The 72,089-nt window shown below is 48.7% G+C and overlaps 3 protein-coding genes across 3 annotated transcripts in view; 1 reads left to right on the top strand and 2 right to left on the bottom strand.

The window, feature by feature from the left end:
- Positions 1–3,434, top strand: part of LOC138357235 (involucrin-like) — a 3,486-nt gene extending 52 nt beyond the window's left edge. Inside the window, exons 1-2 of the mRNA XM_069313895.1 lie at positions 1–149; positions 1,176–3,434. The exon at positions 1–149 is cut by the window's left edge and continues 52 nt beyond it. Coding sequence (XP_069169996.1) covers positions 1–149; positions 1,176–3,434 — 2,408 coding nt within the window. The remainder of the gene's footprint in view (positions 150–1,175) is intronic.
- Positions 3,435–26,739: 23,305 nt separating this feature from the next.
- LOC138357234 (EF-hand calcium-binding domain-containing protein 5-like) lies at positions 26,740–28,362 on the bottom strand. The gene has a single exon (XM_069313894.1). It carries the CDS (start codon positions 28,360–28,362, stop codon positions 26,740–26,742), a length of 1,623 nt encoding a protein of 540 aa, XP_069169995.1.
- Positions 28,363–48,975: 20,613 nt separating this feature from the next.
- Positions 48,976–50,187, bottom strand: LOC138357233 (keratin-associated protein 9-1-like). Its single transcript, XM_069313893.1, has one exon. It carries the CDS (start codon positions 50,185–50,187, stop codon positions 48,976–48,978), a length of 1,212 nt encoding a protein of 403 aa, XP_069169994.1.
- Positions 50,188–72,089: the final 21,902 nt, after the last annotated feature.

Here is a 72,089-nt window from a genome sequence, read left to right as displayed (position 1 = left end):
TCACGCCCTTCACCTGGAGCGGCGTCAGCTACACCTGCAGCAGCGTCAGCTACACCTGCAGCAGCGTCAGCTACACCTGCAGCAGCGTCAGCTACACATGGAGCGGCGTCAGCTACACATGGAGCGGCGTCAGCTACACCTGCAGCAGCGTCAGCTACACCTGAAGCAGAGTCAGCTACACCTGGAGCAGCGTCAGCTACACCCGGAGCAGCGTCAGCTACACCTGGAGCGGCGTCAGCTACACCTGGAGCGGCGTCAGCTACACCTGGAGCGGCGTCAGCTACACCCGGAGCGGCGTCAGCTACACCCGGAGCGGCGTCAGCTACACCCGGAGCGGCGTCAGCTACCTGGTTGATACCTGGTTGATGGGGTTCTGGGAGTTGTTCTACTCCCCAAGCCCGGCCCGAGGCCAGGCTCGACTTGTGAGAGTTTGGTCCACCAGGCTGTTGCTTGGAGCGGCCCGCAGGCCCACATACCCACCACAGCCCGGTTGGTCCGGCACTCCTTGGAGGAATAAATCTAGTTTCCTCTTGAAAATGTCCACGGTTGTTCCGGCAATATTTCTTATGCTTGCTGGGAGGACGTTGAACAACCGCGGACCTCTGATGTTTATACAGTGTTCTCTGATTGTGCCTATGGCACCTCTGCTCTTCACTGGTTCTATTCTACATTTTCTTCCATATCGTTCACTCCAGTACGTTGCTATTTTACTGTGTAGATTTGGTACTTGGCCCTCCAGTATCTTCCAGGTGTATATTATTTGATATCTCTCTCGTCTTCTTTCTAGTGAGTACATTTGGAGGGCTTTGAGACGATCCCAATAATTTAGGTGCTTTATTGCATCTATGCGTGCCGTATATGTTCTCTGTATTCCCTCTATTTCAGCAATCTCTCCTGCTCTGAAGGGGGAAGTGAGTACTGAGCAGTACTCAAGACGGGACAACACAAGTGACTTGAAGAGTACAACCATTGTGATGGGATCCCGGAGCCACCTACACCCGGAGCGGCGTCAGCTACACCTGGAACAGCGTCAGCTACACCTGGAGCGGCGTCAGCTACAACTGGAGCAGCGTCAGCTACACCTGGAGCAGCGTCAGCTACACCTGGAGCAGCGTCAGCTACACCTGGAACAGCGTCAGCTACACCTGCAGCAGCGTCAGCTACACCTGTAGCAGTGTCAGCTACACCCGGAGCGGCGTCAGCTACACCCGGAGCAGCGTCAGCTACACTCGGAGCAGCGTCAGCTACACCCGGAGCGGCGTCAGCTACACCTGGAGCGGCGTCAGCTACACCTGGAGCGGCGTCAGCTACACCTGGAGCAGCGTCAGCTACACCTGCAGCAGCGTCAGCTACACCTGCAGCAGTGTCAGCTACACCCGGAGCGGCGTCAGCTACACCCGGAGCGGCGTCAGCTACACCCGGAGCAGCGTCAGCTACACCCGGAGCAGCGTCAGCTACACCCGGAGCGGCGTCAGCTACACCTGGAGCGGCGTCAGCTACACCTGGAGCGGCGTCAGCTACACCTGGAGCAGCGTCAGCTACACCTGGAGCAGCGTCAGCTACACCTGGAGCAGCGTCAGCTACACCTGGAGCGGCGTCAGCTATACCTGGAGCAGCGTCAGCTACACCTGGAGCAGCGTCAGCTACACCTGGAGTGGAGTCAGCTACACCTGGAGCAGCGTCAGCTACACCTGGAGCAGCGTCAGCTACACCTGGAGCAGCGTCAGCTACACCTGGAGCAGCGTCAGCTACACCTGGAGCAGCGTCAGCTACACCTGGAGCAGCGTCAGCTACACCTGGAGCAGCGTCAGCTACACCTGGAGCAGCGTCAGCTACACCTGGAGCAGCGTCAGCTACACCTGGAGCGGAGTCAGCTACACCTGGAGCAGCGTCAGCTACACCTGGAGCAGCGTCAGCTACACCTGGAGCAGCGTCAGCTACACCTGGAGAAGCGTCAGCTACACCTGGAGCAGCGTCAGCTACACCTGGAGCAGCGTCAGCTACACCTGGAGCGGCGTCAGCTATACCTGCAGCAGCGTCAGCTACACCCGGAGCAGCGTCAGCTACACCCGGAGCAGCGTCAGCTACACCCGGAGCGGCGTCAGCTACACCTGGAGCGGCGTCAGCTACACCTGGAGCAGCGTCAGCTACACCTGGAGCAGCGTCAGCTACACCTGGAGCAGCGTCAGCTACACCTGGAGCAGCGTCAGCTACACCTGGAGCGGCGTCAGCTATACCTGGAGCAGCGTCAGCTACACCTGGAGCAGCGTCAGCTACACCTGGAGTGGAGTCAGCTACACCTGGAGCAGCGTCAGCTACACCTGGAGCAGCGTCAGCTACACCTGGAGCAGCGTCAGCTACACCTGGAGCAGCGTCAGCTACACCTGGAGCAGCGTCAGCTACACCTGGAGCAGCGTCAGCTACACCTGGAGCAGCGTCAGCTACACCTGGAGCAGCGTCAGCTACACCTGGAGCAGCGTCAGCTACACCTGGAGCAGCGTCAGCTACACCTGGAGAAGCGTCAGCTACACCTGGAGCAGCGTCAGCTACACCTGGAGCAGCGTCAGCTACACCTGGAGCGGCGTCAGCTATACCTGCAGCAGCGTCAGCTACACCTGGAGCGGAGTCAGCTACACCTGGAGCAGCGTCAGCTACCCCTGGAGCGGCGTCAGCTACACCTGCAGCAGCGTCAGCTACACCTGGAGCAGCGTAGCTACACCTGGAGCGGATTCAGCTACACCTGGAGCAGCGTCAGCTACACCTGGAGCAGCGTCAGCTACACCTGGAGCGGAGTCAGCTACACCTGGAGCAGCGTCAGCTACACCTGGAGCGGAGTCAGCTACACCTGCAGCAGTGTCAGCTACACCAGGAGCAGCGTCAGCTACACCTGGAGCAGCGTCAGCTACACCTGGGAGCAGCGTCAGTTACACCTGGAGCAGCGTCAGCTACACCTGGGAGCAGCGTCAGTTACACCTGGAGCAGCGTCAGCTACACCTGGGAGCAGCGTCAGTTACACCTGGAGCAGCGTCAGCTACACCTGGAGCAGCGTCAGCTACACCTGGGAGCAGCGTCAGTTACACCTGGAGCAGCGTCAGCTACACCTGGAGCAGCGTCAGCTACACCTGGAGCAGCGTCAGCTACACCTGGAGCAGCGTCAGTTACACCTGGAGCAGCGTCAGCTACACCTGGGAGCAGCGTCAGTTACACCTGGAGCAGCGTCAGCTACACCTGGGAGCAGCGTCAGTTACACCTGGAGCAGCGTCAGCTACACCTGGAGCAGCGTCAGCTACACCTGGAGCAGCGTCAGTTACACCTGGAGCAGCGTCAGCTACACCTGGAGCAGCGTCAGCTACACCTGGGAGCAGCGTCAGTTACACCTGATATATTACTACAAAAGTCATTTTCTCAGTGGGACGTCATTAAGGGAACCTTAAGGCGCCCAGTGTGTCCCAGGTGGGCCTTGGGCTCTCAAGACTAGTGGTCCCATCTTGAGGTGATCACCTTCACTCTGTCTCCTGCCACCACCTGGGCCAGCTGTGTACCAGGTCCACCAGCACCACCACCCGGGCCAGCTGGTGTACCAGGTCCACCACCACCACCACCACCAGGGCCAGCTGGTGTACCAGGTCCACTACCACCACCTGGGCCAGCTGGTGTACCAGGTCCACCACCACCACCTGGGCCAGCAGGTGTACCAGGTCCACCACCACCACCACCTGGGCCAGCTGTATACCAGGTCCACCACCACCACCTGGGCCAGCTGGTGTACCAGGTCCACCACCACCACCCGGGCCAGCTGGTGCACCAGGTCCACCACCACCCGGGCCGGCTGGTGTACCAGGCCCACCACCACCACCTGGGCCGGCTGGTGTACCAGGCCCACCACCACCACCTGGGCCGGCTGGTGTACCAGGTCCACCACCACCACCTGGGCCAGCTGGTGCACCAGGTCCACCACCACCCGGGCCGGCTGGTGTACCAGGCCCACCACCACCACCTGGGCCGGCTGGTGTACCAGGCCCACCACCACCACCTGGGCCGGCTGGTGTACCAGGCCCACCACCACCACCACCTGGCCCGGCTGGTGTACCAGGTCCACCACCACCACCACCTGGGCCGGCTGGTGTACCAGGTCCACCACCACCACCACCTGGGCCGGCTGGTGTACCAGGTCCACCACCACCACCACCTGGGCCGGCTGGTGTACCAGGTCCACCACCACCACCACCTGGGCCGGCTGGTGTACCAGGTCCACCACCACCACCACCTGGGCCGGCTGGTGTACCAGGTCCACCACCACCACCACCTGGGCCGGCTGGTGTACCAGGTCCACCACCACCTGGGCCGGCTGGTGTACCAGGTCCACCACCACCACCACCTGGGCCGGCTGGTGTACCAGGTCCACCACCACCACCACCTGGGCCAGCTGGTGTACCAGGTCCACCACCACCACCTGGGCCAGCTGGTGTACCAGGTCCACCACCACCACCACCTGGGCCAGCTGGTGTACCAGGTCCACCACCACCACCACCTGGGCCAGCTGGTGTACCAGGTCCACCACCACCACCACCTGGGCCAGCTGGTGTACCAGGTCCACCACCACCACCACCTGGGCCAGCTGGTGTACCAGGTCCACCACCACCACCTGGGCCAGCTGGTGTACCAGGTCCACCACCACCACCACCTGGGCCAGCTGGTGTACCAGGTCCACCACCACCACCACCACCTGGGCCAGCTGGTGTACCAGGTCCACCACCACCACCACCTGGGCCAGCTGGTGTACCAGGTCCACCACCACCACCACCTGGGCCAGCTGGTGTACCAGGTCCACCACCACCTGGGCCAGCTGGTGTACCAGGTCCACCACCACCTGGGCCAGCTGGTGTACCAGGTCCACCACCACCTGGGCCAGCTGGTGTACCAGGTCCACCACCACCTGCGCCAGCTGGTGTACCAGGTCCACCACCACCTGGGCCAGCTGGTGTACCAGGTCCACCACCACCTGGGCCAGCTGGTGTACCAGGTCCACCACCACCTGGGCCAGCTGGTGTACCAGGTCCACCACCACCTGGGCCAGCTGGTGTACCAGGTCCACCACCACCTGGGCCAGCTGGTGTACCAGGTCCACCACCACCTGGGCCAGCTGGTGTACCAGGTCCACCACCACCTGGGCCAGCTGGTGTACCAGGTCCACCACCACCTGGGCCAGCTGGTGTACCAGGTCCACCACCACCTGGGCCAGCTGGTGTACCAGGTCCACCACCACCTGGGCCAGCTGGTGTACCAGGTCCACCACCACCTGGGCCAGCTGGTGTACCAGGTCCACCACCACCTGGGCCAGCTGGTGTACCAGGTCCACCACCACCTGGGCCAGCTGGTGTACCAGGTCCACCACCACCTGGGCCAGCTGGTGTACCAGGTCCACCACCACCTGGGCCAGCTGGTGTACCAGGTCCACCACCACCTGGGCCAGCTGGTGTACCAGGTCCACCACCACCTGGGCCAGCTGGTGTACCAGGTCCACCACCACCTGGGCCAGCTGGTGTACCAGGTCCACCACCACCTGGGCCAGCTGGTGTACCAGGTCCACCACCACCACCTGGGCCAGCTGGTGTCCCAGGTCCACCACCACCACCTGGGCCAGCTGGTGTACCAGGTCATCAGGCGTCACCAGAGAGACGCCATTAACCCACCAGGTCCTGCTCACGTGTACCACACCTGTTCCATGTTGACTGTCGAAGCCATCTAGTCAGATAAGCTGGCTATATCTAGTTATACTAATCATTACTAAAAATTTAAGCCACTTACCATTTAATTATGGTTTAGTGAAATTAATAATATGTTAACCTTTTAATTACGGTATAACCAAATATAATAGTTATATCTCCCTTCCCCCCCCCCCAGTGTGTGAGGGGAAATGTATCGGCGGTATATACATTAAAACCATACAGTTCATTTTGAATAAAATCTATTTAATTTAATGAACAATTAATAATAAATACAATAAATAAATGCCCAATGGTAAGCATTTCCGCACACATTTATGGTTCTTCGAACCGGGATCATGATTGCGGTCCACAAATGAACCAGGGAAATAAATTAAACAAATAAAATCGCCAGTCAAACCAGATGGTTAAATATCCGATAGCTTAACCTCATCAATTCTCAACAATATCAGGGCAAGCAGTAGTGTCACTGAAAACAAATAATCACAGCAGTATTACCTGCTCCAAGCTTCAATACTGGTAATTAAGGAGATAAGTAAATGATACCAATAAATTCGGTATGTACCACACATATGTACTAACTAAATTATCGCTTCACTTTTGTAGATTTATCCACAGAAAATACATGGTGTTTTATTTCCGCGGATTGATAGCGAGTAAATTCATTTCAACCAAAATTTTGGCTTCACAAATTCAATTAAGTTTATTGAGGTATACATACACACAAAGGTATGAGGTAGCTCAAGCTATTCTCACCCCATTCACTTTCTCAGAGTTTTATTCACTAAATTCGTGATGTTCTATCTTCGTGGAGTGTTAGCTAATAAACTACCTAATAAATTCTAACCAAATACCAGAGGTTCATGAGAGGGTACCCTTAGTTAAATTTATATTTCTCTAAATAAGAGAATCATTTAAATTATACAAAATATCAAATAAAAAATTATATTGCACTGTCCTATTACACATTATATATTCTAGTAGCTAATTGCCAACCCACATTAGGGTAGGATATATTACCATTGACTAGTGATGAACTAAATAGTGAACAGCCTAGTCCCATTTAATAAACGCGTAGACCCTAATTACTGTGGGACTATTAACAACACAACTTGTGTTGTCCCAATATTATATTACTATAATCATATCACCTTTGAGTGGTGGTAATGATGAGTGATTATGAGTGACAATTATCACGAGCTAACCTGACGTATTCCATTAGTGACACTAATTATCACTCCAATTTATATATGATTATAAAATTACTAATTTAATTGTGTCTACCTTCACAAGACCACAAGAAGTAGGAGCATAGCCAATTGACAAAAAATTAATCACACTAGGCTGCTACTATATATCGCTCAGTTTTTATGAGCAAATACTTCAGTTATTTCTACTTAGAAATTATGGGACCAAGTAACCAAACCAAGCAGCCAGTACAACAGACGAAATGTCTAATATCAGTACGTTGTACTACAGAATATACTTGAGTTACAAAGGACATAACGAAGCAGCTGAACAAAACTGAGCACTTCGCCCAGTCGACACGTGTGACTCCCATATTACTAGATTGCCACATAGAGATGGTCAAACAAAAATTACAGAGGGCTGCTGAGGCTCCGTATAATTATGTTTAAATAATTATAATCATAATAATTATAATCCATCCATAATTATAATTCATGGATGAATAATTATATTCACCCAGACTAACTAAACACCTTCCTCGTCGAAACAGCAGAATTTGAGGAGATCCAAGATCGTCCAGATACATTTATACCGCTTTTAGAGCAATTAAATATAAACCCATTAACCAGATCAGCCTCACCCAATACTATACAACCAAAAGTTAAATTGCTCTCAGTCAGCTTACCCACATTATCTGGATTCTGGACCCCCAATACTTAAGGCTACTCAATTATCGTGCCTCCAATCAGAAGTAGCAAATTTAAATCTAAATAGTGATAGCCATGATCTCGCAGTCCAGCTCCCTAAGGATAATGCTGACAATGAGAGAGCTATTACGCATCTAGTCAAAAATTTGCTAGACTTAACACCACCTATTTGTGCAGCTGACTCACTCCAAGCCATTAGATTGGAGTCTGAGTCACTGCTTAAAACTCTCAGCCTTAAGGCTGACATAACCAGTGCTGAGTGGATGACTAAAATTTTATTCAACGCAAACTGCCTAGTGAAATATTAGACAGGTTATGTACTCATTACCACAAACATCATCCTCGCCATACAGGACATCTCTGAAGGTTTGCATTCAGTTGTAGACAGGCAACGAACCCTCAGGGAATTTAAAGTTTATTCCAAGCCTTTAGACACAGTGCATCATACACAGTGAGACACCAAGTAATCCAAATAAACCTAAAACTACTTCCACTCCAAAGTGGAGGACATCAGGCGGTTTGGGCACACATGCAGTGAGCGAGTCCTTCGAAGCCTACAGTTAGTGTCACCCAAAGCGGTAACTCCAAAAGGTGCTGTAGAAATATTTGTTCTTCCCCTCCAAAAAAATTATATAATATACAGTATAATCATATTTACATCAATTTACAAGGGAAAATACTACATTTATATATATTTTATATAATTCTCAGTAAACCAATCTTCCATATCACCACCGAGCATGAGCCGTAAACCCCAAATACTTGATCCTGCCTCGCAAGAACTTCAATATTCTGTCTACCAAGTAACCCTTCTACTTTCCTATTCACACACAACAAATGTAATCAGAAAGTAGCATAATTATTGTATTTTTAAATTTCTTGCATTTTATATCAATATGAAACATTAAAAAATCATTAATTCCACTCTAATGCTTGGTCCACATCAAACTTTAAGTGTCTTTAATTCAGTTTACAAGAACAACTTTCTGCTTACGGAAATAAAATATATGCATATTATTCTCAATTTCAGTACATTGGTCACACATATCGTTGTCCTTAATGCCCAACATTAACAACCTATCATTAGAAGGGAGGGTCTTGTGACTATAACGATACAATAATTCATATTTTGGGGTAATGAAGGTTTGCCCAAATTACTCGCCAGTTAAAGAGTGGATATGCCTCCTCTACTCTAGGAATTATATGTGGGAGCAGAACATCATACACTTGTTTACTGTTCATCATTGAAAAACCTTCAATATTACAAATCCGCCTGAGAACATCAATTGCACATGAATAAATGTGAGGTGAAATAATAGCAAGGTCAGTATAGTCTGGCATATGCATCAAGTAGCTAACACGTATTTTACAAAAATAACGCATTTACACTATTCCTTTGCATTATCTCCTTTCAATAGGTAACATATATGATAGCCAGTGACTTACGGTACACATTCAGTATCCTATTCCACCGCCTTTCTTACCTTTACATGGTGTAGTTCGTTTAATTGGTTGGTATCTACCATAGCGTACATCTCAAAATAGTTTTGTCTATCTCCATAGCACTTTTCCTGTCAATTGGAAAACTGAGACAAATACCACACTTTAGACAATTTTGCAATTGATTATTACAGCCTTCTGAAACAGGGTTAATTCCCTATTAGACATCATATTCGTAGCTACCATTATATTTTTTCATAGTACTTGCCAATTCGTAACCATGTTGTTCCATGTGTTTTACACCAGCAAATCCCAAGATCTTGAATAGACTCCGCTCCCTTGAACCATGAACCTGTCCAGGTAACTTTAGTACACCAATTGCCAATCATACACGTTTTATTCTTGTTAATGACAGCACCTGTTGCTCTCTCAAAGTTGTCTAACTTATCCGCTATTAAAGCCTGTAACCCAGGTGAAATGAAATATATCGGGGCTATATATTCATTATATATTTATAAATAAATAAATTGAGACTAGGATTATGCCTACATGGCATTATCATGTAGATGATAATTATCCTAGATGCCTAGGATAATGGCATCTAGTCTGATGCCTACTGGCTTCCTCTGGCTGAAACCCTTCACTGCCCAGCCCGTCCTAGGAAGGTTTCCCAACGTCAAGAAACTATCGTACTAAAGTGCAGTTATCCTAACCTACCAGAGGACCCAAAACATAAAAAGGGGACAGACAGTACATCAATTTCGCGTATCGCCACCATTTTGTAGTACACCTTTCGGCCTTGAGTTGAGTATACGTCAAAATACGTTTTATTAGGAGGACGGGTTGCATCGGAACAGTCGACAACACCCATGCATTGGTCCTGGTTTACTTCATGGCTTACGTCTGGAATCGACACGATTTGTCAGGCAACGTGTCAATACGCCAGCCACCTCTCTGCTATCCTTACAGCCTAGTCCATCTCTTATCTTGTATACCAAATTGATTTGGTGTTATTTTTTTTAATTTTTCCTCAGTACTCGGTATACCCTGAGGTTAACCCGTACTCATAGCAAGTAGACGACATTGGAGGATATTGTACATGTCCACCTCAAACGTAGCCTCATCTACCAATATATAATGTCGTAGCTAGTAGCCAGAACGCACTTCTCGGCCTACTATGCAAGGCCCGATTTGCCTAATAAGCCAAGTTTTCATGAATTTTAATATAATTCTAATTTGTTTCTTATGAAATGATAAAGCTATTCATTTCATTATGTGCTATTTTTTTTAAATTTGAGTTAAAACTGACTAAAGTTAAAGTTGAGTTATATTGAAATTCTGGAAAACTTGGCTTATTAGGCAAATCGGGCCTTGCATAGTAGGATGAGAAGTGTGTTCTAGCTACTAGGTACGACATATTATATATATATATATATATATATATATATGTCGTACCTAGTAGCCAGAACGCACTTCTCGGCCTACTATGCAAGGCCCGATTTACCTAATAAGCCAAGTTTTCATGAATTGTTTTTCGACTACCTAACCTAACCTAACTTTTTCAGCTACCTAACCTAACCTATAAAGATAGTTTAGGTTAGGTTAGGTAGGGTTGGTTAGGTTCGGTCATATATCTACGTTAATTTTAACGCCAATAAAAAAAATTCACCTCATACGTAATGAAATGGGTAGCTTTATCATTTCATAAGAAAAAAATTAGAGAAAATATATTAATTCAGGAAAACTTGGCTTATTAGGCAAATCGGGGCTTGCATAGTAGGCCAAGAAGTGAGTTCTGGCTACTAGGTACGACATATATATATATATATATATATATATATATATATATATATATATATATATATATATATATATATATATATATGTCGTACCTAGTAGCCAGAACTCACTTCTTGGCCTACTATGCAAGGCCCGATTTGCCTAATAAGCCAAGTTTTCATGAATTGTTTTTCGACAACCTAACCTGCCTATATGTAAAGATGCAAATTTTGGATGAAATTAGTTGAAGTCGACTTGAACCACAGGTGGCAGTGTTTGATCTTATTTATTTTCAAGTAACATAAAATTGCATCTCCTTTTTCATTTGTTTTTCAATTTACATGAAATTTACCTTCTATAATTGACGTCTCTACAACATACCCGAAACACTTTATTCTTAAGTTCAGTTATTGATCTTATAAATTTTTGCAAACATGAATATTGACATGTATTTTTGGGGGGAACTTTGACTACTTGTATTAGTAAAACTAATCATATTTTGGATAATCCGCTTGGACATATCCTTTATTATATGCTAAAATGATATATGAGGGTCATAGAAATGTCATTTGAATATTGTCGTAGGATATTGAAAATGTGTAAAAATCGTTGAAAAAATAGCATCTCCTTTTCTGTTTGGGATGCGATACTGATACGTAGAACAGTTGCAGCCCTTCTTATATACAACTATAAAAAAAGTTTGGTTGAAATTGAACAACTTTTAATTTACTGTAATCCGGCCCCTTATTTGTATCTACCTAATTCCCATTCATTTTTCATTGTACCTCACTTCACTTCTCTCTCCTACCTATATATGTATATGTCCAAAACTTGACTTGTAAATTATTCCTTCTGAAGATGTATTAATATACGAAAGTACTTAAGGAAATTCCTGTTTCAATTCTTCCTCCGTGGTCTGACACTGTCACATTTTTCATCACGTGTAAATTTTCGTGATTTACACACACACTCGTGTGTGTGTGTGTGTGTATATATATATATATATATATATATATATATATATATATATATATATATATATATATATATATATATATATATATTGGTGATTACTCAAATAATCACACTCGATTCGGTTAACTCAAAGTTTACTCTAATGGCAAACCTTCATGTTAAATTTATTGCCCCAAAACACCGTGAATTGTTGTATCGCTATATTCATGAGACCCTCCCTACAAATGGTAGGTTGTTAATGTTGGACATTAAGGTCAACAATAGGTGTGACCAATATACTGAATTGAGAATATGCATATATTTGAGTTCTGTAAGCAGAAAGTTGTTCTTGTAAACTGGACTACAGACTCTTAAAGCTGTATGTGGACCAAGCATTAGAGTGGATTTAATAAGGGTTTTTAATGTTTCATTTTGACATAAAATGCAAAAAAATATAAATGCAATAATTATACTACTTTCTGATTGCATTTTGTGTGTGTGGATAGGAAGGAGGGTTACTCAGTAGAAAGAATACTGAAGTTCTTGGGAGACAAAATCAAGTATAACATTTGGGGTTTACGGCTCATGCTCGGTGATGATATGGAAATTGGTTTAGTGAGAATTATATAAATATATATAAGTGCAGTATTTTCCCTTGTAAAGTGATGTAAATATGATTATATTGTATATAATTTAATAAAGAAAAAATGGGTAGGTACCCCATGGGGGTATTCTTTCACTTCTGGCCAATATTTAGTACCTTGTTAAACAAATCCTCACAATCAATATTGAGCTTTAAAATAAGTTACTCGATTCTAAAATTATTCAACGGATTTACAAAAATCTTTTATTTATCACTAGGCTACAACGTCAGTCTTAATAATATAACATAGCACTCATAATCAATATATAGAAATGCTGCAAGCTATTCTCCTGTTAAGATAGTACCTATTGTGACAGTCGTCAATAGTCAGAATTCGTACGTTATCTTTTAAATGGTAATATACTGCCTAGTAAGGAATTCTTTTTAAATAAATGTAGCTAAAACACAAACTTAAATATTCCTAGGCCTAGTATAGCACACATATGTACTATATTAGGCCTCAGATTTCGTGTATCTGGGGCTTTATTATAGACCTCAGATACATACATATTATACCTATCCTAACCTAGGAAGGTTAGGATAGGTTAGTTTAGTTAGTCTTTGCAACTCAAAAAATAGTTTTCCGGTTTGTCTAACTCAATAGTTTAGATTTATATGTTTTAATTTTGTCGTAGGTGGGTATATAATATGGTCCTCATCGTTACTATAAGTACTACCACAACAGGAGGTTGGGCTGAAATATTGTGCATTCTAGTTATAATAATAATAACTATTGGTCCTATTTGTTCCCTTAAGGAACACCTGACTTCAAGGGAAAGGGAATTGTTACTTAACTAATCAGCTAATGACGGATGGAGTTGAGGAACCCCTGCTCGCTCCTGTCACAATACTGCCACAATCTTGCCACAATACTGCCACTCCTGCCACAACACTGCCACTCCTGCCACAACACTGCCACAACACTGACACTCCTGCCACAACACTGACACTCCTGCCACAACACTGACACTCCTGCCACAACACTGACACTCCTGCCACAACACTGCCACTCCTGCCACAACACTGCCACTCCTGCCACAACACTGCCACTCCTGCCACAACACTGCCACTCCTGCCACAACACTGCCACTCCTGCCACAACACTGCCACTCCTGCCACAACACTGCCACTCCTGCCACAACACTGCCACTCCTGCCACAACACTGCCACTCCTGCCACAACACTGCCACTCCTGCCACAACACTGCCACAACACTGCCACTACTGCCACAACACTGCCACTCCTGCCACAACACTGCCACTCCTGCCACAACACTGCCACTCCTGCCACAACACTGCCACTCCGGCCACAACACTGCCACTCCGGCCACAACACTGCCACTCCGGCCACAACACTGCCACTCCTGCCACAACACTGCCACTCCTGCCACAACACTGCCACTCCTGCCACAACACTGCCACTCCTGCCACAACACTGCCACTCCTGCCACTCCTGCCACAACACTGCCACTCCTGCCACAACACTGCCACTCCTGCCACAACACTGCCACTCCTGCCGTCACTCACCTCACTATAGCTGTCTGGCGGTGATGTGAGTGTCCTCTTGGCTTCATCACACTGAAGGCGGCTTGGTGCACGACCTCCAGACGTCACTATTCACTGCACGATGTTATTTCACTGGTACCGTCACTATTCACTGCACGGCGTTACTTCACTGGGACCGTCACTGTTCCCGTCACTAAGTTAATCGTTTGAACGCGTGAACACTCGCCTCACTGAATTTCTACCAAAACTGTCACTGGCGAGACTCACCTCACTTGAGTTCCTGTACATATAATCACTGTTCATATCACTGACGAAAATGTTACTGCTCACTGTCCTTACCGACTGTCACTTTTCAAGACGGCACTCTCTAACACAAGGACCTCACACACTTCACCAGTACTCGGTACTGACGGTAGGTGACATTGGATAAGGTAAACTGACAGGGGTAAACCTGTCTACCTTCAACTCTAGTCTACTCCGCCTCTTCAACTAAGCAGGAGGACTCCCTGGGGGTATACAGAGGTGTGTTACCGTCTACGATGGACTCAAATTGACAGTACACCCGTCCAAACTGACGGAATCTCAGAGCTGGAATTGACGTGACCGCTCTCCTCGACACTTGATGTGACCCTGATGACCCGTCAGCCAGTCAGGTGCCTCGAAGCGTCGGTTACTCGTGACGTCATCTCAGGTCAGTCGTTGATTGGCTATCACTCTTGCTCTGTACCAATCAGGTCTTCCGTTTCGTCCCCCTTAGGCATGTGTCGCTTCCTCGAGCGGGAACTCGCCTCCAGACTGCCTGACTAAGCGACATATTGAGAAAGAATGCCGCTAGGTTTCCCCCCCTTGGAAGCCTAGGGTTCCACCTGGTGCACCATCATGCAATGAAGATCACTACCTGGTGCACCACCATGCAATGAAGATCATTACCTGGTGCACCACCATGCAATGAAGATCATTACCTGGTGCACCACCATTAAATAAAGATCACTACCTGGTGCACCATCATGCAATGAAGATCACTACCTGGTGCACCATCATGCAATGAAGATCACTACCTGGTGCACCACCATGCAATGAAGATCATTACCTGGTGCACCACCATTAAATAAAGATCACTACCTGGTGCACCATCATGCAATGAAGATCACTACCTGGTGCACCATCATGCAATGAAGATCACTACCTGGTGCACCACCATGCAATGAAGATCATTACCTGGTGCACCACCATGCAATGAAGATCACTACCTGGTGCACCATCATGCAATGAAGATCACTACCTGGTGCACCACCATGCAATGAAGATCATTACCTGGTGCACCACCATGCAATGAAGATCATTACCTGGTGCACTACCATTAAATAAAGATCACCATCTGGTGCACCACCATTCAATAAATTCAATGAAAATCATCATCTGGTGCACCACCAGTACCACATGTTGTGATCTCTTTTGTGAACTAAAACCTTCGCGTTTACTGGGGTTACGCTATCATCCTTTATTCGTCGGGTCTACACCTCTCCACCCCAGTGCCAAGAATAGGACCCTCAGATCGCTGGCTGCCCTCCCAGTTGCAGGTAAACAAATTTATACAGAAGACCAGAGGCCAGATTCACGAAAGCAGTTACGCAAACACTTACGAACCTGTACATCTTTTCTCAATCTTTGGCGGCTTTGTTTACAATTATTAAACAGTTAATGAGCTCCGAAGCACCAGGAGGCTGTTTATAACAATAACAACAGTTGATTGAGAAGTTTTCATGCTTGTAAACTGTTTAATAAATGTAACCAAAGCCGTCAAAGATTGAGGAAAGATGTACACGTTCGTAAGTGCTTGCGTAAGCGCTTTCGTGAATCTGGCCCTAGGATACCTAGTCTAGTGATGTCTACTGGCTTCCGCTGGCTGAAAACCATCACTGGTCAGCCCGTCCTCCAAAGGTTTTCCAACGTCGAGAAACTGTCGTACTAAATCCCCTATCCTAGCCTACCAGAGGACCCAAAGCAGAAAACGGGAAAGTATGTCAATTTCGTTGGTCGCTATCATTTGTCGTACAACACCTTTTGGCCACAGGAAAGTATACATCAAAATGCGACGTTCTATTGGGTGGACGGGTTGTACTGGTAACGTCGTTAACGCCAATGCATCGGTCCTGCTTTACTTCATGGCTTATGTCCGGAATCGACACACGATTTGTCAGGAAACAGTACGCCAGCCGCCTCTCTGCTATCCTTGCAGCCTAGTCCATCTCTTCAACTTGTATACCCAATTAATTTGGTGGTGTTATTTAAATTGTTCTCAGTATTCAGTATACCCTGAGGTTTACTACAACTTGTATTTATAGCTTGGCAAGTCGATGAAATTGGAGGGGATTAGCAAAAAATTTTTAAACAACGATACTTACTAGTGAAAGAAACATGTACATATCCACCTCAAATGTAGCCTCATCTACCAATAATATATAATTATATATACGGTATATATATTTCTCAAATAATCACACACGATTCGACTAACTCAAAGTTTACTCTAATGGGTAGTATCACCATGGGGGTATTCTTTCACCTCTGGCCAATATTTAGTACCTTGTTAAACAATTCCTCACGATCAATATTGAGTTTTAAAGCGAGTTACTCGATTCTAAAATTATTCATATGGCTACAAAGTCAGTCTCACTATTATAACATAGCACTCATAATCAGTATATAGCAATCTTTGTACATCCTGGTGCACCACCATTCAATGAAGATCACCACCTGGTGCACCACCATTCAATGAAGATCACCACCTGGTGCACCACCATTCAATAAAGATCACCTGGTGCACCACCATTCAATGAAGATCACCACCTGGTGCACCACCATTCAATAAAGATCACCACCTGGTGCACCACCATGCAATGAAGATCACCACCTGGTGCACCACCATTCAATAAAGATCACCACCTGGTGCACCACCATGCAATGAAGATCACCACCTGGTGCACCACCATTCAATAAAGATCACCACCTGGTGCACCACCATTCAATAAAGATCACCACCTGGTGCACCACCATTCAATAAAGATCACCACCTGGTGCACCACCATTCAATAAAGATCACCACCTGGTGCACCACCATTCAATAAAGATCACCACCTGGTGCACCACCATTCAATAAAGATCACCACCTGGTGCACCACCATTCAATAAAGATCACCACCTGGTGCACCACCATGCAATGAAGATCACCACCTGGTGCACCACCATGCAATGAAGATCACCACCTGGTGCACCACCATTCAATAAAGATCACCACCTGGTGCACCACCATTCAATAAAGATCACCACCTGGTGCACCACCATTCAATAAAGATCACCACCTGGTGCACCACCATGCAATGAAGATCACCACCTGGTGCACCACCATTCAATAAAGATCACCACCTGGTGTACCACCATTCAATAAAGATCACCACCTGGTGCACCACCATTCAAAAACATAGCCAATTGCGAAAGTATGTTAATTTCGCGAGTCGCCACCATTTTGTAGAGCAACACCTTTTGAATGGTATTAGGTATTCGTCAAAATGCGACGTTCTATTTAGGAGGATGGGTTGCATCAGTACAGTCGACAACACCCATGCATTGGTCCTGGTTTACTTCATGGCTGCACAGTACTGACAAGTCCGGAATCGACACACGATTTGTCAGGCAACGAGTCAGTGCGCCAGCCACCTCTGCTATCCCTGCAGCCTAGTCCGTCTCTTGAACTAATAATCACACATGATTCGGTCAACTCAAAGTTTACTCTAATGTGTAGTATCACCATGGGGGTATTCTTTCACCTCTGGTCAATATCAAATCCTCACAATCTATATTGAGTTTTAAAGTGAATTACTCGATTCTAAAATTATTCAAATGGATTTCCAAAAAAAATATATTTATCACTAGGCTATAACGTCAGTCTCACTATTATAATATAGCACTCAATCAAGGTATAGACATATTTGTGCATGCTAGTAATAATTATAACCATTGGTCCTATTTGTTCCCTTCAGGAACAGCTGACTAAGGGGTAAGGGGAAGGGGATCGTTATTAACTAATGACAGAGGGAGTTGAGGAACCTCTGCTCGCTCCTGTCACAGTGCTGCCACTCCTGTCACAGTGCTGCCACTCCTGTCACAGTGCTGCCACTCCTGTCACAGTGCTGCCACTCCTGTCACAGTGCTGCCACTCCTGTCACAGTACTGTCACTCCTGTCACAGTGCTGCCACTTCTGTCACAGTGCTGACAGTCCTGTCACAGTTCTGTCACTCCTGTCACAGTGCTGCCACTCCTGTCACAGTGCTGCCACTCCTGTCACAGTACCGTCACTCCTGTCACAGTGCTGACAGTCCTGCCACTTCTGTCACATTGCTGACAGTCCTGCCACAGTTCTGCCACTCCTGCCACAGTACTGTCACTCCTGTCACAGTGCTGACACTCCTGTCACAGTGCTGACACTCCTGTCACAGTAGTGACACTCCTGTCACAGTGCTGACAGTCCTGTCACAGTGCTGACAGTCCTGCCACAGTACTGACACTCCTGCCACAGTACTGTCACAGTGCTGACAGTCCTGTCACAGTTCTGTCACTCCTGTCAGTGCTGCCACTCGTCACAGTGCTGACACTCCTGTCACAGTAGTGACACTCCTGTCACAGTGCTGACACTCCTGTCACAGTGCTGACAGTCCTGTCACAGTACTGACAGTGCTGCCACTTCTGCCACAGTACTGACACTCCTGCCACAGTACTGTCACTCCTGTCACAGTAGTGACACTCCTGTCACAGTGCTGACACTCCTGTCACAGTGCAGACAGTCCTGTCAGTGCTGACACTTCTGTCACAGTGCTGACAGTCCTGTCACAGTACTGACACTCCTGCCACAGTGCTGACACTCCTGTCACAGTGCTGACACTCCTGTCACAGTGCTGACACTTCTGTCACAATGCTGACACTCCTGCCACAGTGCTGCCACTTCTGCCACAGTACTGACACTCCTGCCACAGTAGTCACTCCTGTCACAGTAGTGACACTCCTGTCACAGTGCTGACACTTCTGTCACAGTGCTGACACTTCTGTCACAGTGCTGACACTCCTGTCACAGTGCTGACACTCCTGTCACAGTGCTGACACTCCTGTCACAGTGCTGACACTCCTGTCACAGTGCTGACACTCCTGTCACAGTGCTGACACTCCTGTCACAGTGCTGACACTCCTGTCACAGTGCTGACACTTCTGTCACAGTACTGACAGTCCTGCCACAGTGCTGCCACTTCTGTCACAGTGCTGCCACTTCTGTCACAGTGCTGACACTCCTGTCACAGTACTGACAGTCCTGTCACAGTGCTGACACTCCTGTCACAGTACTGACAGTCCTGTCACAGTGCTGACACTCCTGTCACAGTGCTGACAGTCCTGTCACAGTGCTGACAGTCCTGTCACAGTGCTGACAGTCCTGTCACAGTGCTGACACTCCTGTCACAGTGCTGACACTCCTGTCACAGTGCTGACACTCCTGTCACAGTGCTGACAGTCCTGACACTCCTGTCACAGTGCTGACAGTCCTGACACTCCTGTCACAGTGCTGACAGTCCTGACACTCCTGTCACAGTGCTGACACTCCTGTCACAGTACTGACAGTCCTGTCACAGTGCTGACAGTCCTGTCACAGTGCTGGCAGTCCTGTCACAGTGCTGACAGTCCTGTCACAGTGCTGACAGTCCTGTCACAGTGCTGACAGTCCTGTCACAGTGCTGCCACTTCTGCCACAGTACTGACACTCCTGCCACAGTACTGACACTCCTGCCACAGTGCTGACACTCCTGTCACAGTACTGACAGTCCTGTCACAGTGCTGACAGTCCTGTCACAGTGCTGGCAGTCCTGTCACAGTGCTGACAGTCCTGTCACAGTGCTGACAGTCCTGTCACAGTGCTGACAGTCCTGTCACAGTGCTGACAGTCCTGCCACTTCTGCCACAGTACTGACACTCCTGCCACAGTACTGACACTCCTGCCACAGTGCTGACACTCATGTCACAGTACTGACAGTCCTGTCACAGTGCTGACAGTCCTGTCACAGTGCTGGCAGTCCTGTCACAGTGCTGACAGTCTTGTCACAGTGCTGACAGTCCTGTCACAGTGCTGACAGTCCTGTCACAGTGCTGCCACTTCTGCCACAGTACTGACACTCCTGCCACAGTACTGACACTCCTGCCACAGTGCTGACACTCCTGTCACAGTACTGTCACAGTACTTCCACTCCTGTCACAGTACTGCCACTCCTGTCACAGTACTGCCTGACTAAGCGTCATTTTGACAAAGAATGTCGCTAGGCTAACCCCTTGGAATTTAATAAAACAGAAATTACCATGAAATAGTGCAACTTGTACTTTACTCTTGGTCGTCTAACACATGTGTAGGTTGGACCTAAATGACTCTTTATATGTTGCCTTCAGAGGCCAGATTCACGAAGCAGTTATGCAAGCACTTACGAACCTGTACATCTTTTCCTAATCTTTGGCGGCTTTGTTTACAATTATTAAACAGTTGATGAGCTCCGAAGCACCATGAGGCTGTTTATAACAACAATAACAGTTGATTGGGAAGTTTTCATACTTGTAAACTGTTTAATAAATATAACCAATGCCGTCAAAGATTGAGGAAAGATGTACACGTTCGTAAGTGCTTGCGTAACTGCTTCGTGAATCTAATCCCAGGTCTTTAAGCTGGAAGGTTGTATTTATACGGCGATCATAACACCCCCCCTACCATCACCACCAGTATCAGTACCACAATCACCACCAACACTAGTACCACCATAACCACCTTAGTGATGGTGGTACTAGTGCACCAATAAGGCACCAATCATCTTCTACGGCAATGAATTCCCCAGCCAATCAAACAGCCTCTAGTCGCTAACTATTTAACGATTTCCTCCGCCCGTTGCACATTGCAGTTTCTAACTTAGCTGCTCGCTCGCTCTCTGTTCTCTCCCTCTCTCTCTCTCTCTCTCTCTCTCTCTCTCTCTCTCTCTCCCCAGTTATCATCACGAAGTATGAATTAGGCAGTAATTCATAATTAGTGGTCGTAATTTATTATACGTTACACCCGTATAGGTGAAATTCAGTACTTTATACCCCATAGGTAACTTAGTACACCTTACACCCTCATTAGACAAATCAGTACATTTTACACCCCCCTATAAGTAATTCAGTACGCATTACACCCATGCAAGTAGTTCAGTACACCTACACCCCCTGGATGTGCCTCTGTACACCATAACATGAAGTATATCCGCTCTAAATGTAACTTTCATCCCTCTACCCATTATTCATTGTTAGTACATCATACTCCTTATGCAAGTATAACTAGTAAAAACAAATTCACAAGGCCCCTGTTGGATATTTCCAACACCGAATACAACATTTTTGTATTCTTATTACTTATTACTAACCATACTAAATATTGTAGTAAGTAAAATTAACAACTCGTAGAATTCTCATGTACTAATAATTCATCTGTGCATTAGGCTAGAATTCTCACGTCACCTGACGCCAGTATTGCGTCAGATTTCCTTACAGTAAACACATTATATCCAATTTGTGTGAGAATTAAATACGATTCTCCATAATTAAAGCATTCTGTATGATAACTGATTGCAGACGAATTGTCCTCTAACTAAAAGCCGAATAGAGCGTTAGAATCATAGCGTCTACCTCGCGATAGAGTTAACGTCATCAATGAATGCCATGGGGAGACATTAATTCCTCTCCCTTATATATTTACTATTCTTAGATTGGTAAATAATAATATTTTGTTCCTCTAAATAATAAACCCGTCCAGTCTTTAACGTTTCAAGAGCAAATGCGAGAAATATTAATGTTCGAGACAATTATTTGTTTTACGAACGTCGACTCGGCGTGGGTTGGAGGGACGCCATCCTCCTCAGTACGCGGACACGTGCAGAGCCGAAAGGAAGTAGACCTGCGCTTACCGTACTCATAAGAAGACGCCATTGCCCCGCAAATAGGGCAGGTGTTATCCTTCCTCAGATGAAAGCCGCCACTGTGAGGCGTGAATAACCTTGCAGATAATATCTTCAACTAGTGCTGGTGTTAAATAAGGAGCCCTTTGACTTGGTTCCTGACGACACGTGACCAGCTAGCCGAAGCGCATCATTATCCAGGATAGGTTCACCGGAGCCTGGGATGCGAAATACGGCAATCTTAATACTTATACAGTGCCCACAGCTAAGTATTCCTTTATTTGATGCATCAGGTATAAGATTGATAATAGCAGGGTGATTGTTCGTTAAGACGCGCGATAACACCTAATAACAGGTGATTAAAATTTGTCACCTGTAAATTTCAATATTCTTGAATATAAATTAAGTAGTCAAATCAGTTGCTACTGAAAATTATTTATCTTGCAGCACGAGAGAAGAATTCCTCACGCTGCTTTCTCCATGTTAACCGGTAACACTCGTCTATGTACCGAGTCTGGAGAATAAGAGGACTTCAATGGTTTCTAAAGGAATCTTCGTCAAGCTAAGATTTATTTCCTTTTACTATTCCATTGCAATTTAATTTATGCAGAATGTTTTGAGATAAATATGTAATTTACTGTAACTCATCATTATGCTCATATTTTATATTCCTCTTTATGCTAATAAGATTAGTTTCAACCTTATCTTATAGGATTAGATTATTATTAATTGAATTAGTGAACGAACCACACTGATTCCTGGACGTACTTACCTCCAGTAATAACCCCCCAATGTAGGTGTTTGAGGTTTGTTTCATTTAATAATACAGCCCATTAATTATTATTATGATCATGCTTTCTAGTTTTATCCATAGTCACTGGTTTCATCTAGAAATTATCTAATGATCAGAAATTCTCAGTTTCCCTCTTTACTTTAAAAGTGGGTGGTCCTTCGTAATTTAATTTACTACATTAATAATTAAATAATCAGAATCAAGCCCAAATATCCCACAGCCCCTGACGAGGATTCGAACCTACGTCCGAGAGCATCCCAGACGCTGCCTTAATCGACTGAGCTACGACATGGTAAAAGGAGTTGAAACCGAAGTTCTACTGAACTTACTGGATCCTGCAGCCTCTCCGAGGCACAAACCAGGGTTTTACACAACTCCCCCCATGCACTCGAGCTATGTCAATTAGGCCGTTCTCCCTCTTCGCCCTTACTTCATTACACACAGAAATCACAATTGTGAATTTGTTCATTTGATGCATCACGCAATTGTGATTTCTGTGTTTAATACCTAGTAAGTGTAACGCATGTTCTGTACCTACACCCGGTACTCTCCCAACGTACTCTATGCCTACACCCAGTACACAACTCCCCAAAAAATTACACTACCTACACTACACGACAACAAATAAAACACCCAGTAGAACTGTAACCATTCCAGCTGCTCCGGTACACACCTCCCGGTATTTCTACAACCAGAGCTATTGTGAAGACTAATAATAAACTAAAGCTCCCCTATGACTATCTCCATTGGTCAAACTATTATGTATTAGCGATAAGACCTAGCCCTGGAAACACAAACCGAAACTGTCTCCATTTTCCGCTTGTTACAACTTGTAATAAAGTTGTTACATCTTGGCTTAACGTGTTTATGACGTATTAGAACGTTGTTACAACTTGCTATATTGGTTATTATAACTGGTTAGGAGGTGTTAAAACTTGTTCGAACGTTGTACCAACGTCGTAGTTTCGGTGTGTTTGGCGGGCTACCATTAATGTATGATGACTTACTGTAAATATATAGCTCTTGAAATAGCACTTTCTCTGTAACTAGCTGACATTGTATCTATAAGGTGTGAAGGATAGATGAAATTGTTTATGTAATAATCTAAGATGAGGTCTGATAAAGACCTTTTGTGCCCTCTGTAATGTTTTTTGCGCTACCGCTCACAGGATGAGTATGGGATGAGACCTGACGAAGACCAGTCATCAAGTTTACTCAAGTCTTCGGTGGGAGATGAGGGGAAGAATGAAGGAAGGGGAGAAAGGGAGGTAAATGAGAGGGAAAGGGGAAAAAGAGATGAGGAAAAGGGGAAAAAGAAATGAGGGAAGGGGAAGAGATGAAAGAAATGAGGGAAAGGGAGGGTCATAGAAAAGAGGAAATGAGGATGAGAGGGAGGAGTGAATTGAAATGGGAAAGGGAAAGAGAAAGATGGAAGAGAGAAGAGTGTGGAGCACGGAGGTACATAAGTGAGTTGTGTACTTACTTACTTGGACAATCTGTGACTGGTACAGCACCGGCCCCGCTTCTTGCAGGGCCAGCGTTCGAACCCAACCGCTGGAACTGTTGGTTCTAGAGGTTGGGCGCCGTTCCTTCAGTCTGTCCTCATATCCCAGTTCCTTGACCTCATATCTCATGCAGCTCCTTGTCCTCATATCCCAGTTCCTTGACCTCATATCTCATGCAGCTCCTTGTCCTCACATCTCAGTTCCTTGACCTCATATCTCATGCAGCTCCTTGTCCTCACATCTCAGCTCCTTGTCCTCACATCTCAGCTCCTTGTCCTCGTATCCCATGCAGCTCCTTCTCCTCACATCTCAGCTCCTTGTCCTCGTATCCCATGCAGCTCCTTGTCCTCACAACTCAGCTCCTTGTCCTCGTATCCTATGCAGCTCCTTGTCCTCACATCTCAGCTCCTTGTCCTCGTATCCTATGCAGCTCCTTGTCCTCACATCTCAGCTCCTTGTCCTCGTATCCCAACTCCTTGTCCTCACAACCCGTTCCCCCTGAATAGTACATTACATTTTGACATATAAATCCCGTAAGGCCAAAAATTGATGTACTAAAAATGACAACGAATAGCAAAATTGACGTGAATGTCCCGTTTTCTGTTCGTGGGTCCTCGGGTAGGTTAGGTTCGGGCAACTTAGTACATCAGTTTAGTGACGTTGTGAGCGCTCGAGACACCGGGCTGTGAAGACCACAAGTAACACAGTTACACAATTTCACACTTTCCAATGTCAATTACCTATTTATATTTCGCCAACAATAATTGAGATAGATCCAGTAGTCATCCGCGCCCAGTCCAGCCACTGGGATTTGACGGCCGAGCGATGGTCTCGTTTCTTTCAGGTCTGCGTTCAATCCCCGTCTGTTCAAATGGTTGGGCACCATCGGCCAGATTCACGAAGCAGTTACGCAAGTACTTACGAACGTGCACATCTTTCCTCAATCTTTGACGTGTATAGGAGCTGTTCTGTTCCAGCGAATTTGTTGATAAAATTAACAATGGCTGACCCCAGTCGTCCTCCACTGACGCCCTGGCTCTCTTGCCCAGATGTCAGGAAGTGCTAGAAAGGTCACATTTACTCTATTTTGGTACTAATAATAAAGTTAATTCAAGTGAGATGTTTTTATGATGTTTAAAGTCCAAAGACTACTGTATTAAGAATGTTTCCAACAGAATTAGCTGGTGAAATTAATAGCGACATTTGTAATAATATCCTGTTTTCTATTGACGGAAAATTCCACTGCCGTCTTCTGAGTGAATCTATTTATACAACCCAGCAGCAATATTATCTTCCTATTGTATTAAATATTAGTAAATGGTGTTGGGCAGACCACACACTAAAAGGTGAAGGGACGACGACGTTTCGGTCCGTCTTGGACCAATCTCAAGCCGATTGTGAATCCACAATCGACTTGAGAATGGTCTAGGACGGATCGAAACGTCGTTGTCCCTTCACTTTCTAGTGTGTGGTCCGGTCAACATACTTCAGCCACGTTATTGTGACTCATCGCCTGCAAGTGGTGTTGGGTTTTCCGACAAATGAGTTTATAGTGTCCTGAATAGTTAAACTTGGGATGGCTTCGGTAGAAACCATCCAATGTTCCTAGGGATTCAGTAGGATCCCGCATGTATAACTTTTAGCAGGTCTGGGTGGAACAGTGGTAGTGTGAGCGGCGGGAGTGCCTTGATCACGGGTTCGAGTCACATCAAACCTCCAGTTGAGTTTCTCATTGATACATATCTCATTAACATATCAGGTTAATGTAATTGTTTGGCGAGTCTGATAATACGATGTAAGCATTTAATCAAGATCCTCACGATCCTTTATCTTCCCCATATGTGGCCCTATAATTATACAATGTTAATGAACCTATACACGTTTGCATCTGTCCTACATAGCCAGGGTTAAAGGTGTTTGCCCTCCATAGAGTGCAATGGGTCGCTGAATACTCAACCCAAAATTTTATATATAAATATACCCCTATATATATATAAATATACCCCAGATGCCGACCCATCAGCCGGCGTCTGGTGTAGAATACGTTATGTATGCATGTATGTATGTTCTCTGGGTACAGCATACACTTGCTGTATACTGTTCGTGTGGCTGTGTAGGACTTGTAGCTTTTCAACGTCAAATGAATCTTAATTATAAGGCTCTATAAAGAAACTATAAGGAAAGTCTTAATTAGGACTTAACTAACACCGGTCGGCCGAGCGGACAGCACGCCGGACTTGTGATCCTGTGGTCCTGGGTTCGATCCCAGGCGCCGGCGAGAAACAATAGGCAGAGTTTCTTTCACCCTATGCCCCTGTTACCTAGCAGTAAAATAGGTACCTGGGTGTTAGTCAGCTGTCACAGGCTGCTTCCTGGGGGTGGAGGCCTATTCGAGGACCGGGCCGCGGGGACACTAAAAAATAAAAGCCCCGAAATCATCTCAAGATAACCTCAAGATAGGACACTAAAAGGAAAGCCTCTGGTGGATTCTACGGAGCATGTGCTTCAGGTACTGGCACTGTTCTGTGGCACTGTGGCTCTCGATCGTCATGTTGTTGGCATAGAGATGAGGTGCACTCATTGTCCTGTGTCACCCAGATCTTTGTGGCGTCCAGTCCAGTACTATCATACCGTTTCATGGACCCGTCCAGTACACTGTCCTCCCGTCTGGACCCGTCCAGTACACTGTCCTCCCGTCTGGACCCGTCCAGTACACTGTCCTCCCGTCTGGACCCGTCCAGTACACTGACCTCCCGTCTGGGCCCGTCCAGTACACTGTCCTCCCGTCTGGGCCCGTCCAGTACACTGTCCTCCCGTCTGGACCCGTCCAGTACACTGTCCTCCCGTCTGGACCCGTCCAGTACACTGACCTCCCGTCTGGGCCCGTCCAGTACACTATCCTCCCGTCTGGGCCCGTCCAGTACACTGTCCTCCCGTCTGGACCCGTCCAGTACACTGTCCTCCCGTCTGGACCCGTCCAGTACACTATCCTCCCGTCTGGACCCGTCCAGTACACTGTCCTCCTGTCTGGGTCCGTCCAGTACACTGTCCACCCGTCTGGGCCCGTCCAGTACACTGTCCTCCCGTCTGGGTCCGTCCAGTACACTGTCCACCCGTCTGGGTCCGTCCAGTACACTGTCCACCCGTCTGGGCCCGTCCAGTACACTGTCCTCCCGTCTGGTCCCGTCCAGTACACTGTCCTCCCGTCTGGGTCCGTCCAGTACACTGTCCACCCGTCTGGGCCCGTCCAGTACACTGTCCACCCGTCTGGACCCGTCCAGTACACTGTCCTCCCGTCTGGACCCGTCCAGTACACTGTCCACCCGTCTGGGTCCGTCCAGTACACTGTCCTCCCGTCTGGACCCATCCAGTACACTGTCCTCCCGTCTGGACCCGTCCAGTACACTGTCCACCCGTCTGGGTCCGTCCAGTACACTGTCCTCCCGTCTGGACCCGTCCAGTACACTGTCCTCCCGTCTGGACCCGTCCAGTACACTGTCCTCCCGTCTAGGTCCGTCCAGTACACTGTCCACCCGTCTGGGTCCGTCCAGTACACTGTCCTGCCGTCTGGACCCATCCAGTACACTGTCCTCCCGTCTGGGTCCGTCCAGTACACTGTCCTCCCGTCTGGACCCATCCAGTACACTGTCCTCCCGTCTGGGTCCGTCCAGTACACTGTCCTCCCGTCTGGGTCCGTCCAGTACACTGTCCTCCCGTCTGTGTCCGTCCAGTACACTGTCCTCCCGTCTGGACCCATCCAGTACACTGTCCTCCCGTCTGGACCCGTCCAGTACACTGTCCACCCGTCTGGGTCCGTCCAGTACTCTGTCCTCCCGCCTGGACCCGTCCAGTACACTGTCCTCCCGCCTGGACCCGTCCAGTACACTGTCCTCCCGCCTGGACCCGTCCAGTACACTGTCCTCCCGTCTGGGCCCGTCCAGTACATAGGAGCTCCTGGCATCTCTGGCTTCACCTCTCAGGGTCTTGACTTCAGGTTCCATGTCTGTATAGAAAGTTGTCACTGAATAGTTCAGGTCCTCCTGCAGCAGAGGAAGGTGACTTCCTGCTCTGCGGAAGGCTGTGTCACCCGTCACACTATCCTGCTCTGACATCCTCTGTCTTTTCAACTTCACTGCAATATCACTGCAGCGTCACTGCACACGTCACTGCACACGTCACTGCAGCGTCACTGCACACGTCACTGCAGCGTCACTGCACACGTCACTGCACACGTCACTGCAATATCACTGCAGCGTCACTGCACACGTCACTGCAATATCACTGCAGCGTCACTGCACACGTCAGAAGTGTATGATGGTTGTCAGACATCTGCGACACAGGTACTCCTGCTGTGTGATCAGACCGACGGCATGTATCTCTGTATCCACGACGGCATGTATCTCTTTATCCACGACGGTATGTATCTCTTTATCCACGACGGCATGTATCTCTTTATCCACGACGGCATGTATCTCTTTATCCACGACGGCATGTATCTCTTTATCCACGACGGCATGTATCTCTTTATCCACGACGGCATGTATCTCTATAAACGACGGTATGTATCTCTATCCACGACGGCATGTATCTGTATCCACGACGGCATGTATCTCTTTATCCACGACGGCATGTATCTCTTTATCCACGACGGCATGTATCTCTATAAACGACGGTATGTATCTCTATCCACGACGGTATGTATCTGTATCCACGACGGTATGTATCTGTGTATCCACGACGGCATGTATCTGTATCCACAAAGGTATGTATCTGTATCCGCGACGGTATGTATCTGTATCCACGACGGCATGTATCTGTATCCACAACGGTATGTATCTGTATCCACGACGGTATGTATCTGTATCCACGACGGCATGTATCTGTATCGATATCTTCAAGAGAAAACTAGTTTTCTTCAAGGAGTACCAGACCTACCGGGCTGTGGTGGGTACGTGGGCCTGCTGCGTGACGCTCCAAGCAACAGCCTGGTGGACCAAGCTCTCACAAGTCAAGCCTGGCCTCGGGCCGGGCTTGGGGAGTAGAACAACTCCCAGAACCCCATCAACCAGGTATATGTGGGCCTGCTGAGGGCCGCTCCAAGCAACAGCCTGGTGGACCAAACTCTCACAAGTCAAGCCTGGCCTCGGGCCGGGCTTGGGGAGTAGAACAACTCCCAGAACCCCATCAACCAGGTATCAACCAGGTAGCCGGTATTCATTGTTTTTTACACCCCGACCGAACACGATAACGACCGAACACGATAACGACCGAACACGATAACGAGCTCTTAAGGTGATCAAAAATATTCTTGACTAAGAAGGTCCCTGGCGGGTAGGATGGTCCCTGGCGGGTAGGATGGTCCCTGGCGGGTAGGATGGTCCCTGGCGGGTAGGATGGTCCCTGGCGGGTAGGAAGGTCCCTGGCGGGTAGGAAGGTCCCTGGCGGGTAGGATGGTCCCTGGCGGGTAGGATGGTCCCTGGCGGGTAGGATGGTGGTCTGGAGGGTAGGATGGCCCCTGGCGGGTAGGATGATCCCTGGCGGGTAGGAAGGTCCCTGGCGGGTAGGAAGGTCCCTGGCGGGTAGGAAGGTCCCTGGCGGGAAGACGGGTCCCTGGCGGGTAGGAAGGTCCCTGGCGGGTAGGAAGGTCCCTGGCGGGTAGGAAGGTCCCTGGCGGGTAGGAAGGTCCCTGGCGGGTAGGAAGGTCCCTGGCGGCAAGACGGGTCCCTGGCGGGAAGACGGGTCCCTGGCGGCAAGACGGGTCCCTGGCGGGTAGGAAGGTCCCTGGCGGGAAGACGGGTCCCTGGCGGGTATGAAGGTCCCTGGCGGGTAGGTAGGTCCCTGGCGGGTATGAAGGTCCCTGGCGGGAAGACGGGTCCCTGGCGGGAAGACGGGTCCCTGGCGGGTAGGAAGGTCCCTGGCGGGTAGGTAGGTCCCTGGCGGGTATGAAGATCCCTGGCGGGAAGACGGGTCCCTGGCGGGAAGACGGGTCCCTGGCGGGAAGACGGGTCCCTGGCGGGAAGACGGGCCCCTGGCGGGAAGACGGGTCCCTGGCGGGAAGACGGGTCCCTGGCGGGAAGACGGGTCCCTGGCGGGAAGACGGGTCCCTGGCGGGAAGACGGGTCCCTGGCGGGAAGACGGGTCCCTGGCGGGAAGACGGGTCCCTGGCGGGAAGACGGGTCCCTGGCGGGAAGACGGGTCCCTGGCAGGAAGACGGGTCCCTGGCGGGTAGGAAGGTCCCTGGCGGGAAGGCGGGTCCCTGGCGGGAAGGCGGGTCCCTGGCGGGTAGGAAGGTCCCAGGCTGGTAGGAAGGTCCCTGGCGGGTAGGAAGGTCCCTGGCGGGAAGACGGGTCCCTGGCGGGTAGGAAGGTCCCTGGCTGGTAGGAAGGTCCCTAGCGGGTAGGAAGGTCCCTGGCGTGAAGACGGGTCCCTGGCGGGAAGACGGGTCCCTGGCGGGAAGACGGGTCCCTGGCGGGAAGACGGGCCCCTGGCGGAAAGACGGGCCCCTGGCGGGAAGACGGGCCCCTGGCGGGAAGACGGGCCCCTGACGGGAAGACGGGACCCTGGCGGGAAGACGGGCCCCTGGCGGGAAGACGGGCCCCTGGCGGGAAGACGGGCCCCTGGCGGGAAGACGGGCCCCTGGCGGGAAGACGGGCCCCTGGCGGGTAGGAAGGTCCCTGGCGGGAAGACGGGCCCCTGGCGGGTAGGATGGTCCCTGGCGGGTAGGATGGTCCCTGGCGGGTAGGAAGGTCCCTGGCGGGTAAGAAGGTCCCTGGCGGGTAGGATGGTCCCTGGCGGGTAGGAAGGTCCCTGGCGGGTAAGAAGGTCCCTGGCGGGTAGGAAGGTCCCTGGCGGGTAGGAAGGTCCCTGGCGGGTAGGAAGGTCCCTGGCGGGTAGGAAGGTCCCTGGCGGGTAGGAAGGTCCCTGGCGGGTAGGAAGGTCCCTGGCGGCAAGACGGGTCCCTGGCGGGTAGGAAGGTCCGTGGCGGGAAGGCGGGTCCCTGGCGGGTAGGAAGGTCCCTGATGGGTAGGAAGGTCCCTGGCGGGAAGACGGGTCCCTGGCGGGAAGACGGGTCCCTGGCGGGAAGACGGGCCCCTGGCGGGTAAGAAGGTCCCTGGCGGGTAGGAAGGTCCCTGGCGGGTAGGATGGTCCCTGGCGGGTAGGAAGGTCCCTGGCGGGTAAGAAGGTCCCTGGCGGGTAGGAAGGTCCCTGGCGGGTAGGAAGGTCCCTGGCGGGTAGGAAGGTCCCTGGCGGGCAGGAAGGTCCCTGGCGGGCAGGAAGGTCCCTGGCGGGTAGGAAGGTCCCTGGCGGGTAGGAAGGTCCCTGGCGGGTAGGAAGGTCCCTGGCGGGTAGGAAGGTCCCTGGCGGGTAGGAAGGTCCCTGGCGGGTAGGAAGGTCCCTGGCGGGTAGGAAGGTCCCTGGCGGGAAGACGGGTCCCTGGCGGGTAGGAAGGTCCGTGGCGGGAAGACGGGTCCCTGGCGTCCACCGCTCACCCCAACGTCACCGACGCCTCAGTACTGACGGGACAAGTGTACCGGGAAGAGAGTGTACCGCCCCCAAGAACCTGTGCTAATGATGGCTGTGTTTACCTGTCACTACAGGGTACTGCTTACCACGTCACGGCAGACAGGCAGGAGTGTATACCCAGAGGTATACCCAGAGGTATACCCGGCTTCTCTCTAGTCTACTTTGGTCTTGGACTATATTCACGACTGAAGTATACTTGGCTTTAGTTAGTATAAACACTCGTGCTTGCCTTAATAGCCTGATGAACCGTGCGTAGACTCCTTGAGACATGAAGTGTTCCTTGAGACTTGAGAGTTCCGTCAGACATGGAGTGTTCCGCCAGACATGGAGTGTTCCGTCAGACATGGAGTGTTCCGTCAGACATGGAGTGTTCCGTCAGACATGGAGTGTTCCGTCAGACATGGAGTGTTCCGTCAGACATGGAGTGTTCCGTCAGACATGGAGTGTTCCGTCAGACATGGAGTGTTCCGCCAGACATGGAGTGTTCCGCCAGACATGGAGTGTTCCGCCAGACATGGAGTGTTCCGCCAGACATGGAGTGTTCCGCCAGACATGGAGTGTTCCGCCAGACATGGAGTGTTCCGCCAGACATGGAGTGTTCCGCCAGACATGGAGTGTTCCGCCAGACATGGAGTGTTCCGCCAGACATGGAGTGTTCCGCCAGACATGAAGTGTTCCGCCAGACATGGAGTGTTCCGCCAGACATGGAGTGTTCCGCCAGACATGGAGTGTTCCGCCAGACATGGAGTGTTCCGTCAGACATGGAGTGTTCCGCCAGACATGGAGTGTTCCGCCAGACATGGAGTGTTCCGCCAGACATGAAGTGTTCCGCCAGACATGGAGTGTTCCGCCAGACATGGAGTGTTCCGCCAGACATGGAGTGTTCCGCCAGACATGAAGTGTTCCGCCAGACATGGAGTGTTCCGCCAGACATGGAGTGTTCCGCCAGACATGGAGTGTTCCGCCAGACATGGAGTGTTCCGTCAGACATGGAGTGTTCCGCCAGACATGGAGTGTTCCGCCAGACATGGAGTGTTCCGCCAGACATGAAGTGTTCCGCCAGACATGGAGTGTTCCGCCAGACATGGAGTGTTCCGCCAGACATGGAGTGTTCCGCCAGACATGAAGTGTTCCGCCAGACATGAGTATGACTCATGAGATGCAAGTGTGTGTGTGTGTGTGTGTGTGTGAGAGGCTGCCCGCCCCTCACTCCTCCCCTACCCCCCCCCCCCCCAGCTCCCTCCTCCCCTACACCCAGCTCCCCCACCTACACGCAGCTCCCTCCTCCCCTACCCCCCCCAGCTTCCTCCTCCCCTACACCTGCAACATAATAGCTCTCCGTGCTGAGGCATAAGGGTGGCGGGCCGCCCCAAGACAACACAGGCGGCGGACAAGGCAGACGGTCACCTCCTGCCTTGGTAATAAGGAGCCGGGACCAGCGGGGTCGGGTCCTGTGGCGGGAAGAACAAGTGAGCATCAGGGGGTAGGTAAGGCGTTATATCATCTAACAGTGTTCAATAAACCCTTGAACTATATGTTTAACACTTCTCTAACCCTGTCCATGGAGGACAGAAGAAAATGTATATATGCTGGTTAGCATTGTAAATGTGTGGCCACGTCTGTGGTAGAAAATAATAATAATAAAAAAAAAAAATATCATCTAACAAATGTACTCCTTCAATTCAATTTCTTTCTTTATTATGCACCCCATACCCATCCCGTGGGGGGTGGTGGTGGAAATGGTTACAGAGACACATAATGGGTTCAGGAATTGAACCCCAGAGTTCGTTTAGCTAAGCAAGAGACAATCTTCTGTAGCTAGTTACACATTTATTAATGTTACATATACATGTACACATGTTCATGTTTGGCCTCACAAAATGAGGTGATTTGATAAAATAACTATGCCCAAGATTACCATCAAAGTGCCGTCGGGATGATGGGCAAATAGCCTCGGCTACCATCATCTTTTGTACGGTCACTGATAGTCGAGTGGTTACGGTCTCCTGTACACCAGTTGCATAGTGCTCCTGGCAGTATGGGTTCGAGTCACTTCTGGGGTAAGGAGTTTTCAGTTGCATATACATACATATAATACAATCATTTACACAAATACATATAGATAATATTTTTATTATTATTTTATATAGGGAACAGGAGCAAAAGTGTACTAACTGCAGGTTCCAGCTAACTACAGTTCTCCCACGACTGAGTTTGATGCCTCGCCGTATTGAATTTTTCCCCTAGAACACGATCCAATAATCGCTTTACATACAGGTGCCAAATAACTGGTGGGTGCTTGGACTAACAGTAAAGTAACAATGCCGAATCACTTCACCCTGCCCTGGATTCGAACCAGAGTCTGCAGGCTGGCGTGGCGAGTGGGTCAGGACAACGACAGGCGGAAACCTGTATTACTTCAATGTGTGTCATATTATTCTTCTAATTTCCAATAATGCCTGAACGACGAAGAGACGAAGTTACAGTCCGCGTGATGTAGTGGTAAGACACTCGCCCTGCAACAACACGACATTGCTCGCCTCACAGCAGTAGCCGCCCCACATGCAGGGGATTTTCTGTTAGCAACCCCCCAATGTCCCCAACTGGTGCACGTCTCTCACCACACGCCCTCCGCCTTGCTGCCCCAATCCACACCAGATACAGGTGTATTTGCGGCGAGGTGGTGGCTGACAGGTACGGCCACCATGGCCTACTCTGCCAAAGCACAGGGGGATGGCACTCGAGGCACAGTGAAGTTAACGACATCATCAAGAGGAGCCTCACCACAGCTGGATGCCCAGCTGAATGAGATCCCCGTTACCTAACTCCCCGTAACTCTGATGCTCTTATTGGTCGCCCAGATGGTATCACAGTGAACCCCTGGAAGAATGGCAAGCAGTTGGTATGGGACTACACTTGAGTATCAACCCTGGCTAACAACAGGTACTCTGAGCGAGAACTCTATCAACATCAGAGACCTGAGACTGTTCAACACGCTTCCACTACACATAAGGGGCATAACTGGCCGACCCCTCACAGTGTTCAAGAGAGAACTATCAACATCAGAGGCCCGAGACTGTTCAACACGCTTCCACTACACATAAGGGACATAACTGGCCGACCCCTCACAGTGTTCAAGAGAGAACTATCAACATCAGAGGCCGGAGACTGTTCAACACGCTTCCACTACACATAAGGGGCATAACTGGCCGACCCCTCACAGTGTTCAAGAGAGAACTATCAACATCAGAGGCCCGAGACTGTTCAACACGCTTCCACTACACATAAGGGGCATAACTGGCCGACCCCTCACAGTGTTCAAGAGAGAACTATCAACATCAGAGGCCCGAGACTGTTCAACACGCTTCCACTACACATACGGGGCATAACTGGCCGACCCCTCACAGTGTTCAAGAGAGAACTATCAACATCAGAGGCCCGAGACTGTTCAACACGCTTCCACTACACATAAGGGGCATAACTGGCCGACCCCTCACAGTGTTCAAGAGAGAACTATCAACAGCAGAGGCCCGAGACTGTTCAACACGCTTCCACTACACATAAGGGGCATAACTGGCCGACCCCTCACAGTGTTCAAGAGAGAACTATCAACATCAGAGGCCCGAGACTGTTCAACACGCTTCCACTACACATAAGGGGCATAACTGGCCGACCCCTCACAGTGTTCAAGAGAGAACTATCAACATCAGAGGCCCGAGACTGTTCAACACGCTTCCACTACACATAAGGGGCATAACTGGCCGACCCCTCACAGTGTTCAAGAGAGAACTATCAACATCAGAGGCCCGAGACTGTTCAACACGCTTCCACTACACATAAGGGGCATAACTGGCCGACCCCTCACAGTGTTCAAGAGAGAACTATCAACATCAGAGGCCCGAGACTATTCAACACGCTTCCACTACACATAAGGGACATAACTGGCCGACCCCTCACAGTGTTCAAGAGAGAACTTGATAAACACCTCCAAAGGATACCTGATCAACCAGGATCTGACTCATACGTCAGGCTGCGAGCAGCCGCGTTCAACGAGGAGGCCTGGTCGACGACCGGGCCGCGGGGTCGCTGAGCCCCGAAATCACCTCAAGGTAAGGTAACACCTACATTGACTTCAGTGTTGCACAACCAGGTGGCGCTGCCACTCACAGGGAATCAGCCAAATCCCGTAAGTACAGAGAACTGGATCACCACTACTATTTTGTCCCCATTGCTTCCGAGACACTCGGCGCATGGGGTAAGAGTGCTACCAGTTTTTTTAAGGAACTGGGTTCTAGGCTAACTGAAAAAAAACAAGATACCCTAGAGCTGCCAGCTTTCTTTTCCAGCGCCTCAGCGTGGTGATACAGAGGGGAAATGCACACTGCATTCAGGGTTCCAGCCCGCCATCTGAGGAGCTGGAGGAACTAGACAACTTACGATAATCATCTTTGTACCCTATATGTAACTCCTTTTTTGTAACAAAGTTTAAATAAAACAAATATACATGTACATATACAAAAGAATGGGGGTGGTAGGAGAAGAAAATATTAAGTGTTCAGTGAGAATCCACAAGGTCTTCTCTGAATACTCCTTATTTTCTTCTCCGAGGCTATGGGTCCCTACATTTGCACGAGAAGTGGTACCCTCACAACTTTTTATATATTATATATATATAATATTATATATATATATATATATATATATATATATATATATATATATATATATATATATATATATACACACACACTCACACACACACACACACGGATACTTGCTTAAACTCACAAGTCATAGGTAAACACACAAAGGACTCCGGCCCTGCACAAGACTCGAACCTAGAAGGTCCAGGTGGTTGTGTCTGGGTGCGGTAACACCTGGGCCTTCTAGGCAAAGCTATTAAATGCAGCTTGCAGTGACCCAAAGCAGGATAAAACGGTGAAAAAAATAAACACAGAAAATAGTATTATACGAAAGCAGTTGGCATACTCCTGCTCCACGCCCCTCTACTGCACAGGGGGGTAGAAGAGGAGGGTCAAGGGACAGACCACTGGTGTTAACAGCGTCGTCACATCCCGAGAACTCTCCGGTGGCGATTTCTGCGGCAGGACGTTTGTAGAAGTTTCCTTCATCTGATGCACCAATTCACCTAGCAGGAAATGTGTACCTGGTAGTTTAGTAGGTGTTGTAGTTAACACCCCCAGGAGGGAGGGGGGGGGGGGTCGGCATAATTACAGCCTAAAGTGACCTCTATACGACTAACAAGGCTCCGGAAACCTATATAACGGTATAGGAAGACTATATAGAGAGGGTGAGTCACAGTAACGTGGCTGAAGAACCGACGACCGAACACAGATCAGAAGACTGAGAAGCGACGACGTTTCATTCCGTCCCGGACCATTACCTGTCGTTGTGAGAGGAGAGAGTGAGGCACGAGGGCAGTTATACACACACGATAACTTATTGTTTCGGATTTCTTAATATGAGGCCGACTCTCACATGTTCCCCTCTCACAATAAAAAACAATGTTTCTCTCACAATAACTTTCCTCTCACTCACAATGTTTCTCTCACAATGTCTCTCATTCACAATCTTCCCCTCTCAATATTTTCTTGCTCAATGAAATTATCTCTAACTTTACATTGAGTTGAAAGGGTTGAATCACGAAGCAGGTGGGTGGAGGGCATTGACTCACGAAGCAGGTGGGTGGAGGGCATTGGGCATTGACTCACGAAGCAGGTGGGTGGAGGGGATTGACTCACGAAGCAGGTGGGTGGAGGGGATTGACTCACGAAGCAGGTGGGTGGAGGGGATTGACTCACGAAGCAGGTGGGTGGAGTGCATTGACTCACGAAGCAGGTGGGTGGAGGGCATTGACTCACGAGGCAGGTGGGTGGAGGGCATTGACTCACGAAGCAGGTGGGTGGAGGGCATTGACTCACGAAGCAGGGTGGGTGGAGGGCATTGACTCACGAAGCAGGTGGGTGGAGGGCATTGACTCACGAAGCAGGTGGGTGGAGGGCATGACTCACGAAGCAGGTGGGTGGAGGGCATTGAATCACGAAGCAGGTGGGTGGAGGGCATTGAATCACGAAGCAGGTGGGTGGAGGGCATTGACTCACGAAGCAGGTGGGTAGAGGTGGGTTGTCTCATGATGCAGTGAATGTTCAACAACCATGGTTGCAGGTGGGTATGTTGATGAGGCCTGGCTAGGTGGGCATGTAATGGGGAGGAGGTGGGCATGTAGGGGGGGGAAAGGTGCTGGGATCAGATAGCCTAACCATGTCCAGGGCGTCTCTGAAGGTTCCAGCGTTATATGGGAGCTCCTTAAAGAGGCTACCAAGAGTTATTGTTAGGTAGTTCAACTCCTTATTGAGGCATCCCTTAATCATCCTGTGGGTGGTGGAGGACCCCATACCCCATCCTGTGGGTGGTGGAGGGCCCCATACCCATCCTGTGGGTGGTGGAGGGCCCAATACCCATCCTGTGAGTGGTGGAGGACCCCATACCCATCCTGTGAGTGGTGGAGGACACCATACCCATCCTGTGAGTGGTGGAGGACCCCATACTCATCCTGTGAGTGGTGGAGGACCCCATACTCATCCTGTGAGTGGTGGAGGACACCATACCCATCCTGTGAGGGTGGAGACCCCATACCCATCCTGTGAGTGGTGGAGGACCCCCCATACCCATCCTGTGAGTGGTGGAGGACCCCCATACCCATCCTGTGGGTGGCAGTGGACCCCCATACCCTTCCTGTGGGTGGCGGTGGACCCCACACCCATCCTGTGGGTGGTAGTGGACCCCATACCCATCCTGTGGGTGGTAGTGGACCCCATACCCATCCTGTGGGTGGTAGTGGACCCCATACCCATCCTATGGGTGGTGGTGGACCCCATACCCATCCTGTGGGTGGTAGTGGACACCATACCCATCCTGTGAGTGGTGGAGGACCCCATACCCATCCTGTGGGTGGTGGTGGACCCCATACCCATCCTGTGGGTGGTGGTGGACCCCATACCCATCCTGTGGGTGGTAGTGGACCCCATACCCATCCTGTGGGTGGTAGTGGATCCGCATACCCTTCCTGTGGGTGGTGGTGGACCCCGTACCCATCCAGTGGGTGGTGGTGGACCCCATACCCATCCTGTGGGTGGTGGAGGACCCCCCATACCCATCCTGTGGGTGGTGGAGGACCCCATACTCATCCTGTGAGTGGTGGAGGACCCCATACCCATCCTGTGAGTGGTGGAGGACCCCATACCCATCCTGTGGGTGGTGGAGGGCCCCATACCCATCCTGTGGGTGGTGGAGGGCCCCATACCCATCCTGTGGGTGGTGGAGGGCCCCATACCCATCCTGTGGGTGGTGGAGGGCCCCATACCCATCCTGTGGGTGGTGGAGGGCCCCATACCCATCCTGTGGGTGGTGAAGGACCCCATACCCATCCTGTGGGTGGTGGAGGGCCCCATACCCATCTTGTGGGTGGTGGAGGACCCCCATACCCATCCTGTGAGTGGTGGAGCATCCCATACCCATCCTGTGGGTGGTGGAGGACCCCCATACCCATCCTGTGAGTGGTGGAGGATCCCATACCCATCCTGTGAGTGGTGGAGGATCCCATACCCATCCTGTGGGTGGTGGAGGACCCCATACCCATCCTGTGGGTGGTGGAGGACCCCATACCCATCCTGTGGATGGTGGAGGACCCCCCATACCCATCCTGAGTGGTGGAGGACCCCCAAACCCATCCTATGAGTGGTGGAGGACCCCCATACCCATCCTGTGAGTGGTGGAGGACCCCCATACCCATCCTGTGAGTGGTGGAGGACCCCATACTCATCCTGTGAGTGGTGGAGGACCCCATACTCATTCTGTGAGTGGTGGAGGACCCCATACCCATCCTGTGAGTGGTGGAGGACCCCATACCCATCCTGTGAGTGGTGGAGGACCCCCATACCCATCCTGTGGGTGGCGGTGGACCCCATACTCATCCTGTGAGTGGTGGAGGACCCCATACTCATCCTGCGAGTGGTGGAGGATCCCATACTCATCCTGTGAGTGGTGGAGGACCCCCATACTCATCCTGTGAGTGGTGGAGGACCCCATACTCATCCTGCGATTGGTGGAGGATCCCATACTCATCCTGTGAGTGGTGGAGGACCCCCATACTCATCCTGTGAGTGGTGGAGAACCCCCATACTCATCCTGTGAGTGGTGAAGGACCCCCATACTCATCCTGCGAGTGGTGGAGGATCCCATACTCATCCTATGAGTGGTGGAGAACCCATACTCATCCTGTGAGTGGTGGAGGACCCCATACTCATCCTGCGAGTGGTGGAGGATCCCATACTCATCCTGTGAGCGGTGGAGGACCCCCATACTCATCCTGTGAGTGGGGGAGGACCCCATACGCATCCTGTGAGTGGTGAAGGACCCCATACGCATCCTGTGAGTGATGGAGGACCCCCATACTCATCCTGCGAGTGGTGGAGGACCCCATATTCATCTTGTGAGTGGTGGAGGACCCCATACGCATCCTGTGAGTGGTGGAGGACCCCATACTCATCCTGTGAGTGGTGGAGGACCCCCATACTCATCCTGTGAGTGGTGGTGGACACCATACTCATCCTGCGAGTGGTGGAGGATCCCATACTCATCCTGTGAGTGGCGGAGGACCCCATACCCATCTTATGGGTGGCGGAGGACCCCATACCCATCCTATATTCATATATATGTGCGTGTGTGTATATTATATATATGTCGTACCTAGTAGGCAGAACGCACTTCTCAGCCTACTATGCAAGGCCCGATTTGCCTAATAAGCCAAGTTTTCCTGAATATATTTTCTCTATTTTTTTTCTTATGAAATGATAAAGCTACCCATTTCATTATGTATGAGGTCAATTTTTTTTAATTGGAGTTTAAATTAACGTAGATATATGACCGAACCTAACCAACCCTACCTAACCTAACCTATCTTTATAGGTTAGGTTAGGTAGCCGAAAAAGTTAGGTTAGGTTAGGTAGGTTAGGTAGTCGAAAAATAATTAATTCATGAAAACTTGGCTTATTAGGCAAATCGGGCCTTGCATAGTAGGCAGAGAAGTGCGTTCTGGCTACTAGGTACGACATTATATATATAATATATATATATATATATATATATATATATATATATATATATATATATATACACACACACACACACATATATATGAATATATATGTCGTACCTAGTAGCAAGAACGCACTTCTCAAGGCCCGATTTGCCTAATAAGCCAAGTTTTCATGAATTAATGTTTTTTTCGACTACCTAACCTACCTAACCAAACTTTTTCGGCTCCCTAACCTAACCTATAAAGATAGGTTAGGTAGGGTTGGTTAGGTTCGGTCATATATCTACGTTAATTTTAACTCCTATAAAAAAAAATTGACCTCATACATAATGAAATGGGTAGCTTTATTATATCATAAGAAAAAAATTAGAGAACATATATTAATTCAGTAAAATTTGGCTTATTAGGCAAATCGGGCATTGCATAGTAGGCTGAGAAGTGCGTTCTGGCTACTAAGTACGACATATATATATATATACACTCACCTATTTGTGCCTGCAGGATCGAGCATTGACTCTTGGATGTGTGTGTGTGTGTGTGTGTGTGTGTGTGTGTGTGTGTGTGCTCACCTATTTGTACTTGTGGGCGTTGCTTTGGCTCTTGGGTCCCGCCTCTCAACCGTCAATCAACTGGTGTACAGATTCCTGAGCCTACTGGGCTCTATCATATCTACATTTGAAACTGTGTATGGAGTCAGCCTCCACCACATTACTGCCTAATGCATTCCATTTACTAACTACTCTGACACTTAAAAAGTTCTTTCTAACGTCTCTGTGGCTCATTTGGGTACTCAGCTTCCACCTGTGTCTCCTTATTCGCGTCCCACCAGTGTTGAATAGTTCATCCTTGTTTACCCGGTCGATTCCCCTGAGGATTTTGTAGGTTGTGATCATGTCCCCCCTTACTCTTCTGTCCTCCAGTGTCGTAAGGTGCATTTCCCGCAGCCTTTCCTCATAACTCATGCCTCTTAGTTCTGGAACTAGTCTAGTAGCATACCTTTGGACTTTTTCCAGCTTCGTCTTGTGCTTGACAAGGTACGGGCTCCATGCTGGGGCCGCATACTCCAGGATTGGTCTTACATATGTGGTGTACAAGATTCTGAATGATTCCTTACACAGGTTCCTGAACGCCGTTCTGATGTTAGCCAGCCTCGCATATGCCGCAGACGTTATTCTCTTTATGTGGGCTTCAGGAGACAGGTTTGGTGTGATATCAACTCCTAGATCTTTCTCTGTCTGTTTCATTAAGAACTTCATCTCCTATTCTGTATCCTGTGCCTGGCCTCCTGTTTCCACTGCCTAGTTTCATTACTTTGCATTTACTCGGGTTGAACTTCAACAGCCATTTGTTGGACCATTCACTCAGTCTGTCCAGGTCATCTTGTAGCCTCCTACTATCATCCTCTGTTTCAATTCTCCTCATAATTTTTGCATCATCGGCAAACATTGAGAGGAACGAATCTATACCCTCTGGGAGATCATTTACATATACCAGAAACAGTATAGGTCCAAGGACTGACCCCTGCGGGACTCCACTTGTGACGTCTCGCCAATCTGAGACCTCACCCCTCACACAGACTCGTTGTCTCCTGTGTGTGTGTGTGTGTGTGTGTGTGTGTGTGTGTGTGTGTGTGTGTGTGTGTGTGTGTGTGTGTTTTATCAAGGTCCCCACGAAGGTCGAACTAATGACCATCCCCAGGATGCAACCCCACAAAAACGTGCCAACTGTTTTCCGCCCGGGAATCGAACGCGGGATCCCCCTATTGTGATCCGAAAACGAAACCAACAATACTACCAGACCATAATATCTTGAGAGTTTCTCGCTGATTACTAACAACAGCGACACAATATACACTTTTGGTTAAACAAATCAAATAATTAACAGATAATTACCTCGCTTAAGGCTGGCTTAATCTTCCATCTCTGGTGATGAATATAAGCCCTTGAGCGCCCCTGACCTGGCTCGTGTGAAGAACCTGAGCCCTTAAGTATGATATCCACTTAGTGCGATAACAGCCACTGAAGCGTGACAACTTGATGGTCAGTTCGAGATAGCAAGTGTTGGAGACAGCGAACTTGATCTCTTCCGAGCGATAACGGCGACGGTAATGAAGCAAGTCTTTAACCCACTCAGCTACGAGCACGAGGTATAGTCACTCTACCCGCCAACCACAGTGCCCAACCACAGTGCCCAACCCCAGTGCCCAACCCCAGTGCCCAACCCCTGTGCCCAACCAAACCCCAGTGCCCAACCACAGTGCCCAACCCCAGTGCCCAACCACAGTGCCCACCCCAGTGCCCAACCACAGTGCCCAACCCCAGTGCCCAACCACAGTGCCCAACCACAGTGCCCAACCACAGTGCCCAACCACAGTGCCCAACCACAGTGTCCAACCACAGTGCCCAACCACAGTCCCCAACCACAGTGCCCAACCACAGTGTCCAACCACAGTGCCCAACCACAGTGTCCAACCACAGTGGCCAACCACAGTGTCCAACCACAGTACCCAACCACAGTGTCCAACCCCAGTACCCAACCACAGTGCCCAACCACAGTGCCCAACCTCAGTGCCCAACCACAGTGCCCAACCCCAGTGCCCAACCCCAAAGCCCAACCACAGTGCCCAACCCCAGTGCCCAACCACAGTGTCCAACCACAGTGCCTAACCACAGTACCCAACCACAGTGCCCAACCACAGCTAGTACCCAACCACAGTGCCCAACCACAGTGCCCAACCACAGTGCCCAACCCCAGTGCCCAACCACAGTGCCCAACCCCAGTGCCCAACCACAGTGCCCAACCACAGTGCCCAACCACAGTGTCCAAGCACAGTGCCCAACCACAGTGCCCAAGCACAGTGCCCAAGCACAGTGCCCTAGCACAGTGCCCAACCACAGTGCCCAACCACAGTGTCCAAGCATAGTGCCCAACCACAACACATAACCTCGAGAATGCCGTTATCCTGAACCTTGAACAACGGTAGAGAGGAGCATCTTTGCCGTCTCCTCCCGTGGGCCTGGCGGAGGCTGCCACAAGAAGGTCCCAGAATCACTGGAGACGCTGGAGTCCTTAGAGTGAAGAATGTATTCCGTACGACACTATAAGAGAGAAAGAGAAGATGACAGACAGACTTAGGAGAGTAACAGATCAAACAATGGGCCAAATTATATACTATAGCACTAACAAGAGGTTGTGGGTGTGTAAGTTCAGTCTTTATAACCCACTGTGCAAGTCCAGTCTTGCCACAACTTACTGTAAATGATCAATTTGCTCGGCACAGCAACGGCCATGCTTTTTTGCAGGTCGGCGATCGATCGCCGATGGTCCTGTAACACCCATGCCTCCCCCCCCCCTTAGAGTTCACACTCAGGGAAGCCTTCTCCAAGAGGTCAGCCCAGATGACCTCCGGTTTATCTTGTATGTTGATTAAAAATTCCTGGGTTAGTCTTAGTCAGCATAGATTCAAGTATGTAATATTTCATGCAAGGGAATTAGGCTCCAGATTCTTATGTGTAAACATCCATGGATCTCCCCCTTTTGGCCAGGTCAGAGGTCAGTCACACATGTAATTAATAACTCCTCTCTTGAAGAGTGTATGGTGAATGTCAAACAAGTTTAATGAAAATTCTTGAGTGTCTGTACACGTGTGGCCGATCTTTTACATTCTTGGGGTAGGTAGCAACAGAAAGTCTCCCCCTCCCCCCTGTTGAGTTGTATATGGAGGTCCTGTAGAGACTTAGTTGGAAGAGAGCGCGGTACACCGGAATCGAGAGCGGGTCTGTGAAGAACATCTCAGCCAGGGAGAGACAGAGGTCTTAAGGTAATGTGTGTGATCTCTGAGGTTTTGTTCCATGTCCAAATTTCTTAACTTTTTGCCAGTGTTAGAGTAGGATTTATAAGTGGTGATTGACATAATTTTGGTCTCAATAAACTCATGTTAAATTTCCCGTCTGTGTCAATTGTTGAATCCTCTTAGCCCTTTGGACATAGTGGCTGTCAACCGTTTTCATAATTAATGACAGTCATAGAAAGTACTCTCCAAGTCAAGCAATGTTTCTTGCCTCGTTGCTTGATATAGTCTCAATGGTCAAAGGCAGATGGTGGCAGGGTATTTCATCCTGTGTTAGCATTTCCTTGTTGGCAGTGTACCTTTGGTTCCGGTGTAACCATCATATGTCAGCCCATAACAGTGTTACCAAGTGCAACCAATGGGGAAGTGTTACTCAGGATAAGTAGTGTTTACATTATTAGTTTAGTAACCATTATAGTGGTGTTACATTTTAGAGCGGTGTTACAGTCCCAGTGACTGGTCCCCAGTGACTGGTCCCCAGTGAGTGGTCCCCAGTGACTGGGCACCATTCCTTCCCTCTGTCCTATCCCAAATCATCCATGTCCTCATATTCCTACCAAGTGTTGTATAGTCACACTGGCTTAATGGTCTCATAACTACAGTTTCCCACTGTGTCTATGTTGGCTCTCCCTCCCTCCCTCACTCCCTCCCTCCCTCTCTCCCTCCCTCTCTCTCTCTGCCGCATGGTGTACGTGTTCAAAATGCGTCAATATACACAGCCTAGTAGACCCAACTAAGAAAACACCTTTGATCTTACTTTTACAAACAATGATGAACTAATTAGACATAATGATTACAAATCCATGTTACTCAGATCACAACATAATTAACGTCCAGACATACATGGGGCAATAGACCTGTGCTGCCAGCCTCAAATTCAAGAGGAAGAGAAATTCAGCAAATTCAATTTCAATAACAAAGGGATTAACTGGGATCCAATAAATCGATCCTTCACAGACATGTGCTGGGGAAGACAGCTTAGATAATACACACTTGAACCTGCTCAATCCCCACTTCACACTAAGTCTCTGCCTTACTCTCCATGAAACCCCGCCTCCCTTGGTACCACTGGAAACCTATCACGAGGCAGAACCAGGCTAAGCCTACACCTTGGTCGTGAATGACCACGTATGACCCCACCTCTTAACTGCTCAACTGGACAAAAAAACCTTGATAATTGGGTGTAGACTTGCCATGAATGACTGTTCTCTTAAGAGGAGAAACTACCTCATTCTCCTCATTGGATGGGAGATACCCAAAGCCCACCCATGCAATTTGTCCCATTAAAACATTGATTGTAACCCTGATATATATGTGCTTCAGCCTACAGTTTAGACCTATTGTCTTGTGTATGACCCTCTGTCCTGCGTGACAGTGAATACCAGCATTATCCTCACTTTAATAAGACTATCAAAATCCTCAGATTAGGCAAAATTGTAATTAATTTTGTCAATAAAGATGTTATTAATAATAATTCGTCAGCTTAGTGGGAGGAGCATGGAGGGTCTGGCCTACACTACTCTGACAGCGGCCCTGGTGACTGGAACACTGCGTCTCTCACCCTGCCACCAACACTGACAGCCGCCCTGGTGACTGGAACACTGCGTCTCTCACCCGCCACCAACACTGACAGCCGCCCTGGTGACTGGAACACTGCGTCTCTCACCCGCCACCAACACTGACAGCCGCCCTGGTGACTGGAACACTGCGTCTCTCACCCGCCACCAACACTGACAGCCGCCCTGGTGACTGGAACACACCGTCTCTCACCCGCCACCAACACTGACAGCCGCCCTGGTGACTGGAACACACCGTCTCTCACCCGCCACCAACACTGACAGCCGCCCTGGTGACTGGAACACACCGTCTCTCACCCGCCACCAACACTGACAACGGCCCTGGTGACTGGAACACACCGTCTCTCACCCGCCACCAACACTGACAACCGCCCTGGTGACTGGAACACACCGTCTCTCACCCGCCACCAACACTGACAACGCCCTGGTGACTGGAACACACCGTCTCTCACCCGCCACCAACACTGACAACGCCCTGGTGACTGGAACACTGCGTCTCTCACCCGCCACCAACACTGACAACCGCCCTGGTGACTGGAACACACCGTCTCTCACCCGCCACCAACACTGACAACGCCCTGGTGACTGGAACACACCGTCTCTCACCCGCCACCAACACTGACAACGCCCTGGTGACTGGAACACTGCGTCTCTCACCCGCCACCAACACTGACAACGCCCTGGTGACTGGAACACTGCGTCTCTCACCCGCCACCAACACTGACAGCCGCCCTGGTGACTGGAACACTGCGTCTCTCACCCGCCACCAACACTGACAACGCCCTGGTGACTGGAACACTGCGTCTCTCACCCGCCACCAACACTGACAACGCCCTGGTGACTGGAACACTGCGTCTCTCACCCGCCACCAACACTGACAACGCCCTGGTGACACACGGTAAAGTGAAGGACGTCTCTAGAGTGTTGCACTTGATCACTGTCCCATATGTCAAGTTGTCAACCACATGGGTCCTCCACCTCCCTCACTGTCAAGGGGGTTCTTAACCCTCATCCAGCCCTATGGAAAACCTCCTAAACATCAAGTCCTTGACGCCCAAATCGGGCAACTCGCCCCTGGTGGCCTGGCCACAGGAGGGGGGGGGGGGGGAAGGCCCCAAATGGAGAAATATTATTCATCTTATGCACTCAAACGCCAGGAGGTCAAACATCATTGACCCGTATTGCATATGGGTCGATGCCATGACCTCTCCTGTCAACTGTTAGTGTGACAGAACACGGTTGGGTTAGTTGACAGTAGACGCTGTCAAAAGTGTGATGGCAGGCAAGGTCAAGAGTGTGGCAGCTGGCTGTGCTGTGTGGCAGCTGGCAGGGCTGTGTGGCACCTGGCAGGGCTGTGTGGCAGCCGGCAGGGCTGTGTGACAGCCGGCACGGCTGTGTGACAGCGTCACTCATCCTGTGAGTGGACACACCGCCATAGTGACAGTATTGGGCAGCGCCACTCATCCTGTGAGTGGACACACCGCCATAGTGACAGTATTGGGCAGCGTCACTCATCCTGTGAGTGGACACACCGCCATAGTGACAGTATTGGGCAGCGTCACTCATCCTGTGAGTGGACACACCGCCATAGTGACAGTATTGGGCAGCGTCACTCATCCTGTGAGTGGACACACCGCCATAGTGACAGTATTGGGCAGCGCCACTCATCCTGTGAGTGGACACACCGCCATAGTGACAGTATTGGACAGCGCCACTCATCCTGTGAGTGGACACACCGCCATAGTGACAGTATTGGGCAGCGCCACTCATCCTGTGAGTGGACACACCGCCATAGTGACAGTATTGGGCAGGGTCACTCATCCTGTGAGTGGACACACCGCCATAGTGACAGTATTGGGCAGCGCCACTCATCCTGTGAGTGGACACACCGCCATAGTGACAGTATTGGGCAGGGTCACTCATCCTGTGAGTGGACACACCCGCCATAGTGACAGTATTGGGCAGGGTCACTCATCCTGTGAGTGGACACACCGCCATAGTGACAGTATTGGGCAGCGCCACTCATCCTGTGAGTGGACACACCGCCATAGTGACAGTATTGGGCAGGGCCACTCATCCTGTGAGTGGACACACCGCCATAGTGACAGTATTGGGCAGCGTCACTCATCCTGTGAGTGGACACACCGCCATAGTGACAGTATTGGGCAGCGTCACTCATCCTGTGAGTGAACACACCGCCATAGTGACAGTATTGGGCAGCGTCACTCGGCTAATTACAGGTAACGTATGACCAATACAAAAAAGATTTAAAAATGTTCACCATTTCAGTGAATAATATTTAATACGACAAAGAAAATGACGAGAAGAGATTTTGCATGGGGGGTGTCATGTGGCACAGTGTCATGTAGCAGTGTCATGTGGCACAGTGTCTTGTGGCACAGTGTCATGTGGCACAGCGTCTTGTGGCACAGCGTCGTGTGGCACAGTGTCTTGTGGCACAGTATCTTGTAGCACTGTGTCCTTGTGGCACAGTGTAATGTAGCACAGTGTCATGTAGCACTCATGTGGCACAGTGTCATGTGGCACAGTGTCATGTGGCACTGTGTCTTGTGGCACAGTGTCTTGTGGCACAGTGTCATGTAACACAGTGTCATGTAGCACTGTGTCTTGTGGCACAGTGTAATGTAGCACAGTGTCATGTAGCACTCATGTGGCACAGTGTCATGTAGCACTCATGTGGCACATTGTCATGTGGCACAGTGTCATGTGGCACTGTGTCTTGTGGCACAGTGTCATGTGGCACTGTGTCTTGTGGCACAGTGTCATGTGGCACAGTGTCTGTGGCACAGTGTCTTGTGGCACAGTGTCTTGTGGCAACAGTGTCTTGTGGCACTGTGTCTTGTGGCACAGTGTCTTGTGGCACTGTGTATTGTGGCACAGTGTCTTGTGGCACAGTGTCTTGTGGCACAGTGTCTTGTGGCACAGTGTCATGTGGCACAGCGTCTTGTGGCACAGCGTCTTGTGGCACAGTGTCTTGTGGCACAGTATCTTGTAGCACAGTGTCTTGTGGCACAGTGTCTTGTGGCACTGTCTTGTAGCACAGTGTCTTGTGGCACAGTGTCTTGTGGCCACAGTGTATTGTGGCACAGTGTCTGGTAGAACAGTGGTCTTGTGGCTCAGTGTCTTGTGGCACTGTGTCTTGTGGCACAGTGTCTTGTGGCACAGTGTCTTGTGGCACAGTGTCTTGTGGCCACAGTGTCTTGTAGCACAGTGTCTTGTAGCACAGTGTCTTGTAGCACAATGTCTTGTGGCACTGTCTTGTGGCACAGTGTCTTGTGGCACTGTCTTGTAGCACAGTGTCTTGTGGCACAGTGTCTTGTGGCACAGTGTATTGTGGCACAGTGTCTTGTGGCACAGTGTCTTGTGGCACAGTGTCTTGTGGCTCAGGTCTTGTGGCACAGTGTCTTGTGGCACAGTGTCTTGTGGCACAGTGTCTTGTGGCACAGTGTCTTGTGGCACTGTGTCTTGTGGCACAGTGCCTTGTGGCACAGTGTCTTGTGGCACAGTGTCTTGTGGCATTGTGTCTTGTGGCACTGTCTTGTAGCACAGTGTCTTGTAGCACAGTGTCTTGTGGCACTGTGTCTTGTGGCACTGTGTCTTGTGGCACAGTGTCTTGTGGCACTGTCTTGTGGCACAGTGTCTTGTAGCACAGTGTCTTGTAGCACAGTGTCTTGTGGCACTGTCTTGTGGCACAGTGTCTTGTGGCACAGTGTCTTGTGGCACAGTGTCTTGTGGCACTGTCTTGTAGCACAGTGTCTTGTGGCACAGTGTCTTGTGGCACAGTGTCTTGTGACACTGTCTTGTAGCACAGTGTCTTGTGGCACAGTGTCATAAGGCACAGTGTCATGTGGCACAGTGTCTTGTGGCAGTGTCATGTGGCACAGCGTCAAGCGGTACAGTGTCATGAGGCACAGTGTCATGTGGCACTGTCTTGTGGCACAGTGTCATGTGGTACAGTGTCATGAGGCACAGTGTCATGTGGCACTGTCTTGTGGCACAGTGTCATGCGGTACAGTGTCTTGTGGCACAGTGTCTTGTGGCACAGTCATGTGGTACAGTGTCATGTGGCACAGTGTCATGTGGCACAGTGTCTTGTGGCACAGAGTATTGTGGCACAGTGTCATGTGGCACAGTGTCATGCAGCACAGAGTATTGTGGCACAGTGTCTTGTGGCACAGTGTCATGTGGCACAGTGTCATGTGGCACAGTGTCATGTGGCACAGTGTCATGCGGTACAGTGTCTTGTGGCACAGTGTCATGCGGTACAGTGTCTTGTGGCACTGTCTTGTGGCACAGTGTCATGTGACACTGTCTTGTGGCACAGTGTCATGTGGCACTGTCTTGTGGCACAGAGTATTGTGGCACAGTTTCATGTGGCACAGTGTCATGCAGCACAGAGTATTGTGGCACAGTGTCTTGTGGCACAGTGTCATGTGGCACAGTGTCATGTGTCACAGTGTCATGTGGCACAGTGTCATGTGGCACAGTGTCATGTGGCACAGTGTCATGCGGTACAGTGTCTTGTGGCACAGTGTCATGCGGTACAGTGTCTTGTGGCACTGTCTTGTGGCACAGTGTCATGTGACACTGTCTTGTGGCACAGTGTCTTGTGGCACAGTGTCATGTGGCACTGTCTTGTGGCACAGTGTCATGTGGCACAGTGTCATGTGGCACAGTGTCATGCGGTACAGTGTCTTGTGGCACAGTGTCATGTGGCACTGTCTTGTGGCACAGTGTCATGTGACAGTGTCATGTGGCACAGTGTCATGTGGCACTGTCTTGTGGCACAGTGTCATGTGGCACAGTGTCATGCGGTACAGTGTCTTGTGGCACAGTGTCATGTGGCACAGTGTCTTGTGGCACAGTGTCATGTGACAGTGTCATGTGGCACAGTGTCTTGTGGCACAGAGTATTGTGGCACAGTGTCTTGTGGCACAGTGTCATGTGGCACAGTGTCATGTGGCACCAGTGTCATGCAGCACAGAGTATTGTGGCACAGTGTCATGTGGCACAGTGTCATGCAGCACAGAGTATTGTGGCACAGTGTCATGTGGCACAGAGTATTGTGGCACAGTGTCATGTGGCACAGTGTCATGCAGCACAGAGTATTGTGGCACAGTGTCATGTGGCACAGTGTCATGTGGCACAGTCATGTGGCACAGTGTCATGTGGCACAGAGTATTGTGGCACAGAGTATTGTGGCACGTGTCATGTGGCACAGAGTATTGTGGCACAGAGTATTGTGGCACAGTGTCATGTGGCACAGAGTATTGTGGCACAGTCATGTGGCACAGAGTACTGTGGCACAGTCATGTGGCACAGAGTATTGTGGCACAGTCATGTGGCACAGTGTCATGTGGCACAGTGTCATGTGGCACCCTGTGCTTTGATATCCATTTTGTGCACGTGTCCAAACACAATTACTGGTTAAAACTGGATGAAGCTCAGCTCAAGCTCCTGGGCTCCAGCCTCGAGCAGAGGAAACAGTGATTTTTATTTATCTTTATTTATTCTCATTGTAAATATAAATGATCATTATCTTATTATTATATAATTATTAATAATATTGCAATGATTTTTTTTTATTTGCTTATCGAGTGTTCACTAATTGTTCACTGGTATAATTATAACTTATTATAAATGTTAATAACAGGTAATTTATATATATATATATATATATATATATATATATATATATATATATATATAATATATATATATATATATATATATATAACTGAAAACTCACACCCCAGAAGTGACTCGAACCCATACTCCCAGATGCACGCAACTGGTATGTACAAGACGCCTTAATCCACTTGACCATCACGACCGGACATAATGAGGTGATAGCCGAGGCTATTTGAACCACCCCACCGCCGGCACTCGGATAGTAATCTTGGGCATAGCATTTTACCAAATCACCTCATTCTTTGGGCACACGTGAGGAACACAAATGCGACCGCGCAACTGAAACACAAATTTCAGTTGCATATTGTCCTGGGGACCATTCAGGCTTGTTCGCATATATATATATATATATATATATATATATATATATATATATATATATATATATATATAATATATATATATATATATATATATATATATATATATATATATATATATATATATATGTCGTACCTAGTAGCCAGAACGCACTTCTCAGCCTACTATTCAAGGCCCGATTTGCCTAATAAGCCAAGTTTTCATGAATTAATGTTTTTTCGACTACCTAACCTAACCTAACCTACCTTTCTCGGCTACCTAACCCAACCTAACCTATAAAGATAGGTTAGGTTAGGTTAGGTAGGGTTGGTTAGGTTCGGTCATATATCTACGTTAATTTTAACTCCAATGAAACAAAGTTGACCTCATACATAATGAAATGGGTAGCTTTATCATTTCATTGGAAAAAAAATTGAGAAAATATATTAATTCAGGAAAACTTGGCTTATTAGGCAAATCGGGCCTTGCATAGTAGGCTGAGAAGTGCGTTCTGGCTACTAGGTACGACATTATATTATATATATATATATATATATATATATATATATATATATATATATATATATATATATATATATATATAAGAAGTATTACTTTTTCGGTCACAACTAAATAAAGTTTAGAAGTTACTTAAGCGAAAGTTATCATACGTGGGTCTTCCTCAAGTAAGAGCCACACGGAACAAGGTCATTTGCATACTCCAGTTATAGTCATGTAATCTGAACCACCCATCTGTCCCAGACACATGTATACAACCCTGGGGGGGAAGGGGGGGGGAAGGGGGGGGGGGAAGGGGGGGGGAAGGGGGGGGGAAGGGGGGGGGGAAGGGGGGGGGAAGGGGGGGAAGGGGGGGGAAGGGGGGGGGGGGGTAAACACACACACACACACACACACACACAACACACACACACACACACACACACACACACACACAACTAGGTGAAAAACACAGGAAGCAATGTGGTGGAGGCTGACTCCATACACAATTTCAAGTGTAGATATGATAAGAGCCCAGTAGGCTCAGGAACCTGTACACCTGTTGATTGACAGTTGAGAGGCGGGACCAAAGAGCCAGAGCTCAACCCCCGCAAACACAACTAGGTGCGTACACACACACACACACACACTAAAAGGAGAACTATCAGAATGGAAGGAAGTATAATAAGAGGAGTACCCCAGGGGTCGGTACTGGGGCTCATACTGTTCCTGGAGCTGTCCCCGTGGCGCAGTGGTAAAGCACTCGCCCCGCGCTTCGCGAGCGCTTTGGCTGGGAAGGATTGACTGGGCGCCAATCCTTAACTGTAGCCTCTGTTCACCCAGCAGTGAATGGGTACCTGGTTGTGAACGGTTTCGCAGGTCGTAATACGGAGATTATGAACTTGTCCGAAAGCTGTGCGTGCTAGTGGCTTTACAATAATGTAAGAATTCTTGTTCTTACTATGAGGAGATAAGATAAGTCCTAACAGATATAACATGGAAAACAGAGATCAGGGGAAAGACGGCCCAAGACATGATGGACTACATCACGCAGAAGTGTAAGGAGACAGCAGACAAGTTTGTCCCAGTCCAAAAGGAATACAACAAAATGATGATGTGAAACCCATGGTTTAATCAGAGATGTAGGCTAGCTAAGCAGCAAAGTAAAAGGGCATGGAGAAACTATAGGAATAACAGGACACTGGAGAGTAGAGAAAGATACCAGAATGCCAGGAATGAATATGTCAGGATGAGAAGAGAGGCAGAAGGGCAATATGAGAATGACATAGCAAGCAAGGCAAAGATTCAACCTAAATTTCTGCACAGCCACATCAGGAGAAAAACAACAATAAAGGAACAGGTAATGAAATTAAGGATAGGGGCAGACAGATTCACTACAAACGACAAGGAAGTGTGTGAGGAACTGAATAAGAAATTCCAGGAGGTCTTCACATCAGAGCAAGGAGAAGTTCCTGAGATAAGAGAGAGCCCAAGACCAAGAACCAAGAAGAAGAACCATTAGAAGAGTTTGAGAAGAAGTTAACCAAAAACCATTAGAAGAATTTGAGAGTACCAGTGTGGATGTAAGGAAGCTCTTGCTAGAGTTGGATGTGACAAAGGCAATAGGCACGGATACAATCTCCCCTTGGATACTAAAGGAAGGAGCAGAAGCACTGTGCCTCCCACTCTCCATAATGTATAACAAATCACTGGTAACGGGGGAATTGCCAAAAAAATTGGAAGACTGCTAATGTAGTCCCGATATACAAGAAAGGGGATAGACAGGAAGCACTGAACTACAAGCCAGTGTCCCTAACTTGCATACAATGCATGATGATGGAGAAGATTGTGCGAAAAAAAGCTTGTGGAAGATCTGGAGCGAAAGAACTTTGTAACACAGTATCAACATGGGTTCAGAGATGGCAAGTCCTGCCTCACAAGATTAATTAAATTCTACGACCAGGCAACAAAAATCAGGCAAGAGAAGGGTGGGCAGACTGCATATTTTTGGATTGCCAGAAAGCCTTCGACACAGTACCACACCAGAGGCTAGAGAAAAAGCTGGAGATGCAGGCAGGAGCGAAAGGGAAGGTTCTCCCCATTGGATAAGTGAGTACCTAAGTAACAGAAGACAACGAGTCACTGTGAGGGGCGAGGTTTTAGATTGGCAAGGCGTTACCAATGAAGTCCCACAGGGTTCAGTCCTTGGACCTATACTGTTTCTGATATATGTAAATGATCTCCCAGAGGGTACAGAATCGTTCCTCTCATTGTTTTCTGATGATGCAAAAATTATGAGGAGGATTAAATTTGAGGATGATAGTAGGAGGCTACAAGATGACCTAGACAGACTGAGTGAATGGTCCAACAAATGGCTACTAAAGTTCAACCCGAGTAAATGCATGGCCATGGAACTAGGCGGTGGAAACAGGAGGCCAGACACAGGATACCGAATAAGAAATGAAGTACTTAATGAAACAGACAGAGAGAAAGATCTAGGAGTTGACATCACACCAAACCTGTCTCCTGAAGCCCACATAAAGAGAATAACGTCTGCGGCATATGCGAGGCTGGCTAACATCAGAACGGCGTTCAGGAACCTGTGTAAGGAATCATTCAGAACCTTGTATACCACATATGTAAGACCAATCCTGGAGTATGCGGCCCCAGCATGGAGCCCGTACCTTGTCAAGCACAAGACGAAGTTGGAAAAAGTTCAGAGGTATGCTACTAGACTAGTCCCAGAACTAGAGGCATTAGTTACGAGGAAAGGCTGCGGGAAATGCACCTCACGCCACTGGAAGACAGAAGAGTAAGGGGAGACATGATCACTACCTACAAAATTCTCAGGAATTGACAGGGTAGATAAGGATAAACTTTATTACACGGATGGTACACGAACAAGGGGATACAGGTGGAGACTGAGTACCCAAATGAGCCACAGAACGTTAGAAAGAACTTTTTCAGTGTTAGAGTAGTTAACGAGTGGAATACATTAGGCAGTGATGTGGTGGAGGCTGACTCCATACACAGTTTCAAGTGTAGATATGATTTAGCCAAATAGGCTTAGAAATTTGTACAACAGTTGATTGAAAGTTGAGAGGCGGGACCAAAGAGCCGAATCTCAACCCCCTAAGCACAACTAGGTGAGTACAGTCCAGTCAAGTGTTCAGTAATAGTGTCAATAACTGTACAGTAGAGTCAGGTCAGGCATTGAATAATTTGTCAGTTGACTGCACAGTACACCCATCTATTCAGTAAGGTGTCAACTGACTGCCCTGTACACCCATCTATTCAGTAAGGTGTCAACTGACTGCACTGTACACCCATCTATTCAGTAAGGTGTCAACTGACTGCCCTGTACACCCATCTATTCAGTAAGGTGTCAACTGACTGCGCAGTACACCCATCTATTCAGTAAGGTGTCAACTGACTGCGCAGTACACCCATCTATTCAGTAAGGTGTCAACTGACTCCGCAGTACACCCATCTATTCAGTAAGGTGTCAACTGACTGCGCATTAAGCTATGCAGACTCGGGACTCCCACTCACCGGAAGGCTGTTCCCACATGCAAATTATACGTTAAGCAAATTGCTTTTTCACACCATGCAAGCGGCAGAGACGTATATTATGTGGCGAGACACAGTGTTGGGTGTACAAACACTATGGCGGCCCAAAATGTATCGCAAAAGGTAGGTAAGTGTGAGTAGGTAACCTTACCTATGTACCTTGTGGCTACATTGTAGGGTATTAGAGTCTGGTTGATCAGTTATCATTTGGAGGTGTTTATCAAGTTCTCTCATAAATACCGCGAGAGGCCGGCCAGTTATACCCCTTATGTGTAGTGGAAAAGTAGAATTTTGGACACTATGTTAATAGTTCTCTCTCTCAAGAGTACCTATTGCACCTCTGCTTTTCAATGGGGGTATTGTGCACATCCTGCCATGCTTCCTGGTCTCAAGTGAAGATATTTCCGTGTATAGAGTCAGACCAGTCCCTCTAATATCTTGTGTGTGTAAATTATTATGCATCTCCCGCCTGCGCTCTAGGGCATAGAGATATAGAACTTTTAATCAGTACCAATAATCTAGATGTTTTACTGAGTGGATTCTAGCAATAAAGGATCCCTGCACGCTCTCCAGGTCAGCGTGCAAAGAAATCGACCAGTTAAAGATTATTTTCATGGCCAGCAACCCCAGTTAAATATATATTGGCAGAGAAAAGATATGTCAGGAATGAAGATGCAACAAGAATGTTCAAACGGTAATGGGAAAAAAATCCACAGTAGCAAAGGGAACAGGAGCTAATATCGTAATACTTGGAGACTTCAACCCTAGACAAATAAACTGGACAAATAGGGATCCCAACACGAGTGATGAAACAAGGAGCATAACTGGTAGACATGAGAGACAAACACTTCTTAAAGCAACATGTCACAGAACCAACACGAGAGAGAGCTGATGATGGACCAGCAACACTAGACTTGGTGTTTTCCCACATTGAACCACATGTTGCAAAACTAGAGTAAGAGACCCCACTAGGAGCCAGCGACCACTGCACTGTCAGGCTGGCATACATAGTGGAGCTGAAGGAATTGGTTACACAAGGAAACCGGTTGAAGAAGAAGAAGAAGAGAGATTACAAACGGAGACGAACAACCGGTTGAGGGACTTTCTGCAGGAAATCCAATGGGAAAGAGAAATGGAAGGGAAGACAGCATATCGGATGATAGAATTCATTACAGAGAAATGTGCCGATACAACGGAACAGTTCATGTCACTCAAGGAGGAGGTGGATGAAAAAGTAAACACCTGGTGTAATAAGCAATGAAGGGAAACTAAAAGACAAAAAAGACTGGACAAATTACAGAGAACTAGTAACAGAGGACACTAGAGAATAACTAGAGATTACCAGAAATGAATACACCCGAGTCAGGAGAGAAATTGAGAAGCAAATTGAAAATGACATTGTTGTAGAAGCTAATAATCAAAGCAGTTATGTAGCCACACAAGGAGAATAACGACAGTGGAAGACCATTTCCTCAGCTTGAGGAAACAAGAATATGATAATAAGGTATCTAACGAACTCAACGAAAGATTTCAGGTCTTTACAATAAAACCAGCATGGAGACCAAAGTTGCACGATGAAAGGCTGGAGGAAACACTGGATGGCATTATATTCACTGTAGAAGAGGTGAGAAAAATCCTGGGGAAACGAGATGTGACAATATCAGCAGTGACCAGACCTAATCTCAGCGTGGCTGCTGAAGGAGGCTGCAGAGGTACTTTGTCACCCATTATCTATCATTTTCATAAACCACACGAGACCGAAAATCTCCCAGATTTCTGGAAGGAGTCAAATGTAGTGCCAATATTAAAGTAGATAGAAAGGAGGTACTAAACTACAGACCAGTGCTATCTTCTTGAGGTTATCTTGAGATGATTTCGGGGCTTTTAGTGTCCCCGCGGCCCGGTCCTCGACCAGGCCTCCACCCCCAGGAAGCAGCCCGTGACAGCTGACTAACACCCAGGTACCTATTTTACTGCTAGGTAACAGGGGCATAGGGTGAAAGAAACTCTGCCCATTGTTTCTCGCCGGCGTCCGGGATCGAACCCGGGACCACAGGATCACAAGTCCAGCGTGCTGTCCGCTCGGCCGACCGGCTCCCAAATTAGTTATTTCTATTGACAAGTATTCCTTGAAAAGTGCTGGAGAAAGTAATGAGGAGAATATTGATGGAGAAACTTGAGAGGATCGACTTAGTGACAAAATAATCATCATGGATTTAGAAATGGTAAGTTATGCCTGACAAACTTAATTGAGTTTTATGAGAAGGTAATTACAATAAGACAGGAAAGGGAATGATGGGTAGACTGCATTTTCCGAGATTGTCAAAAAGTATTTGGCACTGTTCCACATGATAGACCGTTCTACAAGATGAAGAAGCGGGCTGAAATAATGGGGGAAAACCCTGGTGTGTGTCTGGGAGAGGCTACTGGATCCAGTAAGTTCAGTAGAACTTCGGTTTCAACTCTTTTTAACCATGTCGTAGCTCAGTCGATTATGGCAGCGTCTGGGATGCTCACAGACGTAGGTTCGAATCCTCGTCACGGCCCTTGTGGATTTATTTAATGGGGATAACACTGAACTGGGTAAGGGAGTACTTATAAGACAGAAATCAAAAAGTCACAGTCAGGGAGGAGGTTTCAAGCTGGAGAAATGTAACAAATGGTGTCCCACAAGGCTCTGTTCTTGATCCGTTGCTGTTCCTAATTTATGTGAACGATGTAACTGAGGGGGTGAGTTCGAACATGTTAATGGTTTGCTAGTGATCCAAAGATGATGAATGTGAAAACAGGTGAGGACCGCAGAAAGGGACAGGAGGACCTTGACAAACTGCTGGAGTGGTTAAACTAATGGTTAATGAAGTTCAGTCTCAAAAAGTGTAAGGTAATGGGGATGGGAAAGTGAGAGAGGAGACCAGAAACCAGCTACACCATACAGGGAAGGCAGCTACAGGATTCAGAAAGAGAGGAAGATCTGGGAGTGGATATAATTCCAACACTCCCACCGGAGGTACACACAAACAGGATAACATCAGCAGCATATGGGATGCTGGCAAATATAAGACTTTTAGAAACGTAAATCAGGGCTTCTTCAAGACACTCTACAGAACACTTCTTAGACCAACACTGGGATATGCAACACCGGCTTGGGATCTGCATCTTGTGAAACATAAACCAACATTAATAAAGTACAAAGATTTTGGAACATAATTGATGCCAGAGCTAAGAGGGTTAAGGTTCGAACACAAGCGAATAAAGTTAAATTTCAAAACCAGAGAGAATAGAAGGAACAGAGGGGATATGATCACAACATACAGGATACTGAGGGGAGTAGATTAGGTAGAAAAGGATCGCCTCTTCAAATTGACAGGAAGCAGGACAAGAGAACACAGGTGGAAGCTGGAAACGCAAAAGAGCTGAAGAGACATAAGGAAGTACTCGTACCCTGTATGGGGAGTTAACAAGTGGAATGCTCTAAAAGAGTAAGTTGTGGAAGCCACCTCCATCCATAATTTAAAGGCCAGACTAGACAAAGAATTTAAACGTCAGAATATTTATATTGCATTATTGTATTGCAACAGGTACAAGATCAGTAGGCGGGGCATAATGTGCTAGACCTCACTTACCTGTAGACAGTGATAGTTGAGTGCCGCCCCCAAGACCATACCACAAACCATACCACCCTCCACCACCACCACCACCACCCCACCACAACCACACCACACTCCATCATCATCATCAACACCACCACCACACACCACCACCACACACCACCACCATCACACCACTACCACACGCCACCACCACACGCCACCACCACACCACTAACACCACCATCACACCACTACCACACACCACACCACCACCACACGAGTTTTGCAAAGATGGTTATTCAGGGCTGTGAAGATTTCAGTGACTTCATATCAGGCACCATAGCAATTGGAGGACACAAAATTATAGTAGTAGTCATATATAACCCACCACCGAACGACAGAAGACCCAGACAGGAATATGATAAAAACAACTTGGCCAACATTAACATAATAGAGAGAGCAGCTTCTGTGGCTAGCAGGAACAGATCCAGACTACTAATCATGGGAGACTTAATTCAACCATGGGAAGATAGATTGGGGGAACAGAGACCCCACATGGAGGCCCAGACATGGAGAGCTAAGCTGCTGGACGTGGCAACAAGAAACTTTTTAAGCCAACACATCAAGGGACCGACAAGAATGAGAGGAGAGGATGAACCAGCCTTGCTTGATCTGATATTTACCCTAAATGAGTCGGATATAAGGGAAGTTAAGTTGGAAGCCCCTTGGGAATGAGTGATCACAGTGTATTGAGCTTTGAGTACCTGGTTGAGCTAGGATTTATCTAAAAAAAAAAAGAACTAGGTAACAAAGGGCTGGCTTACCGAAAGGGAAATTATGAGATGAGACAATTCCTATGGGATATACCATGGGACACAGAACTCGCAACCAAGTCCGTACAAGACATGATGGACTATGTCACACAAAAGTGTCAGGAGGCAGTAAACAGGTTTATCCCGGCCCGACAGGAAAAACCGAGAAGCAAAAGAAGAATCCATGGTTTAACAGGGCATGTATGGAAGCAAAGGAACTGAACAAAAGGGCATGGAGGAACTTCCGAAATAACAGAACACCAGAAAGTAGAGAGAGATACCAGAGAACCAGGAACGAGTATGTCAGTGTGAGAAGAGCAGCTGAGAAAAGGTATGAAAATGATATAGCTAATAAAACCAAGACCGAACCAAAGCTACTACACAGTCACATCAGGAGGAAGACAACAGTGAAGGAACAGGTGATGAAACTTAGGGTGGGCGAGGACAGGTACACAGAGAATGACAAAGAGGTGTGTGAAGAACTCAACAAAAGGTTCCAGGAGGTTACAATAGAACAAGGTGAGGTTACTGAGCAAGGAGAGGTGGCAATAAACCAGGCGGCCTTGGAAGGGTTCGAAATTACAAGAGATGATGTCAAAAGCCATCAGTTGGATCTGGACGTGAGAAAGTCTGTTGGGCCGGACGGAATCTCACCATGGATACTGAAAGAGTGTGCAGGAGCACTTTGTTTGCCACTCTCCATAGTGTATAGTAGGTCACTGGAAACGGGAGACCTACCAGAAATATGGAAGACAGCTAATGTAGTCCCAACATAAAAAAAAGGGTGACAGACAAGAGACACTGAACTTCAGGCCAGTGTCCTTAACTTGTATACCATGCAAGGTGATGGAGAAGATTGTGAGAAAAAACCTAGTAACACATCTGGAGAGAAGAGACTTCGTGACAACCCATCAACATGGGTTCAGGGAGGGTAAATCTTGCCTTACTGGCTTAATAGAATTCTACGATCAGGTGACAAAGATTAAGCAAGAAAGAGAAGGATGGGCGGACTGCATTTTCTTGGGCTGTCGGAAAGCCTTTGACACAGTACCCCATTAGAGGCTGATGCATAAGCTGGAGAAACAGACAGGAGTAACTGGTAGGGCGCTCCAGTGGATAAGGGAGTACTTAAGCAATAGGAAACAAAGTTACAGTTACCAGTGGAGTCCTACAGGGCTCTGTACTCTGACCTATCCTGTTTCTGATATACGTAAATGATCTCCCAGAGGGTATAGACTCATTCCTCTCAATGTTTGCTGACGATGCCAAAATTATGAGAATGATTATGACAGAGAAAGACAGCTTGAGGCTTCAAGGACCTGGATAAGCTGCAGGAATGGTCGAACAAAGGGCTGTTAGAGTTTAACCCAAGCAAATGTAATGTAATGAAGATAGGCGTAGGGAGCAGGAGATCAAAAAGAAGGTATCATTTGGGTGATGAAATACGTCAAGAGTTAGAGAGAGAGGTGAGGGTGGGGCATGATATCAACCTGGGGGTTGATATGCCAGACCTGTCCCCTGAAGCCCATATCAAGAGGATAACATCAGCAGCATATGCCAGGTTGGCTAACATAAGATCGTCCTTTAGAAACTTGTGAAACGAATCTTTCAGAATTTTATATTCCACATATGTCAGGCCAATCCTGGAGTATGCGCCTCCAGCATGGAGTACATATCTAGTCAAGCATAAGACTAAACTGGAAAAGGTTCAAAGGTTTGCCACCAGACTAGTACCCGAGCTGAGAGGTGTGAGCTACGAGGAGAGACTACGGGAATTAAACCTAAGACGATGTCATAATTAGTCTTAATTAGACTACGTCACTGGGAGACAGAAGAGTTAGGGGGGGATATGATCACCACGTACACGTACAAGATTCTAAGAGGAATTGATAGGGTAGATAAAGACAGACTATATAACACAAGGGGCACACGCACTAGGGGACACAGGTGGAAATTGAGTGCCCAAATGAGCCACAGACACGTTAGAAAGAATTTTTTCAGTGTCAGAGTAGTAGACAAATGGAATGCATTAGGCAGTGATGTGGTGGAGGCTGACTCCATACACAGTTTCAAATGTAGATATGATAGAGCCCAATAGGCTCAGGAATCTGTACACCAGTTGATTGCCAGTTGAGAGGCGGGACCAAAGAGCCAGAGCTCAACCCCCGCAAACACAACTAGGTGAGTACACACCACCACCTCTCAACTACCCATCCCGGTCTCATTAACACTCCTCCAACGACCTGACTCACGCCTCGCCTCAATTAAATATTTAATTAAGTGGTTGAGCAGGTGAGAGGGTCAGTGTTTACGAGAGGCTCTACCTGGGGCTCTACCTGGGGGCTCTACCTGGGGACACTACCTGGGGACACTACCTGGGAACACTACCTGGGACACTACCTGGGGACACTACCTGGGGACACTACCTGGGACACTACCTGGGGACACTACCTGGGACACTACCTGGGGACACTACCTGGGACACTACCTGGGACACTACCTGGGGACACTACCTGGGAACACTACCTGGGGACACTACCTGGGGACACTACCTGGGACACTACCTGGGGACACTACCTGGGGGCACTACCTGGGGGCACTACCTGGGAACACTACCTGGGGACACTACCTGGGGACACTACCTGGGGACACTACCTGGGGACACTACCTGGGGACACTACCTGGGAACACTACCTGGGGACACTACCTGGGAACACTACCTGGGAACACTACCTGGGAACACTACCTGGGAACACTACCTGGGGACACTACCTGGGGACACTACCTGGGGACACTACCTGGGGGCACTACCTGGGAACACTACCTGGGAACACTACCTGGGAACACTACCTGGGGACACTACCTGGGGGCACTACCTGGGGGCACTACCTGGGGACACTACCTGGGGACACTACCTGGGGACACTACCTGGGACACTACCTGGGACACTACCTGGGGACACTACCTGGGGACACTACCTGGGGACACTACCTGGGAACACTACCTGGGAACACTACCTGGGACACTACCTGGGACACTACCTGGGGACACTACCAGGGGACACTACCTGGGGACACTACCTGGGACACTACCTGGGAACACTACCTGGGGGCACTACCTGGGGACACTACCTGGGGACACTACCTGGGGACACTACCTGGGGACACTACCTGGGACACTACCTGGGGACACTACCTGGGACACTACCTGGGGACACTACCTGGGGACACTACCTGGGGACACTACCTGGGGACACTACCTGGGGACACTACCTGGGGACACTACCTGGGGACACTACCTGGGGACACTACCTGGGGACAATACCTGGGGGCACTACCTGGGGACACTACCTGGGGGCACTACCTGGGGGCACTACCTGGGACACTACCTGGGGACACTACCTGGGGACACTACCTGGGGACACTACCTGGGGGCTCTACCTGGGACACTACCTGGGGAAACTACCTGGGGGCACTACCTGGGGGCACTACCTGGGACACTACCTGGGACACTACCTGGGGCTCTACCTGGGGCACTACCTGGGGCTCTACCTGGGGCACTACCTGGGACACTACCTGGGGACACTACCTGGGGACACTACCTGGGGACACTACCTGGGACACTACCTGGGGACACTACCTGGGGACACTACCTGGGGACACTACCTGGGAACACTACCTGGGACACTACCAGGGGACACTACCTGGGACACTACCTGGGACACTACCTGGGGACACTACCTGGGGACACTACCTGGGACACTACCTGGGACACTACCTGGGGGCTCTACCTGGGACACTACCTGGGACACTACCTGGGACACTACCTGGGGACACTACCTGGGGACACTACCTGGGGACACTACCTGGGACACTACCTGGGGGCTCTACCTGGGACACTACCTGGGACACTACCTGGGACACTACCTGGGACACTACCTGGGACACTACCTGGGGCTCTACCTGGGGCACTACCTGGGGACACTACCTGGGACACTACCTGGGGGCTCTACCTGGGACACTACCTGGGACACTACCTGGGACACTACCTGGGACACTACCTGGGACACTACCTGGGGCTCTACCTGGGGCACTACCTGGGGCTCTACCTGGGGCACTACCTATGACACTACCTGGGACACTACCTGGGACACTACCTGGGGGCTCTACCTGGGGCTCAACCTGGGGCACTACCTGGGGGCTCTTCCTGGGTGACACTACCTGGGACACTACCTGGGGCTCTACCTGGGGCTCTACCTGGGACACTACCTGGGGACACTACCTGGGGACACTACCTGGGGACACTACCTGGGGCTCTACCTGGGGGCACTATCTGGGGACACTACCTGGGGCTCTACCTAGGACACTACCTGGGGGCTCTACCTGGGTGACACTACCTGGGACACTACCTGGGGACACTACCTGGGGCTCTACCTGGGGCTCTACCTGGGGACACTACCTGGGGACACTACCTGGGGCTCTACCTGGGACACTACCTGGGGGCTCTACCTGGGTGACACTACCTGGGACACTACCTGGGGCTCTACCTGGGGCTCTACCTGGGGACACTACCTGGGGCTCTACCTGGGGCTCTACCTGGGACACTACCTGGGTGACACTACCTGGGTGACACTACCTGGGACACTACCTGGGGCTCTACCTGGGGCTCTACCTGGGACACTACCTGGGGGCTCTACCTGGGACACTACCTGGGGACACTACCTGGGGACACTACCTGCGGCTCTACCTGGGACACTACCTGGGGACACTACCTGGGGGCTCTACCTGGGGCTCTACCTGGGGCACTACCTGGGGGCTCTACCTGGGTGACACTACCTGGGACACTACCTGGGGCTCTACCTGGGGACACTACCTGGGGACACTACCTGGGGACACTACCTGGGGACACTACCTGGGGACTCTACCTGGGGGCACTATCTAGGGACACTACCTGGGGCTCTACCTGGGGACACTACCTGGGGACACTACCTGGGACTCTACCTGGGGGCTCTACCTGGGGACACTACCTGGGGACACTACCTGGGGACACTACCTGGGGACACTACCTGGGGACACTACCTGGGGACACTACCTGGGACACCACCTGGGACTCTACCTGGGGGCTCTACCTGGGGGCACTACCTGGGGGCACTACCTGGGACTCTACCTGGGACTCTACCTGGGGGCTCTACCTGGGGGCTCTACCTGGAGCTCTACCTGGGATACTACCTGGGGCTCTACCTGGGGGCTCTACCGGGGGGCTCTACCTGGAGCTCTACCTGGAGCTCTACCTGGGGCTCTACCTGGGACACTACCTGGGACACTACCTGGGACACTACCTGGGGCTCTACCTGGGGGCTCTACCTAGAGCTCTACCTGGGGCACTACCGGGGGCTCTACCTGGAGCTCTACCTGGGACACTACCTGGGGCTCTACCTGGGGACACTACCTGGGGACACTACCTGGGGCTCTATCTGGGACACTACCTGGGGCTCTACCTGGAGCTCACCCTGGGGCTCTACCTGGGACACTACCTGGGACACTACCTGGGGCTCTACCTTGGACACTACCTGGGGCTCTACCTGGGACACTACCTGGGGCTCAACCTGGGGCTTTACCTGAGGCACTACCTGGGGCTCTACCTGGGGCTCTAACTTGGGGCTCTACCTGGGACACTACCTGGGGCTCTACCTGGGACACTACCTGGGGCTCTACCTGGGACACTACCTGGGGCTTTACCTGAGGCACTACCTGGGGCTCTACCTGAGTCACTACCTGGGCTCTAACGTGGGGCTCTACCTGGCCGTTCTTTGCACCGCGCGCGGATCTTCACACCTTAATTGGACCCCCTCCCTCAGGGCCAACACCGTGCTATGCCACACAAGACCCTAGGGGTGAGAATGACCACTATACCCTTACACGCGCGACGCCCTTACAGACCGCTAAGCCAGGGGGGCGTAGCGGGCCAGCATCCTCTCAAGGCAGAAAGGTGTATGCGTCACAGACCGTAAGGGCGGGGTTCCTATGATATTGTGCGGGGAATTTGGTCGTTGGAGCATATTGAAGGATGGCGGTGTTATCTTGAGGTTATCTTGAGATGATTTCGGGGCTTTAGTGTCCCCGCGGCCCGGTCCTCGACCAGGCCTCCACCCCCAGGAAGCAGCCCGTGACAGCTGACTAACACCCAGGTACCTATTTTACTGCTAGGTAACAGGGGCATAGGGTGAAAGAAACTCTGCCCATTGTTTCTCGCCGGCGCCTGGGATCGAACCCAGGACCACAGAATCACAAATCCAGTGTGCTGTCCGCTCGGCCGACCGGGTGTGTGGACGGGTGATCCTCCTCTCGCAAGATAAGATGAATCTTAAGTAATCACTGGAGACAGGCGGAGAGTTCCTGCCTCCCACAACAACCTTGTGGATCAGGCGCGCGGGTTTGAAAATTCTAACTCGCTTAATGAGGGTTTAAGGTGGAAGAGTGAACGTTTATGGCAACATTTGTGCCATACATTGACTCAGGAGTGTATGGCAACATTTGTCCCATACACTGACTCAGGAGTGTATGGCAACATTTGTCACATACACTGACTCAGGCAGTGAGTGTACGGCAAAATTTGTCACATACACTGACTCAGGCAGTGAGTGTATGGCAACATTTGTCCCATACACTGACTCAGGCAGTGAGTGTATGACAACATTTGTCCCATACACTGACTCAGGCAGTGAGTGTATGGCAACATTTGTCCCATACACTGACTCAGACGGTGAGTGTATGGCAACATTTGTCCCATACACTGACTCAGGAGTGTATGGCAACATTTGTCCCATACACTGACTCAGGAGTGTATGGCAACATTTGTCCCATACACTGACTCAGGCAGTGAGTGTATGGCAACATTTGTCCCATACACTGACTCAGGAGTGTATGGCAACATTTGTCCCATACACTGACTCAGGAGTGTATGGCAACATTTGTCACATACACTGACTCAGGCAGTGAGTGTATGGCAACATTTGTCCCATACACTGACTCAGACGGTGAGTGTATGGCAATACTTGTCCCATACACTGACTCAGACGGTGAGTGTATGGCAACACTTGTCCCATACACATGAGCAACGTTATACGTAATAAACATTGGGAAGAGTTCCTACAAAGTATAAATGAGCAAACAACACTTGTTGAAGTTTGGGAAAAGATACGAAAAATCTCTAGAAGCAGCCCAACCAAACCGCTGCACCACAGCCCACTAGAACAAGCAAACATCCTCCTTGATCAATGGGCACTAACATCGAGCTACGACTCACTCCCAATTAACATACAGCACAAACTTGATGACACACGCCCCAACAGACAACGAACCATCAATCTTGCCTGTACAGCTATCGACGTGTCGGACCTTAATGATGTAACTGAATGGGAATTAAATCATGCACTAAAGATGGGAAAATCAACTGCTTCTGGAGAGGACGGTATTACTTACAGTCTACTGAGATTAGTCTCACACGTACCAGGTAATCCACTATTAGTGTTGTACAGAATGAGTTTACGTGAAGGAGTATTACCTGATGCTTGGACAAAGAGTGTCATTGTTCCCATCCCCAAACCACACTCAGATAATTATAGACTCATATCTCTAACATCGTGTGTTTGTAAAGTGCTTGAACGTATTGTTCTAAACCGACTCATGTATCGTATACAGGGGCACCTGTCACCCCAACTGTTTGGATTTATGCCTGGGCTCAGTACACAACACTGTTTTGCTGAGTACTTCGCACATATTGAAGCTTCCCCTCAAACAGTCTTCATCGACCTAGCAGCAGCTTTTGATACAGCAAACAGAGAAATCATACTGGAACAGCTTGCCGAGCTGGGAATACAAGGAAAATTACTGAAATGGATAAAGGGCTATTTGTCTAATCGAACAGCATATGTTTTGTTTAATGGTGTTAAAAGCACAGAGAGCAAACACTTTGAACTGGGAACTCCACAAGGAGGGGTCCTCAGTCCCTTGTTGTTCAACGTTCTGATGCATAAACTTATTAAAGATCTTCCAACTAATAATGAAGACACTGTCATTTGTTATGCTGATGATATATGTTTACAGGCTGCCACCGAGCCTAGAATGCAAGTTCTGCTCGATGCTTTTGCTGCTAGAGCTGAGGAATGTGGCCTCCTTATCTCTGTACAGAAAACTCGTGCCCTCATTCCATGTGGTATTCCACCAGCCAATTATCATATAGATGGGCGAGCACTTGAGAACTGCAAATCTTACAGATACCTTGGTGTCCCCATTAACGACCCTGGGTACCTTTCTTCTCTCAAGAGGAGACTTTGGGAGAGATTAAAGCCCTTGCGGGTCCTTGTTGGTGTCAATCATGGGCTTAACGTGAGACTTGCTAGAATGTTTTATGTATCATTTATACGCTCTGTGATTGACTACAATGCTCTACATCTCACACTGTATACTGACAAAGAGCTGAAATCTCTTGAAACCTTGCAAAATGAAGCTATGCGTCTCATCCTTGGGGCTCCAAAGTCCACGAGAATAGTTAACATGAGAGCAGAGTTAAAATTACCTACCATAAGTGAGAGAATCTTGTCTATTAGCACAGTTTTCGGCGTGAAGGCGTTGAGTAGATCTAGACAACACATGAAGTTTCAAGCTAAACTTTCTAATATGCTACACTCACCTGAGGTCTATAGAAGAAGAACGAAATCTGATTATGTATATTGGTTCTACAAGGTAGCCAACTCCATCAAAATATTAAATATGTACCCAACTCGACTAATGATTAATCAGCCAATTACTCCATGGGATAACTGGGATCTATCAGTTGATTTTGTAAATGCGCCCAAGAAAGATAGTGTGCACACTACATTATTAAAACAGTTAACACTGAAAAGCATCACTGAAAGTACTCAGAGTATGGGTAACGATGTTTATCAGTGCTATACCGACGGCTCTGTAGAAGAAGGTGGACGATGTACCGGATGTGCATGTAACATATTTGAACAATCTTCTCTCGTACATACAGCAATGAAGCCCGTCAATGACTGGGCAAGTACAACTCAAACCGAACTTGCAGGCATATACCTTGCCACTGAATTTTTAAAAGACAAAGGCAGTGGACTTATATACTGTAACTCGCAGAGTGCACTCCTGGCATTGAACGCACATAGTAGTGACACCCAGAAAATAGTCAGTGATATTCGAATGAATGTTTTAGCTGCCAAAGAAAACAGATTTGAGATTAAATTCCTATGGATACCATCACATGTTGGCATCTCAAGGCATGACACTGTTGATATGCTTGCTAAGTCAGCCTGCAGAAAACCAGTGGTAGAAATTGATATGGGTGTTTCATTAGCAGTGACAAAGAGAATACTTAAACAAATATCTAATGAAAATCTCACCGACCTAACAAATTCTCAAAGACCTGAAAGTTGTAGCATTAAATATTATGATAGATATCGTGAGGAGACATTCACATATGGGACTAATAGAACAAGAACCCGGCAATGTGATGTTATAGTGGCCAGAATACGCCTGGGATATAGACGTATCTGGCAGCTTTCTCAAAACCCAAATGTCGAGTACACAATGTGTCAACTTTGTGAAAGAGAAAACATGCACTCTCTTGAACATTATATTGTAGAATGTCCCATACTGACTGACTTTCGCCCTCCTGGGCTAAGGTATGCTGAACTCTGTAGTTACTATATGAGTACTGGAACACTTGATGATATATTGGACTTGTATCCAAGATTGGCCATGTAATATATCAATCATACAATGTATATATATGATGTAACTATATAACCTGAGCTTGTAAAAGCACCTTCATCACCTTCAGTGATTAAGTGCTTAATTGCACACTAGTTTCTTTATCAGCTACCTCACCCTGTCAGAGTAAATGAGACAAATGTATGTGAATGCATGTGTGTGTGTATATATGTATGTGTATGTGTGTGTGTGTGTATGTATATGTATGGGTATAAAGTATATATGGAAGCTGATCAGAATTACATTTCACCTTTGTGAATGTACATTAATGACACTATGTAAAAGACACATCGAACACTTTATGTAGGGCATACGTTAATCTGTGTATCTATGTATTTACGTATGTAGGTTAGCTTAGCATTTTAAAAGCACCGAATCACCTTCTGTGGTTGAGTGTTCAATAAACCCTTGAACTGTATGTTTAACACATCTCTAACCCTGTCCATGGAGGACAGAAGAAAATGTATATATGCTGGTTAGCATTGTAAATGTGTGGCCACGTCTGTGGTAGAAAAAAAAAAACCGACTCAGGCGGCGAGTGTATGGCAACATTTGTCCCATACACTGACTCAGGAGTGTATGGCAACATTTGTCCCATACACTGACTCAGGAGTGTATGGCAACATTTGTCCCATACACTGACTCAGGAGTGTATGGCAACATTTGTCCCATACACTGACTCAGGAGTGTATGGCAACATTTGTCCCATACACTGACTCAGGAGTGTATGGCAACATTTGTCCCATACACTGACTCAGGAGTGTATGGCAACATTTGTCCCATACACTGACTCAGGAGTGTATGGCAACATTTGTCCCATACACTGACTCAGGTGAGTGTATGACAACACTTGTCCCATACACTGACTCAGGTGAGTGTATGACAACACTTGTCCCATACACTGACTCAGGTGAGTGTATGACAACACTTGTCCCATACACTGACTCAGGTGAGTGTATGACAACACTTGTCCCATACACTGACTCAGGTGAGTGTATGACAACATTTGTCCCATACACTGACTCAGGTGAGTGTATGACAACATTTGTCCCATACACTGACTCAGGTGAGTGTATGACAACATTTGTCCCATACACTGACTCAGGTGAGTGTATGACAACATTTGTCCCATACACTGACTGTATAAGCGAGTGTATAACCAACACAGTGAACCTCGTATATTCAGTATTTACCTGAAGACATTCCGGAGAGGACCGAAACGTTGTAGACAATAAATCAATAAATCCTTCAGTAATTATATACTAGAGTTTTATCACCATAAAGTGTGGTGGCATGACCGGTCTTAACCCTGACTCCAAGGAAGTAGTTAGAAGCATATTAAGCTTAACTACAAGATCTACCTGATAGATCTACCTGATAGATCTACCTGATAGATCTACCTGATAGATCTACCTGATAGATCTACCTGATAGATCTACCTGATAGATCTACCTTGTTGATGTAGATAAGATCTACATCAACAACGTCAGCAATGGCGGTCAT

This window comes from Procambarus clarkii, chromosome 76 (assembly GCF_040958095.1).
Source record: "Procambarus clarkii isolate CNS0578487 chromosome 76, FALCON_Pclarkii_2.0, whole genome shotgun sequence".
Taxonomy (NCBI): Eukaryota; Metazoa; Arthropoda; class Malacostraca; order Decapoda; family Cambaridae; genus Procambarus; species Procambarus clarkii.
The sequence above is the reverse complement of the archived record's forward strand: the minus strand, read 5'-3'. Positions and strand labels throughout refer to the sequence as shown.

What these genes read in the sequence shown, in the direction of transcription:
- LOC138357234 (XM_069313894.1), bottom strand. Translation starts at nt 28,362, where the DNA reads ATGTCAGAGCAGGATAGTGTGACGGGTGACACAGCCTTCCGCAGAGCA.
- LOC138357233 (XM_069313893.1), bottom strand. Translation starts at nt 50,187, where the DNA reads ATGACACTGTGCCTTATGACACTGTGCCACAAGACACTGTGCTACAAG.